The sequence below is a fragment of the Pempheris klunzingeri genome, chromosome 16, assembly GCF_042242105.1.
Source record: "Pempheris klunzingeri isolate RE-2024b chromosome 16, fPemKlu1.hap1, whole genome shotgun sequence".
Lineage (NCBI taxonomy): Eukaryota > Metazoa > Chordata > Actinopteri > Acropomatiformes > Pempheridae > Pempheris > Pempheris klunzingeri.
The window spans coordinates 14,868,182-14,940,270 of record NC_092027.1 but is presented as its reverse complement, the minus strand read 5'-3'; the positions used below and the strand labels follow the sequence as shown (position 1 = coordinate 14,940,270).

Genomic DNA, 72,089 nt, shown 5'->3' with positions numbered 1-72,089 from the left:
ATGAATGAACAATAACATGTTTATCTTGTTTTTTGTTGTCTCACCAGTGCATTGTCGTTGCTGACCAGTGTGAGCCTGTCAGTGCAGTGCTGCTGTGCCGTGGCGTTGCTGCTCTCCTGTTCGTAGATGGCGTCTCGTTCAGTCTGGGACAGGCTGAGGAAGCGGCGGATCATGCAAAGGTTCTCCCACAAGGTCCGGTTCTCTGGGCTGGGATCCTCTTTCCAGCGGAGCAGCTCACACAGCCAGCCCTACGGTAACACTTTATGTTAATCCCCCCTGTTTATCATTTCACTAAATAAACATTTGATGAATGGTTTGTAACACACTATAATGTAGTTGTAAGCAGACATAAGTGTGTATTAATGTAAGGGAACAGGTCTAACCAGCTAACTGCTGTGTTAGTCTGAGCATTAACTGGCCTTTCCTTCACCCAGAGGTCAAGACATTATGCCAGCACACATTTACACATTCACGCATTCTGAGGTTTGCTTTAAGTTGACTCTGACGGCCAGCGTGCTCCTGTGGTGCAGATCTATCTGACCTGATCTGACAACTCTGCAGAGGAAAAGAAGGCAAGGGGGAAAATGCCTCTTGTGTGATCCACTATAATGTTACCACAAAAAGCTGTTGAGCTAATGTCCCAATAAAAACATCCATTAGCCATGCCAATTAAGTCAATAATTCATTGGTTAATTAGTTCATTAATCAGTGAATATTCATACACGAACAAGCTTATTTTCATTTACCTCAGAGTATCAGTATCTTGGGTTCTTTCTGCCTACTTAAGAGTCAAAAAGGATGAAAGGTTTTTTTAATGTTCATGTATCATCTATATACAGTTTGATGTCATGTTGAGGGCTAAGCTAATACACATGGATGGCCCAAATATGGATTATTCATCTCCTCCTTTTGCCTGTTAAAGCATGAAGGGCAGGGATTGAAGGTGTCATATAATTTCATTTTGTTGATGAAGAATTTTGTAACACGTGTATTCTGGATGGATCAGGCGTCCATCTCTGGAGGAGTTGTGATTTTTAGATTTACCTAATATCTACCTCTTAACCGTAGGTAAGCTAACCTCACCATGCAGCATACCTTCCAGCGCTGCAAGCACAAACAAAGGGAAACTGCTAGGGTTGTTCGGCAGTAAGTGGGAAAAATGGAAAATGGAAAAAACAAGGTCAAGTATTCCTAACAATTGTTGGAGCATTGTTCTCAAAAATCTAATAACTTCAGCTGTTCTGTATTGTGGACCTCTGGTATAAGGCTAACATAGCGGTGGGACAAAATTGCCATGGCAACATCATGGTAATTTATATGATGAATTTTGATTTATGTCACCCCTACACACCCACTCCCCTATTAATTTTGTGACTAATTAGAATTTAAGAAGATATAAGTGATAATTATAGCTGCTGCACAGCAGTGAGTCTGGGCTGGGCATTTTGAGGAGGAGGAAGAAGTAGGATGATGAAAAACAGTAAGAAGAGTAAGACAAATGAGAAAAACATTATTTACAAAAGTGATCTAAAACACCTTAAATAAAAATGTTCTTTGAAGTGACACAGCACAGTGCCTGAACGGTCATTAGCATGTTTATTCAAACCCAAACTCACAACCTTAGACACCAACAACTCATCATCTTGTTGAGCTTCCTGCCGAGTGAGAAACTATAGATGACTTCATACTTTGGCTCAGACAGTCACCAGGGTTGCATGTAAAGGCCGATTTCAAATTAGTTATCAAATCGAATCTCTGAGAATTTGACTAACTTCATCTAGAAATGTTAGTAGCTTATTTTTTTACAAAGATTAATTGCTTCACAAGTGACAAACAATTTCAAATTGCAACTGTGATAGTTAACTATCATGTTAACTATTGGCTACAATAATAATATAATAGTTAATATATAGTTTCTGAGATACAATTCTAAGATTTACCACACTATGTCTACCATGACATCAAATTTATGTCATTTATTTTTATGAACATTGGAGATTTATTTAGCAAGAATTTCTTTTTCAAAAACTCTGGTTGGATCATTTGTGGAGGCCAATTTGAAGATGCAGTGAAGCAAGTTTGATGTCAAATTTTGCAGCGTGATGGACAGAGTGATGGACTTAATAATTCCTCCCAGCTCAAAGCATCTGAACATTCCTGTTCTATGAAAGTTGCAAAGTGGCAAAAGTTTTGTTAGTTTTCATGCAAGAAATAATAATAATAATATTAAGAAGAAGAAGAATAGTAATAAGTTGAGGTACAAATGGGTATGTTCTTTTCCTATGTCTATTAATTCACAATCATTTTTTACATCTATCCAAAATGGATTCATGTTGTAAGGGGTTTGCCTATTTCCTGAATATTCCTCAGTATACAAACATAAGAAATGAAGGCAGTTTTGAAGATCCTCTGATGGCAAAGCCAAAAGATGATGGAGAGATTTTCCTATTAGCTAGAATCTATTCCTGCATCACGAGGAACAAAACTTGTGAGTGGCAGATTGAGGAACGTCAAGCCAAGCTAGTTTCAGATTCATGAACTGGAGCATGATTATGTTTGCAAGCAGGCTGATGCACACGCACACACGCGCACACACACACACACACACAGATTCACACAAACACACCAGCAAGCATGCACACACACACACACACGCACTCCATACACCTGGCTGTAGCCCAAGTCTAGCACACAATGCCATCCAGATGCACAGTGCAGATAGAACAGAGAGATCCAGCATGGTTCTGGCTGCCAAACAGCCGGGTAATACAGAGAGAGAGTGAGAGAGAGAGTGAGAGAGGTAAAGAGAACATAGAGAAAGTAAAGTGAAAATGGAGGCCAGCGAAGAGATAGTAAAACAACCTCGGGGGTTTTGGACCACCTGTCAGTACTGGCCTGACCGCTAAATGACCTCCAAACATCTTCATAATGAGTTGAGAGAAGAAAGAAAGAAAGAAAGAAAAAAGAAAGAAAGGAAGGAGGAAGAAAGGAAGAATTGGAAAAATGCACGAGGGGACGAGAAAATGAAACAGCTAAAATCCTCCCATTCCATGAAGGGAAATTATCCTCAAAACAAAAGGCAATAACAAGCTTATGGAGCTGCCATAAAAATGAGAACAATAAACACTCAAATCGTGCCTGCGTGTGTTTGTGTGTATTAGTACATTTGTTTGCCTGTATGTGTTTGTGGGATTTGTGTGTACGTGCGGGTGCTCGTAAAGTATGTCTATGTGCACGAATAAGTGGTGTATATGATGTGTGTGCGCGCATGTTTTTGTATGGTGACTATTAAAGCGATAATTTAGGACACAATAGCAGTCTGATGCACTGATGATAGTCCTCTGCAGAGTACAGCTGCTGGTTGATTATCTGGGCTTTCCTCCACACACACACTAGCCACCCCTTCTTTAACAGAGTAGATGGATTCATCGGGGAAGCTAAATTTGAACAATCAAGCAACAGAAACAATTGTGTGTGTTTAAGATTCAGATTAAGAATCAGTTTTCCACCAAGCAAGCGAGTGAGTACCTGACTCTTGGAGGCGGCCACCTTTGCAAACAGAGCCTGAGACACCTTGGCTCTCTTCATCTCGTGCTGAATCTCCTCGTAGATAGAAGCACTCACATTGAGAACACAACTGTCTGTCCTCAACCCTCTATCACCTGTAACTGGGGACAGTCTTGCCTAGAAAGACACAAAGAAGAAGACAGAAAGATAAGAAAAAATTAGGTTTAAATCCCAGTCACACTAAGCATCTAAATAATGCGAAGTTACAGCAAAGTGAAATTAATCCAATGCAGAGCAAAGACAATTCCGGCTTGGCCAGGTGCTCCGTCAAACACACTTTTAGGTATTTGGAGATGGGAAGCTGGTGAGGGATTGTGTCCTTTATGCCACCCCAGGAGTGCCGATATAAAGAAGGGTTTGATCTGGAGGGACATCATGAACCAGTGCACATTATACTTCTTCGAAATGAAGCTCCTCCCTGGCAGGAGAAACAGCTGGCAACTTCATGTATATTAGAGGAAACATTTGGCAACCTGCACCCTCTCCAGGCCAATGGAGGGAGTCAGCAGTGTTATGCACAGGCAGCCGGCTTTACCAATTGGGAGAGAATTGGCGGGGGGCTCAAGTTATGTTTTTCACTGCAGTATTGGAAAAAAAAGAAGGATAGAAGTAAAGTAAAGTGTTGGTTAGTAGGCAGTCCTTTCCAATCTAAAAATGCTGTTTTGTGTAAAATTATAAAAAGGAGGTATAATATTCACTTTCTTAATTTGGCCCCTGTGACTGATTGGCGATCAGTCCAGGGTGTACCCCGCCTCTCGCCCAATGTCAGCTGGGATTGGCTTCCAGGATAAGTGGTATAGACAATGGTTCAATGGATGGATTGATACTAACATTTGCTAGCATTAACACAGCTGATGGGATGGCTTTAACAGCTCAGGAATCACCAGATGCCATCAGTGCATGGTATCATCCTTAGCACTGTTAGAGGAGAGGTCAGGGGGTCGGTAAGCATCACAATGCAACAACCACTCCCAAATTTGAGGATTTATATTTTGTTGTTGATTATGCCCTTTACTTTTTTAAAATTAACTAGATCAACATAGTTTAATCTGTGTACAAAATCTGTGTCAAAAGATTGTGTTTCATAGCTCAGCATTTAAAATCTGTTATTTTTATTTAGATGTACAACAGTGATTTGAATTCCCCCTGGGCAAAAAATCAGCTAAGTAACAGTCAAAGCTTTGTGACACTGATCTCTCTCTCTCTCTCTCTCTCTCCCAGCCTGCCGTCTGGCTGACCTGTGTGGGTCTTGGTGGCGTGTTATTGCAGCTCGGAGTGAACCCAGTCAGGCTTCTGTCTTTCTCCTCCTGGTAGATGCGGTCCCTTTCAGCCTCGGGGAGCTGCAGGAAGTTGTGCATGGCCCGCAGGTTAACCAGCAATGACTGGGAGGCATGTTTAGGGTCCTCCTCCTTCCGCAGAATCTCTGACAGCAGGCCCTGGTAAAGGCACAAGCACACACACAAACACACAAAGGTCAATATTAATTGATTAGTACAAGCAAGCAATACACTACAATACATGCATGCAAATACATGCCAAATTGAAAATAGTGCAAAGTTAACATAAGACTATAATTTTTTCTTTTGAGCCTCATTAAAATCAGCATCATCAGTGTATTCAAATAAAAAATGTGGACAGGAATATTTGTTATTTTGGGAAATTCGTTCATTTGCTTCCTTGCTGAGAGTTAGATGCAGAGATTCATACCACTCTTAAATCTTTCTGTTGAAATATAAAGCAACGGCCAGCAGGTGTTATCTTAGCTCAGCATATAAAGTGGAAGCAGGGGGAAACAGCTAGAGTGGCTCTGTCCACAGCCTACCAGCAACCTCACTGTAACAACAATACTCCAGGAAGCCTCTGAGCCCAGCCAAGAAATAGTCTTGGCGGGGATTTTTCCATTATCTTTACTAAAGGATGGCAAACATTAAATTTCTCGTATGCCTGAAGGAGTTTTGCAAAAGCTCCTCATATCTAACACTGGATCGCATTCAAAGAGGCACCTTGTCAAGTTCTTGCAGTTTAATGTTTCACAGCAACGGATGATACAGAGCCAGTTCCCAGTCAGTAATAAGGACACTATTCGTCTGTAGAGCTAGCATTATGGGTGTATTTGTGTATGCAGGAAAGCCTTCAAACATCACATGCAGATTGTAGTGCTTCCTTCCTGAAAAGAAATCAGATTTTATGCTGGCAGCGAAATAGATAGAGAGGAAACGACCTTCTTATTTAAATCACGGATCATCTTCGGATCCACCCAGCAAACCCCTCCTTCCAAATAGATGAAGTCTTTACGTGAGTCGCCAAGTGACAAATGCTCCTCTCTCGTCTATATGGCAACTTGGCATCATGCCCAAATTGTATGGCTGGCACTGAAGCACCTTGGACTGGCAGTGGGGAAACACGGGGGTGGATAATAACTAGCTCTGCTTATTGTGATGAAAATGATAATGACGGTAATAATAATAATAACAATGGGCTTAGTCTGTCCTCTGAGCCCCATTTTTAAGGGTGTGGTGGTGAATGTAAGATGATGGACACAGATACTGTGGCATTTTTTGTGTAAGAGGCGATAGCAGAGGGAGATATGGATACAAAATTAGGGGGACCAATTGAGGGAAAAGGGAAAGATTAAAAAAAAAAATGGATTGACAATCAGAGGTAGAGATTAAATGAACAGAATGGCTGCCAGAGCGAAAGGTGGCAAGATAGGGGACAGTAAGATAGAGGAAAGAGAGGGAGACAGCATTTCTCCAAGGGGTTGTGATTAGTTGGCCCAGCAGCTGCTTCAGTGCTGGCACCAGCTTTGTGCTGCAGAGAGCTGGCACAAGCACACACACACACACACACACACACACACACACACACACACACACACACACACACACACACACACACACACACACATACATAGACACATGCATGGGGGGAGGGGGCACTGCGGCAAAGGCCATGCCAATGTGCCAACCATCAAACACACATATGCAAAGAACACACTTACCTACAACCGCAACACCAGAAAACTATTTCAAAAGATGATCACCAGTAAACAGTTGCAACCTCATATGAATTTCATCACCATTCATGCACATCACCGTCACTCTGATGTATGTGCTCCATACCTGGGTCCTGTTGAAGGCAACCCGGGCAAAGACGGCTTGGGAGATGCCTGCTCTCTTCAGTTCCTCCCTCACACAGTGGTAGATGTCATTTGCCACATCTGTTGGTCCGACTGAGGAAACAGCCAACGTCTGGTTTTGCACCACAGCTGCAGAGCCTCCCCCTGGGCCACAGTGTGCCTGCTGTGGTGCTTGGGAATCGGGGGCTTTGGAGAAGACCTTGGCAGGAGCCCTCCCCACAGGTGGATGGTTGAGATACTGCTGTGGGGACGGGGAGAGACCCTGGCCAGCTAGTATGCGGCTAACAGCATACTGCTGGTTGAGAAATTGTGCCATCACCAGCTGCTGGTTGACCATTTGGGAGCTGAGAGGTTGGGCCACCAACCCGTGAGGGCGCAAGCCCAGTGGGGGACGCCCACACATGTTGGCTACTTCTCCATGAGAGAAAAGAAGGGTTGAGCTCTGATCAGCTGGGGTACCAGTGATTGGCTGCTGGGTGAGGGTGACATGCGTGGACTGGTCAGAGAAGTTGTCGATCTCTGGTGCAGGGAGAAGGAGAAAAGACAGACTTATTGACTATTAATAAAATACACACACAAAACTACCAACTTACAGTGTGTCACAAATCCACATTGGGAGAAGATTTAGAATATGAGGTGTGTTCACACTGGAAAAGTGACAAAAACAAGTGTGCTCAAACCAGACAGCCCGCATACTAAATATAGTTCATTTTTGAGTGTGCTGCTGGATGCTATTCTCCCACAATGCAATGCAGAAATCAGAGTAACTGTTAACAGCTGGTTTTGATATATTGTGGGTGGGCTCCTAAAACGTCATCTCCAGAAACATCATTTCAAAGTCACAGTTTGATTGATGTCTGACATCGCATATTTTGTGGAATTTCCCCCAAGCAGAAACTGCTATAACGGTCTACTATTACTGTATACTGTGTAGATTAGTATGTCATATGAAATCGGCACATGCTGTGAGACTTATCAGGCACACTTAATGTTTGCAGGCTTGATTGAGATCCTCTTACCCTTGAAGCGTTTCGTCTTCCTGAAGTGCTTGTACCATCGACCAAACTCATGACACTTGGCAGCTGAGACATTTGCATAGTAAGTGCTATTTACAATAGATGATATCATACTCTGAAACAGAGGGGAAAAGACAATAGAAATTCATTACATTTTCCAAGCTCCTGCTATGGGCGGCCTGGGTGTCTCAGCTGTTCACACATCTGATATTAATGAACTCCGATCTGTGTTATTAAAAAGACCCCCAGGTAAATAGGATAATAAAGACAGATGAGTGTGTCAGTGTGTGAGCTCTGTGTGTGCCCATGTCACTGCATGTGTATGTATGCATGTACGTGTGCGTGCATGTGTGTGTGTGTGTGTGTGTGTGTGTAATCAAACAAAACACTAGAGGTCATCAGAGACTATGTCTCTCTGTCTGTCTCACTCACTCACATACACACACACACACACACACACACACACATAAACGCAGTTTTTCCCCCAAGACCGTCCTGTGCAATCTTTACATCTGATTACACCTTTCATCTCCTCATATTTATTTTAATCTGCTTCTCGCAAACAAGTGAGGGGGTAAAGTGAGTGATAGGAGGGAGAGAGAGAGAGAGAGAGAGAGAGAGAGAGATGGGGGAGGGAGGATTGGCTTGTATCAGATCTGCAGAGAAGGAAGGAGAGAAATAGTGAGCAATTACTCTTTATCAAACTCTAGATGTCCTACGCACCCTCAGGCAAAATAACAGATAGACTAAGTTGATAATTATGAATATTCATAAAGAGGCCTTCCCCAAATACTGCATCATTAATGTAAAAAATATTTCTGCGGTTGTCTCTGTATTTGCTTGATTAAACACGCAAGGATCATAGGAGATCTTCAAACCAGATTTGGATGTTATTGCTAACATCCATGTTAATGCAGTCAAGAGTGCAGGAAAAGCGAAATAACCAAAGAGTGAGCGTGATGGACGGATAGAGTACATGAGTGTGAAACGGTGGGTGAGGCTGACAGACAGACGGAGTGACAGGCAGACAGGCAGTCGACAGTATCAAGATAGGCAGCAGCCCAGGCAGTAAGGCTTTTTAAGAGATAGCCATCTCTCTTTATCTGTTTCTCTCTCACGCTCTGCCCCCACACCTTATCTACCTCTGCATCTGGACTTCCTGTCTAACTATTGGACCACACGCTTGCTCTGCCTAATGCGTCAAAGTAGGCACAAACACACACACGCACACATAGTAACACCCTTGCAGGATATGGAAGGGCAAAGACATTACAGGCACACTTTGAGCTTCTCCCTCCTTGTATGCATGTGTGTGTGTGTGTGTCTGTGTGTGTGTGCGCGCACGCATGTGTGTGTCTTGTACCTGGGACAATGGGCACTCCTTTGCCAGGGTGCTCTGGTTCATGTCCTTGAGGAGCTCCTTCAGAGCGTTTCTCACTGTGGAGTGATTCCACTGCTCGGCTGGCAAGTCCTCCAATTTGGGGCAGCTAGACAGAGAGCAAATCAAAACCTCCTGACTCTCATTTTTTGCATTTTGATATGTTACAGATTAAAGGGTGAGTCCAGTAATTTACTGTTACACTTCCATAAAGTTGGGGAACCTGACTAGTACTTCTTGTGGTGAGTAAACTGAACTTCATATCTAAAAATCACTGGTGTACGCCCTTATAGACAAGATATCCCCAAAAACTTCTTTACTTGCTTATATGGAGCCTCTCCCAGCATGCACTGTGTGATGGGCAGACAATCCCTCAAACCGTGTTGGAGGAAACTAAAGTACTTAATAAACTGATGAATTGAGCAAATGAACCCATATGAACACAGTGAAAACATACATGATCCCAGGTCCTTCTTTCTTTCAGACAACAGGCCTTTTTTTACAGATGGCATACATCAGAGTAGGAAAAGCACAGTCACAGGAGCAAATAATGAAATTAATGATGTCTGAATTCCATTTAGCTAATTCTGTTGTTAGCCGATATTGTTATTCATAACACCTGGGAATTTCCTGCTATAATAAGACATAGATAGATAGATAGATAGATAGATAGATAGATAGATAGATAGATAGATAGATAGATAGATAGATAGATAGATAGATAGATAGAGATTTATTATTCTAAAATCCAAAATATTAAAGGCGCTAACTTAAATTGCCTTTCACCAATAAAATGCTGATTAATATTCATTGCAACAAACACATGAAATCACTCATTAAACTTAATCTAATAGCATAAAATAGTCTAAAGTATAAATTTTATCATTCTCTGCTGGAAACTGCACACCGAAACAGATTTTATATGGGATGATTTGGTCCATGCGCTTTGGTTGTTTTATCTTTCTTAACACAAATTAGGGATGGTGGGTGGCCTGGGTCGTTCCCAGCATGCACTGGGAGAAAGGCTGGAAGACACTCAACCACGCTTGAGACAAGGATTAGAACCTGTAGACAGTCTTATTGATAGATGTGATGCCTGCTCCCTACCTGTGCAGCTGTATCTTAAGGGTGATAACATGGTGAACGTCCTGCAGCATATCAGCCACTGTGGCATCAGGAGCATCTGTGACACAGGACAGGGGCACCGGGTTCCACCTGCCCACCTGGATCAGACCTGAACACACACACACACACACACACAAAGGTGAAAATTGTGAGAAGACAATGGACTTTCTGTATGCCTTCCTTTCAGTATGTGGCTGTGTCACAGTATACCTTTAGCCTGTGCTGCAGAGCTGTGTGAGTAGCCCAGTGTCAGCAGGGCCATCTCTATCAGCTGATTAAACAGCAAATCTCTCTTGACCAACACAAACTCAGCATGCTCCTCTCTCCTCTCTCTTTCCAGAGGGCTTTCCTTGTGCTCCACAACACAAAACACTGGCAGCAGGCTCCCTGAGGTGACCAACACAAATGATGTCATACAACATGACACTGGAGATTAAAATGTACAGTACAGGGCAAAAGCAGAAAGCTCAACTATCACATTAGTGGGATTCTTCTACCAAATATATCAGCTTTAAGGTTAGCCCTGCACAAAGGAAATCTTAGATGACCACAGTTATCAACTTATACGTCATTATCCAGGCATGGCACATGTCAAGCCCAGTCCCATTCTGAATAACATTTAGAGTGATGGTGGGACATCCCCCCTAATGAACCCAAGAGATTAGACATATCAGATGACATGTAGGAGTCCTAATCACTGTTCTAATGACCCAATGTGTAATTTCATGTTTCGAGTGAATGTAACTATAAAAATCTATCAGAAGAAAAAAAACTCGCTGAGCTCCCCCTCTGCATCTGTTCTCTGAACTCTTCCCCATATCAGCCCGTGTACCTTTGCTGTGCCAGCTCTTACTCGGTGGCCTCGCTGTAGTGGGTTTCGGGGCCAGGCAGGAGTGTTTGGCCACAGGACTGCTGCTCTCCTGGGCCGAGGGTCCTGGTCCGTTTTGTTCCAGTCGAGCCAGCTTGGCAGGAGGGGGTCGTGGGTCTACAACAGAGTCACTGCCCTCAGGTTTCTTGGCTCCATTACACAGGGCTTCCATCTGTGGTCTCACACTAATCCAGAGACACAGACACTTAAAAATTAGACTGCACAGTATTCCATATTAACAACCACTAAATCACTGTTTGTGGTGGTCAGCAGTGAGTTTATGGCGACCCTTATCACATATAGATATTACTCTACTGTACATACAGCCAAAAACTAAATAATAGCACAATAAGTAAACCAAGAAGTAGAGATTGTGATAGAAAGCAGTTGCACACATTTACAGTTCTGTCCATCAACACACGTACACACACACAGATCTGTAGGATATCCGGACCAGTATTAGGGGATGACCTTCACCCAGACGCAGCGCTTAGGATGACCCTCCAAATCCAGTAAAAGTCCAATGATTGCTCCAGCGCAGCTTCCCATAATAAACCTGCTGTCTTCTCCAGACGCGCCGCTGTAAGCGACAGTGATTCAGTTCATCCTCAGCACCTGACTGCGCGCTAATCGTACCACGTCTGGTTCTGCTGAAGTTTGATCGAGGCGAGACCAACCTGTTTCAGTGTGCACAGCGTGCACGTCCGACCTGCCATCATACATGAACAGCCCGTTCCTGTAGACATCGGGTGTATCCATATGTTATCCTCGCTCCCATCGAGCTCCACTTGAAGCACGGAGACGCCTCTTCTGGCCAGTGCGCGCCCTTTTACTTACATTGATCGTCTGTTTAACGTCGACATTATCTCGTGTTTACTTTTCGCCCCTGTCCCTGCTCGCTCTGTCCGCGCTTCGCTTTCCGATGAAATGATAAATTGGCTTCAGCATAAGTTCGCAGCGACCTCCCATCCGGCGCACCGGGACACGCTGTTACTGTGAATCAAGATCCAGAGAGAACAATACACGGCTCGGAGCTCCAGGAGTGCTTTCCCTGCCATACATTAGGCTATGGCACTGACTCCGGGACAGCAGTTGTTGGTTACACTTCAAAGCCCTATGCGCACGCGGAGAGAGAGAGAGAGAGATAGAGAGAGAGGGGGAAAGAGCGGGGAGAGACACTCACACGCACACACACAGACTCATAAATACGCGGACCCAGCTGCATTAGCATATGGTGTAATAATGAATTCACTAGCGCGCTCCGTAAATGTATTAAATGTGACAATTGCGCATAAATCTATTTATTATTTTCTGCCGCATGCTGTGCACGCACTTATTATTGTCTTTAGGGTATTGGAGCTCTCCATGGTAACAAAGTGGAGCAGGACGAGGTGGAAGTGGCTGACTGATATTAACTTTTGAACGATGATGTTTTATTGTATCAAGATTATCTGTGGCTCATGTTTTATATGTAGACGACCACACTTCTTACTCCATGCAGCCAGGGATGTGCTTTATATCCCAGCACAATTACACAAGTACAGTATGGTATAGTCTAGTTGCCCAGAGCATTGTATATAGCACAATATATTGTGGTATCCTGTAGTATAGTACTCACTTTACTATATTAGACCATAGTAGAGTAGGCTATGCATAATACTATTGGGGCTATAGTTCTATAAGTATAGTATAGTATAGTACTGTATGTATACAGTATATTGTGGTGGTACAACAGCCCTGTCTACAGGGCACTATACTATACTATACTACACTACACTACACTATACTACATTTACTTCCTAACTTACTATTATTACTTTACTATACTATATCATAATATATACATTTATATAGTATATTGTAACTATAACATACTATAATAGGCTTAATACTATGAGGCCCATTTTGCTATAAGTGTAGCATAGCATAGTATAGTATGGTATAACATTATATGTATAAAGTACTGCATAGTATACACTGTAGTAGCACAGCAACCCTTGCTCTAAGGTATAGTTTGCTATACAATACTATGCTATGGGATATGATTCTATATAACACTATGCAACATTTTTGAAATTTTTTTTGAAAATCGTAGCTGAAATTATGCAAAAATATAATACCCTTACTATATACTGTAATAGGCTAGCATTACACAGCAGGGTAGATCTTCATGCATAAGTACTACAGACAGCAAGATAAAGCTATAAATAATTCTCAAAATGATAATCTGACTCTAATAATATAACTGTGACACTGCTCACTAAACCACTCTGTAAAATATGTCAAAGTAGGACCAACAAAAGCACCCAAAGCTGAAAAAAACACATGCAAGGAAAAACTGTACCTCAAAGTTTTGATGCGACCAAATCAGTAGGCATAGAAAACAGCTTGTCCTCTGTTCTGTTCGCAGAAACCTGAAGTTGCAGCCAAGTATCAGCAGACCTCCCCCATGCAGTCCACTGCAGACGAGATGCACTTCACCTCTGGAGCTGTGATGGTGCCTCAAATCTCTGTGAAGGTATCAAAAACCAAAGGGTGGCAGGTGTGTGTGTGGTGTGTGTCTGTGAGAGAAAGAAAGAAAGAGAGAGAGAGGAAGAGTCAGAGATCCTTCACTCTGGTAGATAAGACTGAAAGACTTGCCCCACAAAATGTCACACCAGTGTGGTTACAGGTCTGTCCTTTCTACACAGAGAACAGGCACATAGATAGGTGGATGCTGTGCAATGAGAGCGTATGTTTGGGGAGAGAGAGCATGCTCTACTACTTTTGACTAATTAAACAAAGTGAATTAGCTATCTCCCCAGCCAGAACGAGTCATGGCTGGTTACACATCATTCATCGTGACTAATTCAGAGAGAGAGATGTCACTCAGCTGGGTGGAAATGAAATGTATGTGTGTGCATGTGTATCACTCCAGTCGCACCTCTGGGTATGCTGCTGTACAAGTTCCCTTTGTGTGTGTGTGTGTGTTTTTAGAGATATTTACCACTATTTTGTGTGTGTTTGTGCCTTTAAGTGTTGATATGTTCACATTCCTCTCTCTCTGTCACCCTCTGCTCTATTATTTTATCACTGGCTTGATGCGTCGTCAATGAGGCTGGCATGCTAAATGATAATTAAGACCATTACACGCTCACAGAGCATGCTACCAGTGCAGCACACGACTCCCTCAATCGCAGCCTCATCTCAGGGGACACCCTACTACTCACACAGTCATGTATCTCTCCAAATTAGGTTAGATTTTCATTCCACCTCATTCGCCATGGATGTGATGTGGTTATTATAAACTCATGATATGGTTAGTGAGCCTGCTGCCATTAGATGGGTGGAGGCATCATGTTGGCGCGTTAAAGGGGAAATGGATTGCCAACACTCAGTGCTGCACATCTCTGTTTCTCCTGCTCATGCATACTCTTGTTCTGAAGCATGTTTGCAGACGCACACTTACAATGTGAGACACAGTGTAACGCAAAAAGCACACACGGGCAATCCTAGATGCATGTAAGTGTTTGTGCAGACTGACATGCAGACACACACACCTCGCCTTTATACACATGCAACATAGCACCTTAACACAAATGAGTTGTCACCTTTAAATGTATATCTCCATCTGTGTGCAGAGGTGGATAAGTACGTTTACTCAGATGCTGTACTAAAATACACTTAGGAGGTACTTGTACTTTATACATCTTTAAAATATTGAACTTAACTACAGTTACTAGTTTACTACCAAGCAGTGAGTAGTTATGGCCCCTTATCGCATTTCGGATGTATGAATTGTAAGCAGATCCACCAAAGAGTGGAACTGGTTGTAGAGTAGTCTGGCCCAAAAGGTAGTTGGCAGGCAGACTCAGCAGACTTCTTGTGCACAAAAGTGGTGATTTTATTTTACAGTGCTTCTCCATTAAGTGCAACTAAAACTACAAAATATTATTTACAGAGAAACATAATTTCAAAATTAAATTGTAGCTACTCAAACAAACAACAGCACAGCCCTCACCTGGAGGCAGCCACATCTCTACTCATTATATAGGCCGTTCAATTCACACCTGCTCACTTCAGATCTACCATTCTGCAGCATGGTGACCTTTTCTGTACCCTGAATGCAAACAAATCTGCAAATATCATCCTTGTGCACACTACAAACTTCTAGGCGTTTCTAAATATTTCCCTGCAAGCTAAACAAGTGAAATCAATACTAGTTGATGCGTTTTAATACCAAAAGAAATATTTATCGAAAGGAAAAAAAACCCTCCACTTGGTCTGACCCAATGATGTCACGCTGACATCACCAACACCATAAATTGGGGAAGTGCTGGGCCGGCCTCCTCTCTGACACTACTCCCACATGGTGAGCCAGAACAAACAAAGAAAGGTAAGTATGAACAAAGGAACAAACAATTGGGCCACATTTTACCTGTAACTTAATGAAGGATAACTGAACTAATTAATGACTGTGTGATTTACTTTAATCCTTCCTGTGATAGATGTAAACTGTAATATAATACTAACACAAACAAACCTGGGATAGTATGTGCTTCAATGTTACGCTATGGCCTAGTTAAATTAAAGCAAAATACACACAGGGAAAACCGTATGTAGCATGAAAGTGTCCAGGGACAAGTGGAGAGGAGAAATAAGCGTTCTCACCCACTTTGTCACACTGGAAACAAAGTAAAATCATCCAGTGTTTCACAAAAAACAAAGATTAGAGATGAGCTCAAAATTACAACAAATGTGTTCAATCATCTTTACTCCCCTCCCAGTTTATCTTGTGACCTTTTTGTCTGTAGGCTGAGAACCACCAGACTAAACAACCAAACTATCTTCAGTTGTAAAACTAGTTCCATTTCAATTAACTACAGTAAAACATGACTTGCGTCTTAATGCACTAGTATTAATAATCTAATGATACCATATGTATCAATACGCAGTCATAGGGGCTGGTTTTGTTACTTTTGATACGTACAGTATAATAAACAAATTTAATACTTACACACCTGTGTTTTTACTTAATATGATTTTGAATGCAGGAGTTGAGTATTTTTACATCGCTGTACTGGTACTTTTACTTATGTTAAAGATTGTGAGTACTTCATCCAACATTGGTGTTATCATACTTCTAACCTGAAACACCCTAACCCAGAAACCTCTCTCTGCGGACTTATTACATATCCATACAATACTCTTATCGCTGACATTGTGTCAGCACCAGGCATGAAGGCAGCTGTTTCTCCTCAGGTTTCTCCTGATCTGGGGTGTGTACGGGCCCCTCGGCCTGTTAATCTACTAGCACAGGTATCAAATATTGACTGAGGAAAAAATAGCCTCAGGTTAAGGTGGTTTTAATATATGTATACACATCAGTCTTTGACAAAAGAAGTTCAAGTTTGAATGCAGGTGCCTACAGATTTCACATGAGATTGTGAGCTCGGGATCAGATGTGAGATGTGATTTGTCCTCTTTACCTGCTAGATTGAAAAATGGTGGGCTTTGTTTTTCAGGCATGAGGATGACAGAATAAAGGACTAAAGACAGGAGGTGGGTTATATGGGCCTGAAATGTCACATTTTGTGACATTTTTGTATTGCTTGTATTAGGAGAGCTTGTGCAGTACAGTTTGTGAGCGATGACTGCAGTATGATTGTGTGTATGCGAATGCGGCTGTGTGCATGCAGCACAATATGGGCTATTAGCTTTGTCAAACTACGTGTGTAAAATGAACTTATAGCCGTATCTTTAAGCAGCAATGCCCACTTCTCAGACAGCGCCCGAGGGCATCATAAAAAGCATTAAGTTAAAATGCCGGCACTGTGTTGGCCTTGCAATGCAGCAAGGGAGTCTTAAAGCAAAAATGCATGACTGTATGTTATGCAGAGATGAAGCCAGATTAGATTATAGTTTAACCAGCGCTGTTTATAATGAAACAAAAGAACACAGAGAAATGGAAGAGCAGAGTTGAAATTACAGTAAAGCAGCACATCACTCTTCCAAAACCAAATTAATATACCCGGAGGTAAAAGATGACGTCATTACACTTATTATAATTATACACAACTGCTAACAATTCTTTGATGCAATTTAAGAGGTATGAATAATACTTATGATTTCTTTCTGATTTGAATACACATTGTGCATGTTAAAGCTCCCATGTGCACAATTTAAAGATCTGTCCGGCGCCCCCTAGTGGTACTATTGGAACGACATCTAACCCAGGGCCTCTGAGAATGAATGGCAAAAACAAGACTATCAAATTTCACCATGATACTCAAATGTACTCACATTTATAAGAATTTGACTGAACAGGGTAGTACAGACTAATTTTAAAATTATAGCCTTAATATTTGCTTTACTTGAAAAATGTATCCGACCTTTTACACTGCAGACATCAGCCACATCTAGTCCACAAAGCTAGTCCACGAATTTGTTATTTCCAGGCTGGATTATTGCAATTCCTTATCAGGCTGCCCTAATGTCTCCAAAGACTCTCGCACTGGTCCAGAATGCTGCTGCACGCGTACTGACCAGGAGGAGACATGATATTTCTCCCATATTAGCTCCTCTGTACAGGCTCCCAGTAAAATCCAGAAAAGAATTTTAAATCCTCCTCCTCAGCCACATATACAGGCACCACCATATCTTAAAGAGCTCATAGTATGGTATTACCCCACTAGAGCACTACACTCCCAGAATGCAGCTTACTTGTGGTTCTTAGAGTCTCCAAAGGTAGTGAGGGGCGCAGGGATTTCAACTATCAGGCCCCTCTCCTGTGGAATCTCCTTCCAGTTTGGGTCAAAGAGGCAGACATCCTCTCTAAGTTCAACAGTAGGCTTAAAACTGTCTTTTTGGTAAAGCTTATAGTTAGGGTTTTCTGTGGCCTGCTTTGGACCAGCCCCTAGTTATGCTGCTGTAGGCTTAGACTGACCGGGGACTTTCCTTGGTGTATCGAGCTACTCTCTGCTCATGTCCTTCTCCATCCATATGCATCATGTACTTTTAATGCATGCTACTAACTTGATATCTTCCCCAGAGCTTCTGTGGTTTCTCGTCTCGCAGGTTCCTGTAGATCGTGGTCACAGTGCGCCTGGCTGAGGTTCTGGGTTGTCCACGGATCGCTGCTGTTGTCTGCCTGCCGCCTTGGGCTAGCACTACCCCCACTGCTACTATCACTATTATTAGTCATGTTATTCATTATTAGTCATATTCCTGTTATTATAGTTACTATTGTTGTTGCTGTGCACCCCCCTCTATTCAATTCATTTCAGTTCAGTGCGGTTGACTGTTTCATAACAAAAGCCACAGCATAAAAAAATACGAATAAAAAGTAAAATACAATTTGTCCAATAATTTGGACAATATACAGAAATATGAACATCAATATGACATCTCCCTCTCGTCCAACACAGTCCCAGCAGACGGCTGCCCACCTCTGAGCCTGGTTCTGTTTGAGGTTTCTACCTGTTAAAGGGGAGTTTTTACGTTGCTACTGTCAGCTAGTGCTTGCTCATGTGTGGATTCTTGAATCCGTCATTTTGAATCCATGAATCTCGGGGTGTGAGAGTTTGGTCTTGTTTGGTCTTGACATGCTCTATATGAAAAGTATCTTGAGATAACAGTGAATTGGTGCTATATAAATGAAACTGACTTGACTTTTATCTCGACTCATTTGGGCTCTTGTAGTTCGCCGTATTTAGGACTCGGTTGTTGTTCAGTCTTCTGCCACCTAATCCATAATATTAGCCCTCAAGATGACTTGCACATTACAGACTGTTTCCACATGGATGTAATAATACAGTCTGAGGCTGTAATCATAGTTTAACAGTGTAATGAAAGTCTACGCTGGTTTTAGGATTTTAAACTACCTCCTACCTGCATTTATTTACCCCACTAGCCTCCCTAAACCCTCTACACTAAAATGTTTACTGCCTTTTATGCAAGACCTATTTTCTGAATAAATAGAATTTGTGAGTTTTTCATATAAGATCTCAAAAGACTCCAAATGAGCTGTGTGAGTCAGTGAGTTAAATAACTGACATGATTGAATGACTCCTGAATATTAAATGCAAAGATGTAAGTAAAAAGATTCTAATTTATGCAGGTTTAATAAAGCTTCTGGTGAGGTAACACTGTGAGCAACAATGACTCACTTTGACTCAACTGTCACTTCACTACGAACTTAACTATGACACACACACATACACACAAACTGTGTTTGGAGCGGTGATCAGGCTTAAATGATGCATTAAGCACTTAATTACTCAGGTGAAGCATCACTGTGCGTTGGCAGTCTGTTTTAATTTTATTAGCTGACACTTTTATGGAAGTATATCTCTGTGTCTCACACTGCCTCACCTCAGGGACATGATTCACATGCTTCTTTTACCTATGTATGTGTTTGTACATGTGGCGGCACACAGTTTGTGTGCGTGCTCGAAGCCACTGAGGTGATCTACAGTATGATTCACAGCAGTCAGCCTCAGAGCACCTGATTGACCTCACTTTGCCTAAATGACATAACAGCTGCAACAGCTGCTTCCCTTTTGTGGAGGATCTGGAGTAGGAGGCACAGTGCTTGACTTTTGGTGTTTAGTCCTGTAATGTGGAACTGCTGGTAATGGGATTGACCTAGATTGGAGTTTGGTTCTGTCTGTTGTGTTTTGCCTGGATGTGTGTGTGTGTGTGTGGATGTACTGCAGGTTTGTTATTTGCTTGAGGTGTTTTGTACTTGTAACATGAGGCTTGTAATTGCAAAAGTTTGGGTGCAATCCCATTTCTGGATTTACAGTTCGGGATTTTACGATGACTTTGGGCCGAATTTTAAATTTTGATTTCCATGGTTACATCAGAGTTGGCCTGTCCAACGTTGCAGTGAGGCGTTACCCATGAACCAATTGTATCTCGCCATCAGTCAGCATATCAATAGCACTGGTCCTTATGGACAAAATAAACTATCAGGCGGTTTCTTGAACAGGGGAAGAACGTATTGGTTATGAGTGAATAGTTTCTGCCAGTTTCACTGAATGAAGATTTCACTTTCATTAGTTGTATTGGACACCCCCATTCTAGTAAAATGCATTTTGTCATTGAAATTTTCTGCACGTACGTTTATATTTTAGAAGATACCATACTTTGTTGTGGTGAAATAACCTCAAATGACTCTTGCCAATAAAACTCCTCAGATTTGCTCCTGTTTGTAATGCATGTATTCATGTTGGTGTTATTCTGCACTCTCTAGTGGCTGCATGTGGGTTTATGAAGTTAAAGTTGCACCTGTCCTGACAGCGTTCTTTGATTTCCTGTCCATATGAGGGCGCTATGGTGTAACTGATGGGTCTGCTGGACATTTTGGTGCTGCTCGCGCACTGTTTTGAGTCCAGCCCATCTAAGCACGTCTTCTATGCAGGTTTTGCCTTAATCTCACCATCAGATGGCGCTGAGAAGCCGCTGTGATGTGCGCCTGCTGACAGGTACTGTGTGCGCTTGGGGAGAGAACAGGGTGGACAGGTTGGTAGTCAAACTGTCAACAAACAATGAGAGCGGTGTATGTATCTCTGCAGATTGTTGTGCATCTTCTGTATTTTACATTGCATTGATTTCAAAGGGATTCCCATCGACTGAGCCATTAGTTCTTAGAGCTATTCTGTTTAATTGTGCCCCTGTGAACACTGATGTAAATCATTGTCTAACTTTATTGATGCGGCAATAAGACAAATACAACTGATTTCTCTGTGAATCTATAGAGAAAACAAATGCAGAAAACAGAATTTAGCCTAAATAGAAGTTCCGTCTTTGACTTGAGATGTCACTGTGTCTCCACATAAGGAAACTCCCCCGTTTGCACTTTAATCCCAGTAGCTGTTGGGAGTGACTGATGTCTCCCACCATTGCGCGCCGTGGAGAGATGATCATTGAACCCAAAGGCATAATAATGGCACCGCTGACAGAGAGTCCCGCTCTCTCACGGTCGTCCCTGGCTGTTACCTGAGCTGCACCTGTGGACTTCATCCTCTCTCGTCACTTACACACGCAACAGAAGCTCCAGACACGCGGGTGCGCGCCTCGCGTGCATTCTCCTCCGACTGGGGACCGCTGATGTGCTGAGTTGACCGGATAGCTCCCTGATCATAGAGGTTCAGCGGCTTAAATGGGAGCGCCTCACACATTTTTGCACCTTTTGTTCAGTAACTTTGATGGGGACTTCGATATCAAGCAGGGAAAATGCCTGTGATGAAGGGATTATTAGCACCGCAGAACACGTTTCTGGATACCATAGCCACACGGTTTGATGGCACTCGTAAGTTTGCTTTTAATTGGTTTTTTTTAAACTCGAATCTTTTTAGGTGCTTTAATAGTTTTTTCTTTAAGTTCTCAGTCAGCTTGTATTCTCTGGTTTGTAAGGTGCCTGACAAAGCAGGCTGCAGCCGATTTCCTGGAGATCCTTGAGTAGATTAACACCTGCGCAAATCAAATAGAGAATAAAGGCTTCTCGTCCATTATGCGAATGGCCGTTTTAATTAAATGTGGGCATCAGGGCGCCAGATGTGTCAGGTCCGTTTGTTTTTTTGTTTTTTTTGCCGAGGCTGACTTTAACTTCAAGGTAACCTAAAATTGTTTCATGTGTCAGGACCAGACCAGAGAAGGAAAGCCGGAGGAGCTCCCTCAGCAATTAGCAGGCTGCTGCTGTCGCTGTCCGTGGTGCTGAAACATGTTTCAGCTCCTGCAGGCTCCCAGCTGCACACCACACATCTGGATGATTTGTCCACAAGTTGCAGCCTGTGTCATGTGTTTGATATGCATATATCTGTAAACACACCTGAACGAATCCAACTTCTCTGAGTTGTCCGCACACCATTTTTCCTTTATTATCTCTGCTCCCTGGCAGACAAGTCCTCCCGCCGGTCTGAGACCAGCAGTCGCATTTATCAAAATTAATTGGTCGGCGGCGGTATTACAGCAAGTCTTTCCTCGTGCAGAGGCACGCAGGCATTTCTAAACGACAACTTTTGTCTGAACTCTTATCTTAGCTGTCTTTTTTCATGCCGAACAGTCTCTGTTCCCCTTGGAAGATTCTTAGATATCAGCAGTGTTTTACAGCTGTTGTTTTCCCCATGTTTAGTGAAGCTGAGCTGCCCTATTCCCATCCTCTATGGGCCCGTCTCTCTGTCTTCTCAGTTTTAAATCATGCTCAGGCTTTTAAAAGTTACATCTTAGCCCCTTTTGCTTGTGCAGGCAGCTACGCCCTCAGGCATGCGTTTCTTTTTTTTTTTTTTGCAATGATTTGCTGATTTAGAAAGTGTGACAGTTTTTGCTTTTTGGTTCAGATAGTTACTAGAGGGCTTGGCTGCAAGTGAAGATTGTTTCTGTTTGTGATTAATCAGCTGTTTATTTTGTGGACTAATCTGTAAAACAGTGAAAAATGCTCATCACAGTTTCCTGACGACTAATGTAATGTCACCATTTCCTAAGTGAGTCTAGTTTAGCTCTATGCATTCATGTATCATAGCTTATCTAATTTGGAGGGTTGGAGATGGATACTTGTAGGAGGCTAGTACTGTATATTGTTTGTCACACACAAATACTACTCCTTGTGCCATTACTGGGGTTTTACTTTTTTCAAAAACTTGTCACTGCAGCCCTTTTTAAACACACTCCTACCTCTGTAACTCACCACCTGACCCCACTCATTTGGGCATTCTGCATTTTGTCCAGTGTGTTCATTCCACTCAGAGAGGCACTATAGTATAATAGCCTCAGACATTCATCTGTGTTTCAGTGATGATGTCTGCAGGTTGAGCACCACTGTTTGGGTAAGAGCAGGCTATATGTTAAGTAACAACAAACATCCAGCTTGCTGAGCAGAAGGTCTGTTCAACACAAGGGAATTGCAGTGGTACACAGGCGGTCTGTCTTTGAGCTCGAGGTAGAGGAAATTAACGTTGGATGTGAAGTGCTAGATGGGCTGGGCTGGAGGCAGTGGAGCCTGACTGGACAAATTGGGTCTGATGGCCTGGGCAGGAGCAAATATAAGGGAAGCGCTGGGTTCACTGCTATGTGATCCACTGGCAGGTCAGACCTGAAAGCATTGTATGATTAAATGGATGAAAGTGAAAGTAGGCAAATCTTTAACTTGATTTGATTTGAGATAAGTTTCTTTTTTTACATTTGCTGGTGGCATTTTGAAAATGGATTAAACTTTTTCAGTGGAAGAGCTTTTCGTCCATGTTCAGGCCCAGTCTTATTTAAATAAATTGAGGTTTCCCAGGCATAACATAATGGTTACAGACACCGCTAATAACTGGAAACTTTCAGGGTTCATTCAATTCAGCAGTGAAAGGACTCCAAATGCATAATTTCTGCTCATTTAAATAGTTTAGATCAGAATAGATGTAAAGTGTTTAGGCCTTCTTTTTTTTTTTATCTTTCTGCAGCGTCCCACAGCTGACTTGGGCCTAGTTGCTGTTGGCCACCTCACAGCTCATTTCACCTATCTCAGTTTTAGAAGACCAGCAGTGTTTGTATGTTTCACTGCGTGCTCTGTTGGTGTATAGGTTGACATACACAAACACCTCTGACCACTGCGTTGGGATCAATGTTTGCTCACACTGTAAATAAAATAACAGAACCTGTCTGTAGCTGACTGTGTGAAAGTGCTGTGACACCTTCTATCATCTCTACAATAGTGTGCCATCCAGGTGACTAGTCTTACCACCTATCCATCACTGGAGTCAAAAGTTTGGACACACCTTCTCATTCAATGGATAATCCACATTGTAGATTAATACTGAAGACATCAACACTATGAAGGAACTCATATGGAATAATGTAGTAAACCAGAATGTGTTTCATATTTTAGATTCTTCAAAGTTGACCATCTTTTGCTTTCCTGACAGCTTTGCACACTCTTGGCATCCTCTCAGTCAGCTTTATGAGGTCGTCACCTGGATGGTTTTCCAACAGTCTTGAAGGAGTTCCCAGAGGTGCTGAGCACTTGTTGGCTGCTTTTTCCTTCACCCCGCAGTCCAACTCATCCCAAATCATCTCAGTTGGGTTTAGGTCAGGTGTTTGTGGCAGTCAGGTCACGTGAAGCAGCTCTTCTTCTTCTTCAAACAGTCCTTACATAGGCTGGAGGTATGTTTGGAGTCATTGTACTGTTAAAAAGTAAGTGATAGTCCCACCGTGGAATGAGAGAAACCATTGAATGAGAAGCTGTGTCCGAACTTTTGACTGGTACTATATACACATTTAATGCTGCAACAAGCTTTAAATTAATTACAATTATTTTGATGATTGTTTATATATTTATTAGTTTGGTGCATATAATGCTAGAAAATAGTACAAAAAAATTCAAATTGCTTTTTTTTATCCAAGCAATAGTCCAAAGCCCAAAGATATTAGGTTTAATGCTATAGAGGACCAACAAAACCAACAAGTTTTCTCAACTTCAAAGCAAGAACCATCAAATACTTGGCATTTTAGTTTAAAAAGTGACAAACAATTACAGACTATGAAAATAGTTGCCTATTTAATTAATCAATGAATAAATGCAGCTCTACGTGCATTTTTTTGAGAAAAAACACGACTGAAAATGTATTACAACACATACAATATGAGTGTAATTTTTCTAAAATCAATAGTGTATCATTTTATTCACCTTTTTATCCACATAGGTGGTCACAACACTGAACAACAGTTAAAATGCATCCATATGTTTCAATGGATAGTGGTGATGGTTAGTTAATGCCTCTGAACTACCTCTGTCATTGCTGCAGTCTCGTCACCGCTTCAGAATACTTGCTGACTTGACTTTCTGTCAGCCACTGATGGTCCTCATCGGGGAGAAAGACACTATCTTGGGCTGCCTTTCTGCCAAATTAAGCAGACGGTTCGATGGTACAGTTGTTGGAAAGGGCTGCGTAAAGTGTCCCAGTGTATGCTGCGTGCTTCCCATCCTACACCATTCTTCCAGATTGCTATTTTCTAGCTCCCAACACACACTAGTTCCACCTCCACTAGGCAGGTAATTACTGTCACAATTCCTGATGCCAAGACTTGGAACAGCTGTGTGTTGAGTCAGTATGTTTAAGTGTGTATGTGAATGAAAGAAATAAGGAAGGAGAGGTGGACAAAGACATAGAGGAGGAAGAGAGTAGAGCAGAAGGAAAATGTGCAACATTTTCAGCATTTTGCTTGCCACTGTACGTATGCATGTGTGTGTAAGTGTGTAGCTTTGTGTTGAGTGTGTTCGTCTATCTCTGAGCATAAGGGTAGTAAAGCAGAAGTTTCCTCTCCACTGACTAACTTTTTTTTAAATGCAGCACAACTAATTAAGCTGTTAAAGTGGCTGCGGGCTCCCACATTGTGATTACCACGTGGTGCCAGGTGAATGTCTAAAAACTCATCAGAGTATTTCACACAATACAAGAGACTGTTGCTATCAGATCTTGCCGTCTTAGAGAAGGCAGGGGACATACTGTTGTAGTCCCTAGGGCTCATTCTCAGCAGCAACCTTTTGACCTGCAGGAAGAACCAGGGAGCTAATTACTGAGTATGAGAGACCACAGACCACAAGCTGACGCACATATGTTTCAGTGAGATTTATTAAAGTAGAGATAACCTCAATAGCATATGTCATACAGTGTCAAAAACATCAGCAACTCTTTAATTTCCCTTAATAGACGCTTAGTACATTATTATTTTACCATCTGAGTATGCTAACTGGTGCAAAGGCAGGTCTAATGTTGTCCTCAGCCAGAGAATGACTGTGAAAGAAGTAATGAGTGCAGTTATGAGACTGCGAGGGAGCAATCAATCATCATTGACTGTAGTGCTGCAGGGTGCAGAGGGGCTCTCACTTACTGCCAGTGGATTGACATTGCTGTTCCCATTTTCTCCAAAGCCCACTTAATATTGAGACTGTTTTATTTTGAGGTAAAGATAAACGTAAAGGGGCTCTGCTGTATCCTAGTGAACAAAGTAGTGTGCAGGCGACCTGTTTTTCATGAAATCGTGTCCAAGTGCTGCCTTAGTGCCCAGCAGATGCACCAGAAAGTGGTACAGTGACATATTTGTAACATTAACTATTTATTCTATTAATTCCTATTAAGTTGAGATGATGAATGGTTGCCTACTGACACATCTAGCAGATATGGAGCAACTTTGGTGTTCATTTGAATCTGTGTTTCTGGCAATATGGCAAATGTAAATGTAATATTTAGTCCCCCTGTAGCTCAGTTTTAGACTCCACAAACTGCTAAGAAAAATATTTGGTGCTTTAGCTAAATGCTTCCCCAGACAGTTGCAAATTTTGTCTGCCAGTTGTGTCTTTCTTGGCATGTAGCATACTTTGTGCTTATTAGAATTTTCATTTTGCTGAAAATAACTGCCTGCTGCTCCACAGTATACCGTACATGACTGGTGTGAGCACAGCAATGGGACCCAAATTCAGACAAAGCAGGCAGATAGTGGTAAAGTTCAGGGATTTATTGAGCCGATTAAGATAAAAAATATTATGGAATCATGGAAAGCAGTCTATACGGGTTTACAACTGCAAAGGGGAAAGCAAAATATCCAAAGTCCAAGAAGATCAGTGAAGGTTAAAAAACAAGCAGGTAACAAGTTTCATGTAACATATTTCAACAGCTAGCAAGCAAAGGTATGAGGCATGTAGTAACTTTAACAAACTGGCAGAGTACGTGTGGAAATGAGGGACATTTACTCTAACGTGCCTCAAGACAACAAGTTTTAACTTGTATTAATTAGAAATGGCTGTCTCCGACAACATCATCAATTACATGTCCTGTTACAAGTAACAACATCTTCAGAGTCTATGCTCTCACTCAATGTAAAACAACGTAGCTAAAGGCATCGGCTAAGTGTGAAAAATGTAAATTAGTGTTTAGAATTAATAGCAACCCAGCGGTATCCTCTGGCTTTAACAAGGCTTTGACATAGCGTTCAGTAAAGACACAGCCACCATCATCATCAGCACAGACTCAGCAGGCAAACGCTGCCCTCGCTGTAAGGTCACCAGACTTGATTATTACTGCTCACTTAAAGGAGGTGAGTAACTCGTCTGTTCCACCAAACTTCTGGGACTTCTGCATGAGAGCCTCGGCATCACCGTGGACGTTCTGCCTTGTTAAATCGCCTAATTAGCAAGATTCCTCCCCTAATCACTGTCTCTAATGGCCTGTCCAAAACGATCGACAAACGGGGTTTCACCGGTGGAAGTCTCGGCCAAGTCGGCCATTTTTAGACTCAATTAATTTTTTTTCAAACGGGAGGATTGTGTTTCGTGAGAAAGAGAGAGAGAGGCCATGACAGAAATTTTGAGGAAGCATAGAGAGAAGCAGACAATGGATGGTGAAAAAGATACTGACCAAGAGAGATAGAGAAACGAAAAGAGAAAAAGACAGGTGGGCGGGCTTGCAAATTACAGGGATGTAATGACTGGTGTAATGTTTCATTTGGTGGGAGCCTGGGGGACTGTATGACAAAGAGCCACAGAAGTGATTAAGGCTGAGGATTTGTCTAATGATTTTCTCTCTTTAGTTATATGGTGAGAGGGGATTACTGCTGTTTAAATGGGTCCTGTAAGTGTGTGCACATTTATAAATGTATGTGTGCTCTGACTCCAACACCAGATGCATGTAATTGAAATACAACCTACAGTTAGTTGATATCGTGCAGAAATTTCGACATTTTACATTAATCTCATTCATCTCATTGACTAGATATAGATTCAGTATCTATTGTCAAGACAAACTGTGCAGTTGTAACCTTGGTTGCTATGGTGTGTGTTGGTGTTACTATGGCAACTCCAGAGTGACTTTTTTTTGGAGTCATATAACTTCTCCATAGCAGCTTCTCGGAGGCTGGCACGAATTCTGGCAAAGAGGTGAGGAGGTCTTTCCATCCATTTCTCCACTTCCCAGCCAATTTTTTACCACACTCCATCTCCATCTTTCATCATTCCACTTCTCACAGCTCCATCTCTCTTCCTTTCAACTTTTCACATCACCCTATCACCCTCTGTGCCTTTGCCACCCTCATCTGTCTACCTTGCTATATTTCTCAGCCTCCCCTTCTCTTCCCCTTGCCTTTTCACATCCCCCTCATCTTTCATTTTCTCACCTGCTTTCTCATCCATCTCTCTCTCCCCCTGCTGTGTCACGCTGTCTGTTTCTGCTTCCCCCTCTCTTTTACTACGTCTTCATTGCTTCCTCATGCTCACTCGTCATACGAATTGTTGTGCTGCAGATATTTCAGGGGTTACTCCAGATGGTCTCACGGGGCTGGTGAACGTCCATACGGAGCTCTTGTGAGTGTGTTTAAAAAAGCAAATGTGGGACAAAGCAGCGTATGGACAAAGTACTACAAACACACACTCACCTCTTCCCCACTATTCCATTTATTTCGGAGAGCTGCAATTTGTGCCTTTGACCCTCCTAGTTATTGTGGCACTGACCTGCTGAGAAAATAAATTCCAACAAGTCCTCCAACCTCACATAACAGTTTTTTTTTTTTGTCATTGTTTTTCAAAACGACCCATGAGTGTTTTGTGGCGCCACTATTACTGGGATGACAGAGTCTAGAGCTGTGCTATCAGCTCTGTGAGGCTGTGCTTAGCCACAGTGGTGCTCGGAGTAAAATACTAACATACTCACATCAACAGTGCTTTCATTGTGATGTTTAGCAGATAATGTTTAACATTTTCCGCAACTTAGTTTAGTGTGTTATTGGCTAAGTAACACAAAGTACAACTGAGAGAAAGTTGATGAGAAGGCTGATTTTGCAGCTACTTGGTCACAAACCAAAGTATTGGGGAAAAGTCAGAGGATCAGCAAAGCTCTCATTATTTATCCTGTTGGAAGGTATCATCTACATTTAATAGCAATCTGCCCAATATTTCTCAGGATATTTTACTTTTGCCAAAAAATCTCCAGGGCTTGGTGCAGGGGTTAACGTCAGGGGATCACCAAAGTCATTAGGCTTCATCCACTGGGGGCCATGAATATTTTTACAGAGTTTCATTGCAGTCCATCAACTAGTTTTCCAGATTATACAGTCAAAATCATCACTGTCAACATCTTGTAATGCTAGAAGAGAAGCAAGGGGATCGTCAAAGGCAGAAACATTTACTGTCTGGGGGCCATGATTGCCAAATTTTATGGCAAAGGTACATCTGCTTTTGCTTCTCAGAAAAAAACTGCCATTATTTGCATGATCACAAGGGGTCACTCATCAGGACAATATGAAGTGTTGGACCAAATGACTAAGGCTGTCAGTTTTTTGGTGAGAACAGCCTTGTAAATTATCAGACAATGAGAAAATACACAAATATGCAAGCCACCAAAAGGACATTTTGAAAGGAGAAGAGAGCTGTCTTGTGCTGGTGTTTTGACGGTATAATTACACATGTAAGTTTTGTGTATTAATAGCTCACACATGCTTTACAAATCAGTCGTTCACCAACCATCACAAGGCACTTCATTTGATTTTTATTGAATAAGAAGGCTCCGTAACATCTCTCTTGTCTTCCCTCTTGCTCTCTTCCCTCTCTCCCTGCCTTATTTCCTTCTCTGCCCTCCCTCTCTCTTGCTTTGTCTCTGTCTTTCCTCCTCCACTCCTCCTATTCTTCACATCCCTGTGGGGTTTCTCCAGCAACTGTCAGGCAGTAGTGCGAGCATGAGATGGGGAGATGATCTATGGGCTTCTGCACCGGAGCAATTAGCCAAAAGAAATTCAGAATGAAGATAGAGAGAGAGCGATACAGTACAGAAATGGGAGGTGATGAAGAGGTTCATACAGAGGAAAGAGGATTAAAAAGGGAAAAAAAACAACTGAACAAAAGAAAGGGAGATGGCAGAGGGGGAGAAAACAGTTAGATGAAATCTTAAAAGGACTCAGGAAGAGAGATGATTCAGACTTTTCCTTTTGCAGGGATTCGGGATGCAGAGGAAAGATAGCAAAAGTAGACAGATGTTGCTGTTGGAGAGGTGGTGGGAAAGAGGGTGATGGTGCAAAGAGCAAAGAAAATTAATGGATCTGGGAAAAGAGGGATAGTCCTGTGGAATTCCAAGGGTAGAGAGGAGATGAAGAGTAATTAGGCAGAGAGAGCCAAAATGGTAGGAGGCACGCAAAGAACAGCTGGGAGGGAAGGAAGGAGGGAGCGAAGGTTGATAGAGGAGACATGGAAGGGAAGGAGGGATAGAGGAAAGGACAGTGGGGAACGGAGGAGAGGAAAGAAGGGAGCAAAGATAGGAATATTAGAGGACGGGGAGGCTGGAGGGAGGGTGTAATGCTTGTGCATTAGCAAAGTAGGAGGGGGAGGAGTCAAAGAAAGTAGGACAGTAGGAGCGAGGAGGAGAAGAGAAAAGTGGGGAACTTCTTTGCTGAGATTATCGAATGTTAGAAATACAAAAGAATTTCTGTAAAACATTAAAAATCTATGACTAAATAAACTAGTTGAAGTAAAAGTTGACTAAATGTATCCATGGGTGTTTTCTATCTTTTAAGAATATAACACTCAAAACACAGCTAGACTTCATGAGGTCAGGCTTGATCAGATTTCATTGACAGTAGCCTGATAACATACACAGCAACCCCACAGCTATCATTGATTTAAATATTGCTAAATCCTGATTGCTGCATGGAGGCAAGTGACAAGTGCCGCCCGCTTCAAACCAAAGAGAAAAAGAGCAAAAACACATCTCTCATCTCAAATCTCTCATCTGAAGTAACCAAAACTGTTGAGAAAATGTTGTGTTCATATAGAAACCCATCACTCCTAAAAGAAGCTGCTAGATTTTTAGGGCCTTTAAAATTAGCAAAGGCCATACTGATCATCCTTAAAACTCTTTTTTTCTTGATTGGAAAAGTACTTGGGCACACCGGGTTCACATGCCCTACATGCTGTGATAATAAATGCATTCATTATGTCTTCTACAGTACTTCTACATTTATTACATATAAGCCCATGTTGTTGTTGCAACCAGAAAACACATCACTTCCTGTGCAGTACACCAAAAATGTTTTTGTCTGTCTTGAATTTTTAAAATCTTGGTTTTAACCCCATGGGACCATGTTGAAGTGTCGAATAAAAAATGTGTGCAATAGTTTCCAAAACTAGGTATCAAGTTAAATCATGTAATGGTGATGCAATGATCTGCAATATAGAAATGTATGCAGCATGTCAGTCCAGGGCTCACTTGGCTTCAGTGTGTCTTAATGTAAAACAACACACTTTCAGGTGAGGTGAATGACCTTTTGCTTGCAGTCAGCATACATTTGATACGTGATCCAATCTGCAGCACAAAATAAGATATAAGCTGACATCACCTCCTCCATACGCACATACAAACTATGTACACTCAAGCAGTATATGTATACAGCATATCTGTCAATTCTATCCAACCAAAGTAATCCACAGTCAAACACAGCCTAGTCTGTATTTCACAGTAAACAGTTATTTTCTGTCAGCACCATCCTCTAGTGCTCTGGGAGCTGCCACCAGACAGGCTGCAGGCCTTTGCTGCGGCTCCCTGAGAGACCGGCAGTCCTGTCGGTCTCTCTCTTCCTTGCCCCGAGCCTGAGGGGCCTCACGTCTGACAGCCGGTCCCAACGCTGAGACCTGCTCTGGCCATCTGTCTGGGCCACACACTCAGAGTATCACTGCTGACGTGACATTCTCGTTGTGTTTTTCTCTTTCAACTAATCACTGTCACTGCATTTTATTCATCCTTGTTTAACATAATTCCAAAAATATTGTTAAAGTGTAATTCCAGTATGAATATTGTCCGTGTAGCTGCGGAGGAGGGAGGGGGGGTCATGTTCCTTCATTATGATGGACATTCTTGTTTATTTTGAGTCAAACCCAAACACATTGTCTTGCTGTCAGGAGAGCACCAAACCTCCTACTGAAAATAGTCCCCAACAAACACACTATTTACTCCGGTTTGAATAGCATTTGCCAAAAACTACAATGACCACCTGTCTAAGGAAATTATTCAGTATTTTTAAGCAATGAAAGTATATATTTATGACCTTTTACGCACATCAGGAGCAATGGGCTTGGGGCTGAGCCCCAGAGAGGCTATGGAGGTCACAAAGAGATGGACTAACACATTTTTGGTTTGGGTTCTTTTATGGGACAGTAACATGCAGAGTATGGCCGGCTTCAAGCCTCAGTTTGCTTAACTTCCAATGTTGCTATCTTCCCAGTCTTATAAGCAACACAAAGCATATCTTCAATAATATCCACATATATTCATATCATTCCTTTGCTATAATATAATCTCAGACTACCTTCTCTCTTTTGCATAGTCCCACATTTCTGAAAGTGACATGAGTCACAATTTTTAGCGAGTGCCAGCAGGCGTGCCGAAGCAATTGTTGGTCGCTGAATGGGATTATGAAAAGGAGCGTGTTGCTCATTCCTCCAGAGGGACACATACATGGGTTTTGCTCTCTGCTGTTGTATTCCCAGTTCAAATCTAAGATGGTTTCCTTCAACAAAGCCTGACGTATAACATAAAACAATTAAACACCGGGGTTGATGGGAAAAGGATTTATTGATGCAGAAAATTGATTTTTGTAATGAAATGTAATTGAAACAAGTCACTTTGAAGGATGTCTCAAGCAATGATTATATACAAGCTCACGTCGCTTTGTGTTTTTGTGTGTATGAGTGTGTGTGTGAGACTTATTTATTAACTGCTATTATACTAATGTCCCAAAATTTGTCGTGTATAATTTGTTAATGCTGCATGCACCTTTAAATAAGTGTGTGGTTCAAGACTGGCATTTTATTATGCAAATTAAGGCCTAGTTTAAGCAGGTTTGGCTGGTTATCAAATTACAGCAGTGCATTTAAAAATACACACACCTACGTACATGCACACGCATTATAGAATCTGCTAAACAGCAGTAGTCCACTGTCTTGTATAATGGGCATTGCACTGCAAACATTAGCTGTCTATCAGCTCTGCATCATTCTGCGCTACACTGGCACTGTGGGTGTTTGTTTGTGTGGATGGGTGTGTGTGCTTGTGTGCCAAAATAGATGGATTCAGGTATAAACAGCTGGTCCTCCTCATTCAGAGCTAAACACAAATAGACTAGTTAATTGTGATAGATTGTGATTGAGCACTAATGTGATTCTGTTTTCACTGTAGTCACTCCAGCACATTCCCAACGCTTTTTCTTTCCCTCCTTTCTTACTAACGTGTCCCCTTAACACGTAACCTCTTTTTACCGTGAGTCACGCTAAAAGTATTCTGAATTCAGGGTCAGTTTCTTGACACTGGGGAGAGTTTCAAGAGTAGGATTTCATTGCTCTTCAGCTTGCAGATAAATCAGTCATTTATTGAGGTAAATGACCTCCATGTTTCAGCCCACACAGGCCTTCATATGCATGAGCTGAAGATCCCATCAGCCTTTGTGTCCGTGTGTGAAAAGTCACATTTTAGCCCCCGGTGGCTAGTGAGAGCGAATTAGTGAAACAGCCGGAGGGCCACTCCTTGACCAGCTGGATTTGCTTCCATTTTTATTATCTAAAGTTTCAAGAGTGGTTGGTGGGAGCTGAGAGGTTAAAGCAGTGTCATAGATGTGTCGTAGATGAGTTGGGTACATTTCATTTGGGAACTATGGTCATATTGTCCAGCTGAGAAAATCATTAAAGCTGCTGTCATCTCATTTTAATAACAATGGATCCAATGACTGTGTATTATGAAAGATATCTCATACTGAAGAACAGAATTATCATTGATTTTGGTTTTAATGGTTTGGCTCACTTTCATTGCTTTCATCAACTTTCCTTTTCAGCCATTGCAGGCAGCTGTCTTCTGTGAAAAGTTATGATAAACCCACTGTACACTATCTGCTCAGCTCTAACTAAAACACACAAAGTTAGCAACTAGCTAGTGAACGTGGTGGACCATATGTTTCTCAGGTGTTGATGGAGGCCAAAACAGAGCTAAAACAGAGTGAATATTGGATTTACATTTGTTGGTTGACTAAAGACAAGAATCTATTTAGATAGTTGCATTGCTCCTTGTTTGTTGGAGGAGAAAATATTATCTGAAATGTTATTATAATATCATGCTTGACCATGTTGTGCTTATAGCTTCTTGTGATGTTCCCAAGTGTTGCCAAATTATAGCAGGTTTCATCCTCAGTCAAGTTTAAAAACACAACCTCTCGATAATGTTGATTACTATTACCATTGTTAATTAGTGATATTTATACTTTGCTTTGCCAGGCATAGTTTTGGGACCTCAAGGAGTAAAATGATGATCAGTTTAAAATTATAGTTTGGTCTGTTTAAATATTTTTCCTCTCTGCCTAATGTCATAAAAACATATTGGATATTATTTTTTTATGTTACTGCATTCAGTGTGAAGATATGTTTAACAGAGCATTTCCTCTCTTTTGAGATGTGCGGGGAATTGAGCTAAACTGAACTTGCAGCTCATTATTCCTTTAAACTTTATGCAGGGAAATCATGAAGACATCCATGAGTTTATGTAAGTCTGGGTTATCAGACTTGCACAAAGCTCCAACCTCAAGAATAACTTCTAACTTTTCTCACCCTGCGTCTTCTTCCCTTTTCTCCTGCAGACAGCAACTTCATCCTCGCCAATGCACAGGTGTCGAAGGGCTTTCCCATCGTCTACTGCTCCGATGGCTTCTGTGAGCTTACAGGCTTCTCCCGGGGTGAGGTCATGCAGAAGAGCTGTGCCTGTAAGTTCCTGTACGGGCCAGAGACCAGCGAAAGCATCATCCTCAGCATTGACGATGCCCTGGAGGAGCGCAAAGAGTTCAAGGATGAGATCATGTTCTACACAAAGACAGGTGAGCAGCAGAAAGACGGTTTTGTTCAAGTGGTTGGATGAATTGTTGGTTCTTTTGTTGTCCACTTTGTTCCAGTCATTTATCATGTAATTTAGCCACTATTTTGTACTCATGCCTAGTTACTTTACAGTAAAACACAAACTCTGTGCCCTCTTCCACCATTTACCAATTAAGTGTCGGAATCAAGGCTAGTAGATGAGCACAGAAAAGCCATTAGAGAGTGCACAGACAGAGCGATTACCATGTGGAACCCGTTTATTTCCATAAATGGATGGCAGTTCACTGTAGCTATTTCTGAAGAGGCCACACTTAAATTGGCATATATGGACCCGTGGATAGATGAAGTAAGGGCTGGTTTAATGGATGTATAACTTTTTTTCATTGGTCCATTCTCATTAAAAGGTGATTAAACAAAGCAATCAGTCACAAAAGTGCCCCAGTTATTATTTAAAGTGAGGCACATTAAACTTTAAACTGTCAGCCAGTGACTCCTTATCCCTGTCTCCTTCGATTACACTGAGCCCAAAAGCTAGCCGTGGTCTGCTACAGTTTGGTGTGTGCCTTGCTGATTAGCCAGCTGGCCAGTGGACAAAATGGAGTCAAAAATAATGAGCACATCTAGGCATCAGTAGATACATGCTTGCTGTGATGTGGGACAGCGCCATGAGCCCTTGCACGGTTATTGCAGAGTTTTCTCTTCACTTTTATGCTTCATGATCTTGTTGTGTCGCGCAGCAGAATCAGTTGTGTAAATCTACAAACTTTTTTTTTTCAAATTAATCCTGGCAGCATTTGTGCTTGGTGGTGAATTTCTTTGCAGCCACACCGTCACAAATCAAGAGGAAATCTGCTATTTGTTATATCAGCACTGCAGGCTTTCTCATTTCTGCAGAGACTACACAACTGTATGGTTTGAGATGGAAATCGTCTCACTTCTCAGTCCATTTAGTAGCTGTCCTGGAGCTTTTTTTTCTGGAGCTCTGGAGCAGTTGCCAGGAGCATTATGCTTACACTGATTATAGAAATATGTTGACTTAAAACTACTTGTTCAGTCTCACCACTTCATCTACACTTGTCCTGTTTTTCTGTTGCTATTTTTCATTTATGTAGGCAGCCCCATTCTTAATGCTACTTATTAAGTTCTGATCAATTATTATCTGGTCAATTATTCCTCTCAGCGAGGAAACAGCTCTTAATAGAACACTAGACTTATTTGAACTGCATAACTGAGATTCAGATGTCGAGCCAAGTGGCTAGTAAAGTCCATCTGCAGAGGAAGATTATGTGATATGATGAAAAGCTCCAAGACAGCTACTTAATGGACGTTGTGGTGAGATAGTTTTGCCTGCAGTTGTAAGGATTGTTTATGATACTGGTCTAAAAATGACTCATGCAGGTATTCCGGTATGTGCAAATGCCACTCTTGTATAATTTGTTTTTGATTTATAAAGCAGATCTCAGAGATGACTCAGTGCAGTTTGCATAGACACAGCTTTTTGTTAATACCATCATAGATGCGTTTGTCTACGCCACTCTGTCGCACCCCCAGTCTCCTTTTTTTCTTTTTCAATTTTCTTTTGTTACCTTTCATCTCCCTCTGTCTCTCTCATGGCAACACCATTTTATTTTCTCTCACCTTTTTTCCTCATAGTACTGATTGTGCCAGTTTGTCTGTCTGTCTCACATTCTTATCTTTCTTTTTCTTTCCCTGCCTCAGCCTTTTTATGTAGTCTCATCCCTCTCTTTCCGTCTGTCACAGCAGAGTCCTGAAAGTAAACGTGGCTGATTGGCTCGGTTTGTCCTCTGTCTGTCAGTCTGAGAAAAGAGAAAGCTGCATGTTCGCAATCAGGAACGCTCTTTCTCTCACTGTGTGCTTGATAGTGCTGCCTTGTCTCACAGGCATGCAGATATTCGCACACACATACACACACACGCAGAGACAAAAACGCTGTGATTGAGTCATCACCAGGCAAGGAAGATTTAGTGAGTGGGAGTGATGGGAGGGAACTCCGTGGGAAATCCCTCTCAATCAGCAGTTCATTTCACTGAATAGACAGGAATGAAAGGTTAACCATGACCTCTGCTTTGTAGACGACCATCTCGATAAAATGGGACCAACTAAACAACATTCTCCCTTTGATGAAAAACATCAGACAAAAATGTCAGCTGTCCTTCAAATACGGAATACATTAGATAAACTATCAAAGAGGGACACATGAAAAATAACGTTAAGTTTAATTAAACCACAAATGAAAAAAATACCACTGACATGATAGTGGATATGCCACAGCATGATGTGGATTAGACTGAATCTGATGTGATTAATTAATTAACGTTAACAAGACCTAAAATCTCTGAGACGCACATAATTTCTGCTCTTCTTATGAGAAGATCCTGTAAGAAATTCAGAATTGGTGCCAAAGAAAAGGTCATGTTGTTACCCAAATTGAAAAGGTGTATCCTCTTGTCCTCTTGCCTCTTGTCCTTGCATCCTCTTGCCTATGTTGTCAGAGTTTGGCTCAGCTGAATAGTATTTTAGTGCACCCCAATTCACAGTGCCTTAAGCAAAACAGTGTAGTGTGACTGTGTTATGTACTATTAGTGAACCGGCAGTAATTAAAGACCAAAATAATGGCACATAGAATGCAATATATTTGGGTATTTTTTAAACCAAAAAATAATCAGTGTCCTGTAACAATTTTTTGATGAACCAAGCCTAAAAGTAATAAAAGTAATACAATAATCAGCACAAGCACATTGACGCTGCTGCAGGAGCACACATGCTGACCTGCAGTTGCTCTGAAAAGCAATCTATTTAGCAGGAGATGGGACCTCAGAGATCAGTTCATCTCTTGCTGTGCCTGGGGAACAGGGACTTGGTCTATTTAAAGACTCTGCTTCTCCCGAGGGACTTCCAACTGTAGATAGGCTTACTAATAAGTCTGGGAATCGGTGAACCTACACATACACACACAGGTTATACACACACATTGTAAATCCATTCTCAGCATAAAAGTGTGTATAAAAGTGTTAATAAGAGGGTTTTTCCCCTTTCAGCTGTGCTGTTCTGGTGCCTGCTGGACATTGTGCCAATTAAGAACGAGAAAGGAGACGTGGTGCTCTTTCTGGCTTCATTTAAAGACATCACCGATACTAAAGCCAAAGCCATCCAAGAGGACAAGAAAGAAGGTCAGTATGTGTATGTATGTAGGGGGTGTGTTCTTATTGTTGTTGAACAGATTGTAATTGTAAAAGAGTGATAAATGCCTGCTTGTAATATATAAAGCTCTCAAATGTTTACTCTATTTGATCAGGTAAGTCTATTGCTAATTGCCACAAGGATCAGGGTTAGTTATGTGTTCTCAATAGGTTTCTGGTTCTTTTCAGTCCAACCCTGTCTTCTTAAAAGTATGTTTATGTACTACTAATTCATTTTGCCAATATGTTTAAAGGAAACATATGAGGTAATGTTGAGTGGCAACCTTTCTGGCAATGTAATTCAGGTGGCATTAAATGTCTTTTATTTAATACCAAATATATTTGCCATTGGAAAGTAATGTAGTATGTAAACACGATGACATAATGAATCAACAAAGCTAAATAAAATTAGAAAGTCACACCTTTGTGATAAAGTTTGGGAACCATGTTAAGAAAATGTGCAACATCTTTGGTAGAAACTCGTAGAAACACGTTTGCCCTTCCACTGTTTAAATGATATGCACAGTTGTAAATACAAAGAGCAACTAAAGGAAAGCTGCAAATTCTGCCCTCTAAATCAGTTTCCACAAAGGAATATACCTTAAGGGCAATACCTAGGCTGAAGCCAAAAGCAGCCTACAGAGCAAGAGAGAAGGTCAGTGGTCTGTGTGTGTGTGTGTGTGTGTGTGTGTGTGTGTGTGTGTGTGTGTGTGGCAGCAAACAGACTTTTCTCATCTCGGGCCTGCCTCCTCTGGATTTGCCTAATTACTCTCATTACTGTAAATAAGGGAGAACAGGAAGCAGAAAGCAAAGTTATTTTTGCCCAGATAATGAAATGCTTTTAATAGAAAAGCAAAGAGCATGCCTTTAGACACAGAGAAACACCTCACTATAATGTGTGTGGGTCTTACAAGTTTTCTTTTAATTGAGAATATGCCTGTGAAGTCTCACAAAACATTTGCATTTTGACTCCACAGATGTAGAGAGTGAGAGGCGTTTGTTTTTGTGTGTTTAAGCCAGTGCAGAAGAGTTTGCGAGGGGTTTGCATAACACCAAAGTTATACCAAAGGTAGAGAAATATAAACCTGGAGATATGCAGACGCTATGACCTCAATGGGGCATTTCTATTCATGCTGGGGAAGCCGTTCAAGGGCGGACAGACACCGAGGATGTGACCCAGCTATCTCTGTTGGACAGTGTGTGCAAAAGAGGGAAACCCAGTCTCTGGCGTCACCTCACTTTTCACCCCCACTTCTCCTCTCCTCACCTTCACCATTTTCTTCTTTTTCTGTCATGGCATTATTTCTCCCGTTTCTGGTCTCCTTTCCTCTCTCTCTCCTTCACCTCTATTTCTCATCTATTCCAGCTGCTTTTACTGTATCTATCCATTCCCACCTCCCCTATCTGCCCTACATGCCTTGGCCCTCCCCCCTTATACAAAGCCTCGCCCCTCCCCACCTATTCTCCCCCTCTACCCCCACAAGGAAGGCTATAAAAGCGGAGGGAAATTCATTAGATCTAAAAATAAGCATGTCTCTGTCTCTGTGCTCCTGCCGTGTCGCGTCCCCCAAGGCTGCACGACGTTATGGATGGCCCTGTCTGTTCGCCTCATCTGGGGTCCATACACACACTCACAACACACACCACAGAACGCACACACTTTCCAAAGGACACTCAAAAGCAGTTATCACTTCTATTCTCCAGCTTTGTTATTACCGTTATCCACCCTCCAGCCAATCTGGCCTCAGTCCTTTCCAGTGGGTTCATAGTAGTGAGAGCGGGACTCATAACCCAGCAGCAATAAAGTGACTTCTCCTATTACCCAACTACTTGCACTGAACACATCACTCCAGCACTATCTACTTTATCTACTACTTTCTATCTACTTCTACAATACACACTTAAGCATGCCAAGAAGCGCACACACAAAACCACTCCAGCAGCTCTCAACCACAGAAAATCTGCAATACTATACTTAACTGCCTCTCTGCCCCAGCAGCGCCTTATCAAAGCTGAAAATTGCACTGTTTTGCTGGAGAGAGTGTTTACACAATAAGACATCATCAACTAGTATTTATGGTCAAATTATGTGAATCAACACAGGTAGCACATGTTCTTTGACCTTTACAAAAGCAAAATGACAGTAAATAAACGTTTTGTGGTTTTTTTTTTGTTAACAACACTCAGAAATTGCTTGGAAATTACACATTCTTTCTGTTGCATATTCATGTTTTCCTATTCAGGACAGAATATTATGTATTTCATCAAGCATAATGACTGCTTCAGTCATCAGGAGTTAACCTTGGGGGGTAAAGTATTGTAGGGGATGTGTACTAACTTTTGTGTGTGGTGTGTGTGCATGTGTTTACAGAGCGACGGCGCGGCAGGGTGAAAACAGGCTCTCCATTCAGCTCGGCTCGTCTGCGGAGCAGCACAGTGCTCTACCACATCTCTGGTCACCTCCACAGCAGAGAGAAGAGCAAGATTAAACTCAACAAGGTATCATCTGGCACTTCAAACAATGGGGAAGGATGTAACATGAAGAAGGATTATTCACAAGTGGGTGGGGTGGCCTGTAATATGGGAAGTGAGAGGATTACTGCTGTTATTATCAGTCTCTCTATCCCACGATAACCAGTCCACTCAACCACTGTATTATATAATGTAATACATATTAGCTACAGTACCGGACACTTAATAAGGTCCATGCAGTATTAACTTGTAGTGTAACATAACTTAGCTGCATGTCATTAAACTGAAATTAAACATTTTTCTAATGCTATTCTAATTTCTTGACTGCATATACAGACTTCATGATGGGTTGGATGTATATGAATAAATAAAGTACTGTATGACTTCTGTTTTCTTCTCCTGTGGTGTCCAGAATGTGTTTGGGGATCCACCTGCCCTGCCAGAGTACAAGGTAGCAGATGCCAAGAAGTCCAAGTTCATCTTACTTCACTACAGCACATTTAAAGCTGGTTGGGATTGGCTCATTCTGCTTGCCACATTCTACGTTGCTGTGACTGTGCCCTACAATGTGTGCTTCATCGGTGATGATGATGACCTGACCCGCAGCACAACTGTCAGCGACATCGCAGTGGAGATACTGTTCATTATAGGTTAGTTGCAGAGTTGCAGAACCGAGGACTTCACTGTTTATAGCCTATCCAAATCACATTTAAACACAAGTGTGAAGACAACCAGTGAATTTACACAACCAAACTCTGTATGTTTGTCTTTTCGTTTTCCTACCAGATATTGTTTTTAATTTTCGCACAACTTATGTCAGCAAATCAGGCCAGGTGATTTTTGACGCTCGACAGATCTGCATCCACTACCTGACCACATGGTTCATCATCGACCTGGTGGCCGCGCTGCCCTTTGACCTGCTCTATGCCTTCAAAGTCAGCGTGGTGAGTAGCCATTGTCTTGTTGCTTTACCCACATGTTTTAATCTAAAATGTGATCATGGACGCCTGGTTATAGTTAAAAGTGGGGGTGCATGATTTGTGATGGACAAGGGGAGGAGGAAAATAGCAGGAAATGTTTCATTTAATTAACATCTGAAAATGCCATTTCCTACTATACAAAGCTTTCAATAATGACCAATGAAGCTTCTCTCAAAGTGTACGTAATGTTATATATTTCATAGTTTGACAAATTACAAAGTTACTTATCACAGCTGGACATATTTCGATTCAAAACCAAGCTTTTGAAGTGTTTGTGACCTGATTCAACATCATGTGCATTTCACTTTCTAATCCACAATAAACTTGGAAAATAACCCTAAATGCTAAGAAAAAATCCATCAGGACCTCATCACTTGTAATGACTTTAAAGTACGTCGCCTGATTGCCTGAAGTCTTTCCAGCAGAAATCCCTGAGGATTCATGCTCAGTGACTGAAAACCAACCACACAGATATTCAGGGTGCACTAACATAGTTAGTTATTGTATCTTACGTAGTTCTCCAGCATTTTGTTTGGACCACAGTGGTGTAGCTGTTATTTCTGACTGGGCCTGAATGTTCCATGGTTTAAGCCAGCACTAATTGGAGAGAGGACTTCCTGTGATTACTCGTAAAGTAAAAGCTGTTTTGCTTCTGGTAAACTCTTAAAAATACTGAATTACAACCACAGCGTAGCTTTGCATCATGTCATGTAGAAATAGCAAAGTTGTCTGATCAAAAAGTGGGGATGCAAAAACACACGTTTGACCACCAGACCACCAGGTCTTATAGTTTGGTTGCAGCTGCTCCACCTGCTCCATTGCTCAAGCACCCATGAATATGATCAGTGAGCTACTGGTACATTCACACTGAAAATTGTTTGCCACTCGTGCAATTGACTTCTAGTACATCTTTGATTTAAAACCTTTTTTTGATAAAAAAAAAAAAAAAATACTAGCTCCAAACAATATTTAATATTCACATATCTAAAAATATCGAAGCAATACAGTGAAAAGAAATAGAAAGAAAGAATAATCAAGGAAATGTAGGTATAAATTAGTAGAACATGACTTTGAATACTAAAAATCTCATGATTGATGGATTGCCCCATAGCAGAGACCCCACTCTCTAATCCTGTCAACACACCGGTGCATTGTAAAGTCAACACCTCCAGCACATTCGATGTTTCATGAGAATAGATTGAATGGGGTGTTTCCAGCCAGTGCTCCAGCACCTCTTTGATTCTGCGTATTGATTTCACATATAGTACAGGCGCTGAGAAAACAATCAAACCGGTATCATTAAAACTGTTTTCTGTTCTGCTTGAGTCAAATACATGGCCCCCTTAAGAATAGTTGAACGGAGGAAGAAACAGATATGTGAAGCAATTAGGCAGACGTTCTTGTCTTGTCCCTGGCTGAATGATATCGCACAATGGAAGCACTATACTATTGGGAGCCTTTGATTGGTTGCTTATGGACATTTTTGCTTTTTGGCCTCTAATTTAGAGAGATAGATGCTTTGCCTGTGCTTTAGGCTGCTGTTTACACTCACTCAAGCACTTTAATGTGAATCAAAAGGTCCAATATATGAGTGCATGCGTGAACAAACACATACCCAAACAATTGGGCCCAGTTCTTAAAGAATCCTCCTACAGGTAGAGCAAGAAATCCAACTAGTCAGCTGTGGTTATTTTTACAGGACTGCGAAAGGTTACAGAAAGGGAAGAGAAAGGAAGGACTGTTAAAAAAAAAATAAAAAATACATCCTGTCTTGAGGGATGAAGAGTGGGGGTGTGGGTGCAGTGAAAGGCTGCTCCAGGCGACGGTGCCTGTTTGGTTCCAGACTCTATTAATGGAAATATCACATGCTCCCAGTAGGGCGGGATTTGGGTGTTGGGCTACTTGGCCACAAGTTCCCCTGCCACTGTCGGGGAGAGCAGGAATGGCCGGTAATTGCAGGGCGGTCTGCATGATGTCCCCTGTAAAGGACGGAGCAGCCAAGCTGATGTCCCGTTTGAGGACAGGAGCCATTTTTCAGCAAAATGAGCTGAGGGACCTCAGCAGTGTCCCTCCCTGGTGCTCTTCTTTAGTTGTTTTTGTCTTTTATCTCTGTCATTGCTTCATTGTTGGCATGTTTCACAGTCTGACAAGTGATCCCATTTCACCCTGATTTTTTCTTTTCTTTATCACTGCAATACCTATATGTTCTTTATTCCTTTCATATATTCTGCTTTCCCATCATCATCCTATCTGTACTTGACTATCACCTAATTCTTAGTCATGTTTGTGTGACTGGACATTTAGAAGTGTCCCACAAAGAAATGAGTAAAAGGATTATATGAATAATAAACCTACTTACAGTTATTATTAAAGCTTATATGAATATGTCTCCTGTGCCCAGGGGCCCAGTCGGTATTGCAGAACAGTGTTATGCATGCTTATTGGCCCGATACTGCTGCATCAATAAAATAAATGAAAATAAACATGACCAGTCACACTGATGTGATTGGCTCGTAGCGCTAAAGGTGTGGCTGCAGGGGGAGAAATAATGAGTATTTTTGTAAAGTTATAGTCTCATGTGCAGGAATATTGCCTTCAAAAAGCAGTGGGGAGGTAAGCAATCAAGTAGCTGCATGTAAATTTCACACCTGACGAGCAGAGTAAATGCAAATATGAGATGGAAGTTGTAGAGGGAAAAGTTGAAGGAGAAAGTGGCAGGAGGTGTGAATCCGTTGTTGGGTACATTTCATTGCTTACTGTTCATGGTGCTGGAGGAGAATGGGATGTGGCGCAGCCTGCTCTCTCCATAGGTGGGTTTGCGGGGTGGTGATAGATGGTGGAGAGGAGATGGAGCGTCTCCCCAGGGCTCAGTAGGAGGCTTCATTATCCCTCGTGCTGCACCAGTTCTCTATTTCTCAGAGCAAGAGTGTGGAAAAACTGCTATAAAACTTACTGAGGACACATGCAGGAGCAGCTCTGATAAGGTCTGTCCACACATCTCCTCCTCTTAGCTTTGTTCCAATGCTTTTGTAACCCCCTCCCTATCACACACACACACACACACACAGACAGACACACAAAACCACAACATTTTCTCTATCTTACCTTGCCTATTTTCTGTATCATCCCTCTTCCTCCCTCTATTTATTTTAGTTATTACGTTAGATGCACCTTGTCTATAGAATTTTTGTCCCACTTTTTCATTTTCCATCCATCCCCAGTTACCCCCTACACACATATACACACACTCACACAAATTCACATCCAACATACATCCTCATAGAAAGGTTATCCTCCTTGTCCTACATCCTTGTGTGTGGGGGGGACTGGGGTACTGGGGTATATGTGTGTGTATTTCCAATGGGGATACACAGTGGCAAGCCCCAAATGATAGACTGTTGGTGGAGATTGCCTGAGGAGCAGGTGCACAATGGATGACATTCACATCACAACTACAGTACATGAATGTGAGAAAGGTGTTAAAGGGTACTTAGAGTAGAGGGAAGCAGAGAGCTAGCGGTAAAAGTCATTAAAGAGTGAAAGAAAAAAGCATAGAGTGAGAAAAGGCAGAAAATGAAGAAAGCTGGAGTAGAGGAACACTGTGTGTCAACGGTGTGGATTAAAAAACAAAACAAACACACCTGTGAGCAAGCGTCTGATTGCTCTAATGGGTAATTTTATATTCAAGGATCCCTCATCAGGAAATCTTCATATAGATCATACTGTTCATGTGCTGACAAGCATTTGTCAGATTCTAATCATGGAGTCAGAGAGCGTTTGAGCAGCCACTAATGCTGAGGAGGACATGAAGCACGGTTAAGAGCTTGTTGTCACTTCAGGCGGTGCTGTGTATGCAATCGTGCATTAGCGTGTGTGTGTATTAAGCTGGTTTATCACTCTTCCCATGAGATTTACTGTCTGTAAAACAGAGACAATTGCAGTCTGCTCCTCACTGTCGCAGTTTCGGTGTCACCCTCTTTATATCTGCGTGTGACCCTCCGACCTGTGCCTCCACAGAACACCAGAAACCCCAAGAAAATCTTAAGAAATAAAAAGGAGGTTGTGTAGTTGTGTACTTGTTCACTGCCTTCAGGAGCTGTAGCTGTGAGAGGGAGAGAGAATATAATTGATATAATGATGACCATGGTGTGTGCTTTAGTAGTACATGGTGTCAATCCCAATGTAGGTTTAACAAATGATACCTGTGACACCCACCATCTTCAGGAAATGCACTTTATGCCAAACACTGCATGAAACTGATCAATCCGCCATCTGCATCCTAAAAATAACTTCACCTTGGGTCCTTGTTCTTTTTCCCTAGGTGTCCGTGGTCCACCTGTTAAAAACGGTTCGTCTGCTCCGTTTGCTGCGATTGCTCCAGAAGATGGACCGCTACTCGCAGCACAGCACGGTGGTCCTGACGCTGCTGATGTCCATGTTCGCCCTGCTGGCCCACTGGATGGCCTGCATCTGGTACATCATCGGCAAGATGGAGATGGAAGCCAACGCCTACAACTGGGATATTGGTGAGTGAAGGACAAGGATGTTATGTTGTACCCTCAAATCCTAAAAAAAAACACTTCCCAGCTCAGTTGTTGTTGAGTTTTTAAGGCTGAATGGAGGATTTTAGTGAGGGCCACAATATCATTCCTTCTACTTCACTTGGGGTGTTTTTTGGCGCTGTACCAAATCTGTTGTTACAGGGGAATGTAATGTAATGTGAAGTGAATGTGTGTAATTTCACAGGTCTGTAGTATTCCTCTGGTATAAAGCATCTTTAATTTCCCATCATTACTCTGTATTGCCTTGATATATGACACTGAATCTGCTGATTCACCACAAGACATGACACATAACATTGCAGAGATTAAGATTTAGTCAATAAAATACTTTGGTATTATCAGATTACCCCAGAGAGAGAAACAGAGAGAGAGAGTTTATTATCATATCAAATTCTGACATTTACAATTAATGCAACTACAAGACCTTCCTGTGCAGAAATAATCCAGTTTGAATAGGACTTTAGTAGCTGTGAATAAAAATGTGAAGGTGAACACTATGAAGGTCAGAAGAAATGGACCTCACAGGAGTGTAAGAAGCAACAATTTCCAAGTGTCCAACAAGTGAGCTCAACATTAGAGCCTGAAAAGAAACACATGAAAAATGTGAATCTAAATGACTGAAGGATTCAGTGCAGCAACAGAAGTCTGGCAGTTCAGTTTCAGAATGGATCTTAAAAGGATATTTACAGAATGACACACAGACAGTTGTGCTCTTGATACACATGTAATTGTTTGTGTGTTTTCGTTTTATCTACGTTTGTCAAGCTGTGGGAGCTATTATCCAGCTTTGTCAACCTCTGTACTAAATCACTATAAAGGAAAAACTGGGCTTTTATGGGCAAAAATCTGTTGAATAAATGGCTCATGGTTTGTGACACAGAGTGCAGGCTATGAAGCTAAAATGTTAGATTTGTCATTGATCATCTGGCATCAATAGAATTGGTCATTTTCCACTTTTTCATCAGATAAATCCCACATGCATTTCATGTCGGACTCTCCTCTTTCATGTCTTTTTTTCTGCTCTCAGATTTAATTTCTGCTTTATTTAAGCTATCACATGTGGGGCTTGGTAAGCATGTCAATATGCAGTGCACATTACAGTTTAATTGCTCAGTATTTCCAAATCAACAGTGGCTCTGAGAAGCTAATGATGCATGAAACCTGCGGGGCTTTTTTTTTGAGCAGGTAAGATCTGATATTCTCATGCAGATCTGTCTCCATCATGGACCTCATCCCTGTAGGTTTTCAAGCTATTAAGACAGTTGTTTATGTACAGCCAGGATTCATAACCATGTAGCCTAATGAAGCACTTCACACAAGTATGGATGTATTGTTTGGTGTTAAAGCACTGCAGTGATATGACAGTCCTTATAGACTGAAGACATAATATTGAATTGAGAAGTCCTATTGAAATGAGAAGCATAACTATGCTATGGACTCGTCTTGTTGTCATAGTATTGATTAAGTGTGTCAGTCCAGAGACAGCACTGCTTGTTTGTCTGGGTCCCTTAATATTTCAGTAAACGGCTAAGTTAAATCTTTGATCTCCTCATCAATTTCATCGATTCTTAAGTCTGCTGTAAAATATGTATCAAAAGGAAAATGTGAGAGCAATGACTACATCAGTTGTGTGTGTGTGTGTGTGTGTACTTGCATGCAGGTGCTTGCATGTGTGTGTTGTAAAATGGAGTGAGTGTATGGCATGATTCTTCTTGTGATTCCCCCAGGTCCCTCGTATAATGAGGCCTCCCGGGCTGATCTCTGGTCAGTATCGATGAGGTGCACTGCGTGCAATTACCTCACTGTGGTGTCTTAACTGGTTCTGGGTCAGCATTGACTGGGTCATGAGAACGATGCAGATTTCTCCTCACCAATTACTGCATTTCAGTGTCATAAAATAGCAGGTCACTATATGAGGCAGGATTAATGTGTTGTGTCCTAATTATGTGTTTCTGATGCTGAAGTGAGCGTTGCAGTCAGGCAGCTATGAGGGCCTTCCATCCAATTACCATTCATCAGTGTCTGCAGGAGACTCTCCTGGGATCAGCGGCATGTCTCCACACTGTGCTGACCAGGGATCAGCTCTGGTTCCAAAACATCTGATCTGCTTCTACTGCTCTAAATCCATTCTGGATGTAGCATGGAGAAAAACACTGCTTACCACAGTTTCTAGAACTGGGAAACAATGCTGTCAGCTTTGAGATGACCACTGCAGCTCTTCGTATCTGACAAAGAAAGTAGTCACTTGTAGTGATAGAGCTATTGTAGGGAGATTTTGTAATAAGGTTCCTTTTGATTTTTGTAATTAACTGTAGATGTTTCTCTGGACAGGTATGATTTCTTGAAAACTATTCCCCTCTCTCCACTGCGCCTCTTAGAGCCAATCTTATTAGCTTGGAAAACACAATGAAAGTGCATTATTTTCTAGGTCTAACCATCCATTTGTGCTTGACTATCTTGAAAACAGGATGGCTCCATGAGCTGGGGAAGCGCCTGGAGTCACCCTACTATGCCATAGGAGGTGTGAATGGGACCCTCAATGGTCCCTCCATCCGCAGCGTCTACATCGCCTCACTCTACTTCACCCTCAGCAGTCTGACCAGCGTGGGCTTTGGCAATGTGTCGGCCAACACTGACATCGAGAAGATCTTCTCTATTTGCGTGATGCTTATCGGAGGTACTCGGAATACACACATCAGTGATTCTCTGACTTTGTGTCTTACACACGCATGTAGAATTATAATGTATACTTAGTACCAATTAATGAGATTCAATAGCAAGATCAACAAAATCTGATTTTGCTTCCCTTGCCTGTCGCTTGTGTGTAACTATGGTTATTTCTATGGTAGTTTCATTATAATCCAGTGGCAATCATAATGTGTATTAAACAGACCTTTGCAAGATGGTCCGATCCAGTTTAGACTGGTTACACCAGGTTTGGCTGTTTGGGGATGAAGAGAGGTCACCATGGCGGGATTTTCCCTGAGGAAGCTCCTCACTCTGGTTCGGCTAAATGTTAAATGTCCCCGGCTGCCTGGGGGCAGTAGCAGCCACAGATGCACAACACACGTACACATACCGTCCCTTGTGTGTTAACGCAAAATGAAAACTAACACAAAGCACCTGCTCATATTTATAGCAGAGCGTAGGTCAAATGTTTGTTAGTTTGTGGAAGGACTCAGTTATCGACTCATAACAATGAAGTGATGTTGATTCTGCTATAAAATAAACTAAGAATCACTTCATGCCTAAAGAGGAGTAAATTGAGTAAACAGTTACATGACCACAGTTCAACATGTATCCGCTTAAAAGCTCAGTTTTTGTTGATCGGTATCTCATGTCAGGAGTCAGTGGCATGTGGTCTGTGTTTTCATGTCCAGAGGTGTGTGACACACCTGAATGAGATAAGCAGAAAACATCATCTGTAGGAGTATTAATGGTACCTGTCAGACCGATCAAACCAGCTCTTCTGATCTCAGTCCTGACGCTGATGTTCCTGTCGGGGAGGCAGAGTTGCAGAGTTGACACGAAGAAGACACGAATGAAGATATAAAATTTAGTTGGTTGACTGGTTTCTCTGCGTATTTGATCACAGATATCGACAGTTTTGAATAAGAATGAATTTTGATTGATCAGATTTACATATTCATATATATATAGAGAGAGAGGGAGCAGAAATATTCATATTGATCATTCAAATTATTATTATTATTATTAGGTCATTATGGGGCTTTTTTTTAAATTGCTGTAAGGATTTAAACAATCAGACATGGAGGCCATCATGCAGCATTCAAGCAGCTGTAAGAATCAGCACTCAGTTGAGTGTCTCAGTCTTGCCTTATTTCTGATAGAATTGTTTTTCCTATATACAGTGGAGATCGAAAGTTTGGGCACCCCAGATAAAAATTTGTATTAATGTGCATAAAGAAGCCAAGGAAAGATGGAAAAATCTCCAAAAGGCATCAAATTACAGATGAGACATTCTTATAATGTGTCAAAAAAAGTTAGATTTTATTTCCATCATTTACACTTTCAAAATAACAGAAAACAAAATAATGGCGTCTGCAAAAGTTTGGGCACCCTGCAGAGTTAATACCTTGTACTGCCCCCTTTGGAAAGTATCACAGCTTGTAAACGCTTTTTGTAGCCAGCCAAGAGCCTTTCAATCCTTGTTTGAGGTATCTTCGCCCATTCTTCCTTACAAAAGTCTTCCAGTTCTTTGAGATTTCTGGGCTGTCTGGCATGCACTACTCTTTTAAGGTCTATCCATAGATTTTCAATTATGTTGAGGTCAGGGGTCAGGTTGTGAAGGCCATGGCAAAACCTTCAGTTTACGCCTCTTGATGTAATCCACCGTGGATTTTGAGGTGTGTTTAGGATCATTATCCATTTGTAGAAGCCATCCTCTCTTTAACTTCAGCTTTTTCACAGATGGCATCAAGTTAGCGTCCAAAATTTGCTGAAATTTTATTGAATCCATTTTTCCTTCTACTCGTGAAATGTTTCATGTGCCACTGGCTGCAATACAACCCCAAAGCATGATTGATCCACCCCCATGCTTAACAGTTGGACAGAGGTTCTTTTCATTGAATTCTGTGCCCTTTCTTCTCCAAACGTACCTTTGCTCATTCCAGCCAAAAAGTTCTATTTTAACCTCATCGGTCCACAGAACTTGTTTCCAAAATGCATCATGCTTGTCTATATGTTCATTTGCAAACTTCAAACGCTGATTTTTGTGGTGAGGACGTAGAAGAGGCTTTCTTCTGATGACTCTTCCATGAAGACCATATTTGTACAAGTATCTCTTTATAGTGGAATAGTGTACCACAACTCCAGCGTCTGCCAGATCTTTCTGGAGGGATCGTGCAGTCAAACGTGGGTTTTGACTTGCTGTTCTCACAATCCTGTGAGCTGCTCTGTCTGATATTTTTCTTGGTCTTCCAGATCTTGCTTTAACTTCCACTGTTCCTGATGACTGCCATTTCTTAATTACATTCCGAACAGAGGATATTGGCATCTGAAAACGCTTTGCTATCTTCTTATAGCCTTCTCCTGCTTTGTGAGCGACAACTATTTTCAGTTTCAGTGTTCTAGACAACTGCTTAGAAGAACCCATGGTGCTGATTGTTGGGGCAACGTCAGATGAGTCTGGGCATTTAACACCTTTGAGATTGACATCACCTGGTCTTTCCAGACGATGATTGTGAACAATCCATGACACTGTCAGATCTCAGCTTTCCAAAGGGGGCAGTACAAGGTATTAACTCTGCAGGGTGCCCAAACTTTTGCAGACGCCATTATTTTGTTTTCTGTTATTTTGACAGTGTAAATGATGGAAATAAAATTTTTTTGACATATCATAAGAATGTCTCATCTGTAATTTGATGCCTTTTGGAGATTTTTCCATCTTTCCTTGGCTTCTTTATGCACATTAATACAAATTTTTACCTGGGGTGCCCAAACTTTCGATCTCCACTGTATGCAGGCAATGTTACTACAAGTATGATATACTAGCAGTGGTCTCTTTGGGTGTGAGGACATGAGAACAAGGCAGAACATGACTGCTCCTTGTTGATCCTCTCACTTCACAATTGGCCTGGTTTGAGCAAGCAGGAGGTCCTACTGCATCCCACTAATGTTTCACTGCACTTCTTACTGTTACTGAAGCAACCCCTACTGTTCCTCTTCCTATACTCTGGCGCTGCTGAGTTTACAGTGAGCTACACAAAAATATTTCCCTGCCAAACTTCTGGCATTAGAATAGCGATCAAAAGGTTTTCCTATTGTGGTTCCCTGTCTTGACAAGCCATTTCCCTCTATTTCATGCTTATGCTCCATTATCTCTCCTACTCTACTGACCTTCTCTCCCTCTTTATACCCGCAGCACTGATGCATGCACTGGTCTTTGGTAATGTGACAGCCATTATCCAAAGGATGTACTCACGCTGGTCCCAGTACCACACCAGAACCAAAGACCTCAAGGACTTCATACGTGTCCATCATCTGCCGCAGAGCCTCAAGCAGCGAATGTTGGAGTATTTTCAGACAACCTGGTCAGTCAACAACGGCATCGACTGTAACGAGGTACCACCAGCACATATGAATCCTGATCCTCCCTTTTCTGTTAACTCGTGTTTTTGACACCCAACAGCACAGCATGTGGGGATCAATAATTCATTTGAAAGATCACAGACCTCTCACTCCTCACATATCATCCACATTTAAACTCATTATTGGAGTGATGATATGATCGATATGACATGATCCTTCACAATGCAAGAGCATGATGTTTTACTCAGCACTGACTGGCAAAGAGCGAGGAGAAGACAAGAACGAAAAATTAAGGAGCAAGAGAGGCAGACATCACTTCGCTGTCTTACATTGGTCATTTTAGGATGACAGGATATTTTGTAGAGAGATTCAGGGGTTTGCAGACCTTTATTCTAGATTGAGTGTAGCTGAGGACAGACTCTTGTTATGTGCCAAGCGTGAGGAATGTGCAGAAATTCAAGGACACTCAGGCAACAGGACGCCACACGCAGTCTAAGTTAGTGGTGGAATACAATATAATCTCTCAAGTATGGTAAAATACATTTTTGCAGTACCTGTGCTTTACTCCACTGCTTTTATTTAAGAGTGTTTGGTTTGTACTACTGTTACTAAAGCAAAAACAACATTAAACTGTCCATCAGTATATAAAATACTCAAAATTAGCTCCATCTTGACCTGCTACAAAATTGAAATTCTACATTTATGAATACAATCAATTATTCGCAATGCAACACAACACAACACCTATATAGTGATACTATACCAAAAGGGGACATTCTGATTAATAAGAGCTTTTGATTTTGACACTTAAATTGATACGTATATTTTGCTGATTGAACTTATAACAATACCTCATTAATAGCCTAAGTAAGTAAAAATTGAATTTTGATCCATAACTTTGACTAGTAATAGAGTATTATCACACAGTTACTACTTTTCTTTATGGCTGTAGATAGTGGATAACTACTACTGAACACTGTGGAGCGTCTAATGTTCATGGTCTTGGATATTAAGTTAATGCTACTGTTGCACTTGTTGTAGGCTGTGTCAGATAGAAAGGTCTGATAAATGCCGGAACTTGACACATATTAAGTACAAACTAAAAAATGCAGAGAGGTGGATACAGAGCAACTTTTGCAGATGTGGCTTGAGGACAGCTTAGAGAAAACATACAAGCGAAAAGAAGGGATGAACAACACATTTTCTTGACAGGCCAAAAGGAAAAGGAGGCAAACCAGCTAGTAGTCTAACAGCAGCTCGTCACTCCGGCCTGTGAATGCCTCTGAGACAGCTGTCAGAGCTCAGACCAGCGCTTAGATGGAGTGATGATGATGAATCCCAGACAGATGAATTATAGATGGGCCTGCTGATTAAAGTCTGCCTGGCTCTGATGACTCATTGATCGACTATATGTGATGGTGATCTCCAGATCTTTGTCCCGACAACGAGACAGACAGATAGACGATATACAATGTTTTGACTTTTTGACAGTGGATTTTTCAGATTGTATTTGAGTGTTTACATCGTGTGTGTGTGGCATTTGTAAATATTGTGTTGGTTTATACAGTAGCATAGTATGAATATTTGTGATTCATAGTGATGGTTTTTAACATTGATCATTCTGAGGTTCCATCATTGAGTTAACATCAGTGGTCTAAGTTTTGACCAAAACACCTTGTTCTTAGATGCTATGTATTCACCATCTCATATAGAAAACCAATCGTGTTATTTTAGTTTATTGGCTGGCTGGGAATTACATAATTCGAATAATAATAACATCATGTAAGAGCAAGGTTTCTAAAGGTTTTTGGAGGTATTCCTTACCTAAATCAATAGTCAAAGGATATAAGATGTCGTGTTGTGCGGATTGTAAAACCATCTGAGGCAAACTATTGATTTTGGGCTACATGAATACATTTTGCTTGACTTGACACTGACGTTTCCTGTAGTACAATAGCTTAGGAAACAAATCAAAGGCACCCAATGCTGGAAATGCAATCAGTGAGCAGCAGGTGTCATGTCTCTCCTCACTCTTTCCTGCTTCCTCTCTCTGTGCCTCATTCTCTACCTTTCTCAATCCCATCCTCTTCACAGCTACTGAAGGACTTCCCCGACGAGCTGCGATCCGACATCACCATGCACCTCAACAAGGAAATCCTGGAGCTGTCGCTGTTTGCCTCTGCCAGCCGTGGCTGTCTGCGCTCCTTGTCGCTGCACATCAAGACCTCCTTCTGCGCTCCCGGAGAGTACCTCCTCCGACAGGGCGACGCACTCCAGGCCATCTTCTTCGTCTGCTCGGGGTCCATGGAGGTGCTGAAAGATGGCATGGTGCTGGCCATCCTGGGTACGGTAAAGGCTGGAGGGATGGAGGGGGGAAAGAGGGGAGGTTTGTGGAAGAAGGAGCAAGAATGACTCCGTGCCATCATTATAGTTTTTCAAAGTCACTCCCAGCAGCAGGCTTCATAATAAAGCTCTGTGCGGCTCATTGTGATAAAGCTCGGCCTGTAAATGAGCCCACTATGTAGAAATAGCAGCATTACAGTGTCCTAAAGGCTACGGATCATTCTCAGAGCCTATTGTTATTAAACTCCTATAAAATCCACTCTAGTTAGATGCCATATTTTCAACAATATGTTCTAGCAGAGAGAGCCAGAGTAGGGCTTATCTGTAGCTGTACAGGCATAATGTGGGAGCTAGATTTTTAATTTCCGAAGCTTTATTTGATGTTTAGCAACATGGCGGCATTAATTAATACTGGCTGGTTCGCTGAAGGTAAGCAGAGCTGACAGGCAGATGTTGAAACAGACACAAACATACAGTCACTGCACATTGTATTAAATTATATACCATTAATCTTTTGAGAGGAAGCCAGGATCGTCCAGTTCCATACAGGTTAAGCCAATCTAGTGATGTCCAGCTGACTATGGTCAAGTCTGTTCTATAACATTGTAATTCAGTCCTGTCCACTTTAATTTGTGTTGTCCAATTCAGTGCAGTCCATTTCATCAGTCCAATTCACTGGAGTCAGGTCATTTCAGTTCCATCTAGTCTAGGACTTTAGTGCTGTCAAGTGCAGTTCGTGGGGGGTTTAGTTGATATCAGTCTTTGTACGGCACACAGGGTCATTTGTATGCATTTTTAATTCACTCTGTTAAATGAATGTTTGATTTGCCATGGCAGCAGCTAATTACGATGATATGAACCATAAAGGGTGTACTTCAGGTGGGATAACCCTGGAATCAGCATATCCAAAAAAATATATATAGTTAAATAAAAATTGGCTTCTCATTAATGGAGGAACAAGAATCCAAAACATTTGCTAAAGCTGCAATTCAGCTCAAACTAAGAAGATATTTTCTAAAATTATAGTAATCATCATGTTATAGATAGTGTTGTACTATTAATGCAGTAAGGGTCATTATTTAAAGTTCTAATGGAAAGAAAAATAGCTTTTATATTCTATAATTAGATGCCGATGTAGATACTCGTATAAAAAGTGTACAACTACCAGAGTCTTTTATCAGCTCAGTACTTTTTTTCTATTTTATAATGAACTACTACATTTGCTTGAGTACAAAAAAGCTGCCATACTGGATATGTTTCCCATAATCATCCTTATATGATGCAGAGTGAATTCAAAGAGAAGAATCCAGATGAGAAGATTAAGCAGCCGGTTATCTTACCTTAGTTTATCTTATTTTAGCTTAGCTTAGCTTAGAAACGGCTAGCTTGGCTCTGTCCAAAACACAACAAGTCTGCCCACCTGTACCTCCAAAGCTCACTCATTAATGTGTTAACCATTCCTTAAAATGACAATTTTGTATTAGCAGAAGTGTCTATCTAGTTTTCTCACAATTGTTGTTCTCAAATTCATAAAGAAGCTACTTGGAAAAATGGTTTTGGAACTGCTCCAATCACATGAAACTCTTGTAACAATCACAACCTTCCCTCAATACATCTGCACACGTTTTGCACCCTCTTTTGACTGGTGGAGATTTCCTGTTCAAAGCTGCTTCTCATAGATTGTGTGAAAGTTTGGGGCTTTAGTGAAAAGCACCATAATATCATAAATATCTTGGTGTAGGATGCATCTGAAACGAGATGCAAATAATTCTCAGTCTTGCCGTTTTCCCAACCACCCACATCTGCTGTGTCACACAGCCTTGTGTGACCTTAATGGCTTCTGCTATCTGACCGTCATGTCACAGAGTTGTAGACCGTTGTGGCACAAGTGTGTGTGTGTGTGAGCATGTGTGTACCATATATTACTGAAGTTGTGGGGACATAAATCTGTTTACACAGACATATTGTGGGCACTTCCCTCCTTTTGGTAGGTAAATGCTAAAGAGTCCCCATAACATGAATCATTTAATTTTAGGAAGAATGCTTGGTATACGGTTAGGTTAAGGTGAGAGTAAGGGTTAGGTTTAGTCAAGTAGTGGTTGTGGTTAGAGTTAGGGTCCAGGAAATGAATGTAAGCCAATCTAATGTCCTCTGAAGTGATGGAAACACAACTGTGTGTGTGTGTGTGTGTGTGTGTGTGTGTGTGTGTGTGTGTGTGTGTGTGTGTGTGTGTGTGTGTGTGTGTGTGTGTGTGTGTGTGTGTGTGTGTGTGTGTGTGTGTGTGTGTGTGTGTGTGTGTGTGCGCGCATGTGCGTGTGCGTGCGTGTGTGCGTGAGCTAAAGATCTGAATTCGAAACTCCATCCATCATTTTGTCTCTGTTATTTGGTGCAGTACGTACAATCTGTATCTCGATCTCTGTTATCGTGTTTGTGTGATTGTGCTGTGTTGTTGTTGGCGTGTGGATGTGTGTGTGTGTGTAAAGTGTGCCTACCTGTTGTTTGCCTCAGCACCTGCATGTAAAACCCTCCTGTTGACAAAAAAAAGTTTGTGTGTGTTTGTGTGTGTTTGGAGTAGGTGGAATTGTTTACTGGTGTACAGAGTGGTTTTTGTTTGCATGTGTGGGTGGGTGCATATCTGTGTGTGTGTGTGTGTGTGTAGGCTTGACAGGAAGAGAGAGAGCATTGTCTCTTTGCTTGCCTGCTGATGATGCAGAAGGTCAGGCTGACATTGAATGTCTGACTGAAGGAGAAAAAAACCTTCTCTCTCTCTGTCCGATTCTCTTTCTATGTGTGCTGTGTGTCTCTCTACGCCCCTCTTCCTTGTCACACTTCACGTCTGTAGCCACAGCTCAGTACCACATAACAGAGAGTGGGTGAGAGCGAGAGCGAGACCTGAAGCAGAGACAGTGAAAGGATGGGGAGAAAGTGGGGTTGATAAAGATGGAATCTGTGCAGTAGAGTATCTGATCCAAATGAAACAAAAGTGAGGGTGCTGCACTGAGGGATGGTAGAGAAGGTAGAGGGAGAAAGAAAGAGGAGGAAAGCAGGCAAGTAGCTGGAGTTACATGCAGAGGGAGAGAGGGATGGGATGCAAGGAAAAAAGGAGGATAAAAGAGGAGATCAAAAACAGAAGAGAGTAAAGCTTAGCTGAGGTAAGGTGAGGTATGGAGGGAAGGAAAAGGAAAGGAAAGAAGGACAGAAAGACAGAAGGAAGAAAACAGGGGAAAAATGGAGGAAGCGAGGAAAGAAGTAAAAAAAGAGGACAAAAGGAAGAGAAGTGGGAAATAAGGAAAGGCAGGAGGAAGGATGAAGAAAGGATGGGAAAAGACAAAGTAGGGAAATAAGAAAGGAAGGAAAGAAAATGGAAAAAGAAAGAAGGATAGAAGAAAAACAGGAAATTGAGGTAGAAAAGAAGGGAAATAATTTCGTGGAGAAAGAACAAAAGAAGGAAGGAAACAACATGGAATAAAGAAGGGAGGGAAGAATTAAATCAGGGAGTAGGAAAGTAAGAGAGGATAGAAAACACAAAGCAGGGAAAGAAATAATGAATAGGAAACAAGGGATCCAAGGATGAAAGAAGGAAGGAAAAGGGAACAAAACAGACAGAGAAGAGAAAGAAAAGCGGCAGGAAAGAGCAAAGGGGTCGACAATGGAGAGGACAGGGAGGAGAGAACAAAAACAGAGAAGGAGGCAGTTATGAGGAGGTAGATCACAGTGACAAATGGTGTTGATACAGCAGGATGAGTGAAAAAGGAGAGAGGGAGGGAGAGAAGTGTTGCTGAGGTGAGAAGGAGTGGACAGAGAGTCAGTGGGAGAGACAGAGAGAGGGGGGCTGAGGGGGTTAAGAATAGTCACGACTGCCGCTCCATCAGCTTCGGTGTAATTGAGCAGCGTTCACAGTTCGCAATGACCATAATGAATATTTTATCACTGCTTAAGGGGCATTAACACTAACGGGGTACTTAGCTCCGTGCTGCATGTATCAAGAGACCAGGAAACAGCTGTCAACACCACTTCACTCAAACAGTAGAATTTACTAAAAGCAGTAAGAGTGATTATGTTTTATGAATAATAACCACAGACTGTAAACAGTCATATTTCTGTTCACTCACAGTCTTCTTAGTCTTCGTTTGTTTTTAGGTGGTATTTGGTAATTGGCTCCCTAACAACACCTCTTGTTGCGTCTCTTTTGCTGTTCGGATGACCAGTTGAGCCTTTCATTTTTACAACATCTGACAATTTATGTGCAACAGACGTTAATGTTAATGCAAAATGTGCTCTGTGCTCAGCTCCGTTTATTTCCAGCTGCCTCGCTGTTCTTTATTGTAATCTATGGTCAGAAGAGCTGCAAGACATAAATGAAGAAAGAGATGCGGTTGCCAACAGCAACAGCCTTGATAACAGTGGTCTTAAATTATGGTGGGATGACAGTTTTGATGCTAATTTTAGTTTCTCATATTTACCTCAGTTGTGGCTGCCGGGTTGTTGTTAAAAGAAATAGATTTAGGTCATGAATATGGCAACAATTCAAACTGTTAATGTTGGTACCATATTCATGCTAAATAAATAATTTATTAATGTTTTATAGGTTGGTTTTAAGTGATTAATAAGAACATGTTTTGGGTTGCCAGGCTGTGGTGTTTGTCTTCCTCTTACATGACACCTGCTTTGTCTTTTAAGCATTTTAGTCCATCAACAGATCATTCGACCATATTAACAATTACAACAGCAGAGTTGGTAGATTAGTGTAAACACACTTCATTAACATAATTTATAACAGTTATGGACTTAACCTTTGCTGTTAGCTTATTGGGAAGTGACAACAAACCTGCAGCTTTCTCAAGATTTGATAACTAAATGACTTTTAAAACTTTTTTTTTTTTTTGCTTCATGACTCTGGATGCACATCTGGAGATGGTCAGGATTCAGTCTAGGGTATGGACACATTTGCATCACCGATGGTTGCTGACACCAGGGCTTGAGCAGAGTCTTGACTATGCAGGTGGTCCTCCTAATGCTGCTCCAAAACCCTTCACACACACTCCAGCCTAAGTACTCCATCAGAAACCCTTTGATAAATGGATGATCCGAAAAACCCTGCAGAGTCTGCATAAGAGAGTCCACAGAGTGTGCACCCTCAACATTATGCTGTGATCCTTCTTCTGACTTACCTTTTCCATGTCTCTGTCTCTGAGCAGGTAAAGGCGACTTGATTGGGGCAAACCTGTCCTTGGATGACAGAGTGATAAAAACCAATGCGGACGTGAAAGCCCTGACTTACTGTGACCTGCAGTGTGTCAACCTGAAGGGGCTGTACGAGGTGCTGGACCTCTACCCTGAATACTCACATCACTTCATCCAGGACATCCAGCAGGACCTCACATACAACTTGAGGGAGGGACATGAGACACATGTAAGTCCATCCAAGTAGCATCGATTCTCAAATGTGAAACTGTGAGTCATTACTGTATGACTAAGGGCCATTGCTTTTGTGAGTTTTGTTTATTTTTACCCCAAAATACAATATACAATTTCATGAGCAGAGCTTCACCTGCCTCCCAGTGCTCCTAAAAGTGCTGCAAGAGCACAGTGATGAGTGTAGTTTACATTAATTAGGTTCTCTTGGTGAGGTTGACAAAAAATACGTAGAAAAATGGGGACCAAACATTAATGAGGTGCTGATTATGCACCGGAGGCTGGTGAAATAACTTAGAAATATATGAATAAATGAACAAATCAAATGGATCTTATTACAATCAGATTGACATTTAGTGTTTTTAACATTAAACCTCATAGTTTTTTATATTGGAGGAAGAAAGGACAGAAAGTCCAGTGCATGAAAAGCACTATATACACACTTTCCAATTTCACTTCATAATGAATCAAGGTACCGTAATAATGCAGAGAATGACTAATGGGCTGAGTGAAAGGAAAGAAGAAGGCAAGAGGGGCTGGAGTTTGGAGGGTAAGAAACAGACTTTGAGGGATGCTGGAGATAGAAAGAGGAGAAAAGTTTTAAAGTGAAAAAAGTGTGTGTGTGTGTGTTTGAGAGAGAGACAGACAGACAGAAAGAGAGAGAGAGATCAAAAATAGCCAGGGCACTTGGAGGAGCTCTGCTGCTGTAATTACAGTCAGGTGTTTCTCCAGCCCAAACACCACTGGCCCACTTCCAAACACACACACACACATACACACACAAACACACACACAAGGACACACACAAGGACACACACTACCTGCCGCAGGGCTTTTAGGTGAAGCTAATGGTCAGAGGGGCAGCCCAAATCTCAAGACTGAGTTGAGATAAAATGAAGACAGGAGGAAGGAGGAAGCTCAGGGGGATGAAGGATGTGTCTGTGGCTCAGAGGCTGAGATTGCTGTGTGGATATTACTGTACAGTAAATGAGCACAACGCTATAGCATCAGCGTGTTAAGGTGAATTATTATCCCTGTGTTATATACTTATGTGCACTTTGCGAAATAATATACTGCTGAGTATTGTGAAATCGCTCCTCTGTAATTTAAAACTGAGAAAAGAAAGGCCACGTTTTGATTGCTCTGTCCTGCAGTTCATTTACTCTCTGGCTTTCTTCCAGGTTAAGGCCAGACTGTCTACAACAACTCTAGATACTCAGGTAAGGAACCAAAAACACTCAAACACTGATTGATGACATAGAATGTAAAGGCAATATGTCCCGAATATGTTTTTGAGACAGGTACCATTATCTCAAACCTATTTGTTGACACCAGCCCACAAAGTTTTAATCAGCCCACAATAGAAAATAACTAAAGTCAAATTTACCATCAACGCAGATCAATATTTTCTGTCCCCTTAAAAAGTCTGCAGGGCAACCCGGCAGTAGACCTCCAGCACTGATAATGGACTCAATTACTCTTTTAGACGTAATGATTGTAATGGAGAGATTTTTTGGTGGGGAGGTTGAGGGAGGAGAAAACATCAATTCTGCAAAGAATGAGTTAGCAGTTCTTAAATCACAGCCGGCCCAGAATAGAGGCCGATGAAATGCTGTACATGTTGTCTCACTGCTCTTTGAATGCTGAGACTCTGCACAAATAACACAAATGTAATAATCTGCAGTCAGATATTTTACAAAAAAATCAATTCAGCTGTTGGAGCCATCAACCCAATGCAGGTGTTGATCAATAGGTTACTATGGGCGTTATTACGTCATTGTGTCCTCATTTAATGGTTGATCAGCGTCATTGCAATATAGCACGACTGCAGACCTTTGACAAAAGACACAGGCCTCTGTGTTTATTAAGACTGATGTCAGAGTTCACTAGTGTTGCCTTCATTATTCTGTAGGTCACAGGTTCAGTCCAAAATGTTGATCTGGGGATTTTTGCTCAACCTTGTCACTCACAAATCCAGCTGAGTGGTCTGCTCCTTGCACTCAGAAGTCATGAGTGCATATCTATGTATTGATAGCACCTCTGTGATTTTCAGGGTCATGGTATTAACTGTGTACTCATCATTTTCAGAGGAAGCTGCAACATTTGCTGTGACACAGAATGCCGAGAATCACCGCTTTTTATGAGGCCATTTAGACAAATAGGACATCATCAAGGCTGCTGCTTCAGATGACTCAAATCGTCATCAATATATTTTAATTTCATGTCAGCTCTCTGCCTTTTCCGTAGTTAGAATTTCTGAAAGTTCTCCTTGTAACCACACTCAGAGGCTGTATTTCAAAATCCCCTCAAATCACAGACGCTTGATATTTGTCGCTTCTCTCAAAGATTCTTTTCATGTTTTTTGGTTGTTTTTTTTTTTTTTTTCATTTTATTTCAAGTCTGGGGTGGGAAGGAATGGACGAGTGGTTCAGGGCTATCCGCCCATCATCGAGGCACAGGAGGAACATGGGGAGGATGAGGATGATGATGAGGAGGAGGAGGAGGAGGAAGACGAACACATAGCCATGTCTGTGTCTCTGTCATCGGAGCGGAACCGGACGGTGAACCTCAGGGACACTGGTGGGAAGTCTCCACTGAGCCGATCCAGCCAGAGAACCACAGGACAGAGTACCAGGAGGTCTCGGAGGAAGATCCAGGAAATTACTCTCACCACTTTAGACCCTTCCAACCTCAGTCCCAGGTGAGTTGGGTCACTATTGATTTGCCTGTGTGGGCCTGTGTCTCTGTGACTCTGTGTTATGTCTATTTCTGTCATTCTTCCGCACTGTGCATGTGGTACACACCAGAGCTGGACAAGATAAAGAGTCATAGTCAGTTGAGGGAAGCGATATTTGTCTGAGCTCCCACCACTAAGCACAGTCACAGTGAAACAGAAGTTAGTAGAGCATCGTTGGCTTCTGTCACCCCTGACCCCTGTGTTCAATCCTACTTCTAGATGAGTGATCAAAAATATTGTAATGAAGAAGAAGAAATGAGAGCGATTCAAAAATGTTTTTGATGTCTATTTAGCATATAATGAGATACTAATTAACAATCAATATATGGACACACCATTAGGAAATGGATTTTGAAATCAGCTGGATACAGCCAGGAAGTAGTGAGCCTAGCATAGCATAAAAAATGGAATCAGAGTGTAACAGCTTGCCTACTTAATGCACAGTAACTCTGTAAAAAGGTGGACTTGATAGAGCCAGACTAGCTGCTTCCCCTCTAAGAGCAGCTGTGGCTGAGAGGTAAAGCAGCTCACTCACTTCATAGCTTCATATTTAATGTACAGACGTGATAGCTGTGTCTTCTCATCAACTGTTGGATAGAGCTTTTCTAAATGACCTAACAATTAATACACACACATTTCTGTCTCTGCAGGATCGTGGATGGTACTGAAGGCTGTGAGGGGACAGAAAGTTCCCTGGCCTTCTCCTTCTCCACCAGCCGAGGTTGCCCTGTCAGCAAACCAACCAGTGCCTCAGCGTCTGCCACAGGTCCTCCTATCCAACAGTACAAAACAGTTTACCTCTCAAATATGACAGAATACCATTTACAATTCCTGTAACATCTCACAAAAATGTTCACATCCAAATCCCTGCAGCGCTCTTGTATAATGAGGATGATTAATGTGAATTTGCACTTTCTTTGCTACAGAATTTATCAGCTGCCTTGATGCAATAACTGTCAGGTTACATTTGTAGTTTTTATTGAAGCTTGAGGTGATTTGTAACTTGCTGATTTTTCTCACAGATATGCTGCAGATCAGCACAGCAGAGTTAGCTGCTAAAGCAGAGGAAACCAGAGGACAACTGAGACACCTCGACCAGCAGGTACGACTCAGTGTGTGTGTGTGTGTGTGTGTTTGCGTGTCATAAGAGAGAGGGAAACAGACAGAGAGACAGACAGGTGGGCTCAGGTAAGCATAAGCCATATGGCTATGTCAGCATGTCAGGCCCAAGAAAGGAATGAGAGATGTAATCAAGCAAAAGTAAAAATACATTTTAAAATAGGAATAAATAATTAGGCATTCTAAATCTGAATTTGTAGATGTAGCAAGGCTTTACAGATGGTATCATTTTTCAACTATTTAAGCCCTACATGTAAATGTTTTCATGGACCTTACAGTCAATTTACCACTGTAGTCTCCTCAAGCTCATGAAATCTTGACCTAAAGTGTTTGTTTACACCAGGTCTTAGCAGGCCTACTCTGCCTTGTCAGCCTTATTGTAAAGTATTGTATCATATTTTGATGTTATGTAGACTATGGTGGTTTATTGTCCAGCTTCAAATAATCTATTCATGCACACATACACACACAGCCTCTCGTGCTGTATCCTATGGTTTTGATTGGCGGGTGGCTAAATTGATATTAGGCTTTTGGCAGGTGAGGAGGAGTGTTTGTTTCCTCCTGCTAAGCCTCAGTCTGTATGCTGGGATGAGCAAATAGAGGCGGGGAGAAAAAGAGACACAAAGAGAGGGATACAGGGAGGAAAAGGGGGAAAGGCAGATAGTTTTATGTGAAGAAACAAAAAGTAAATCAGAGAAGGATGGAAAAAAGTGAGCGTGAAACACAGTGGCACAGCACATTCACAGCTATGCACATTGGCTCTGGTGTCCTTTCTGCGTCTCTGTGGGTTGCCGGTGTTTGACAGGAAGTTTCCCAGCATGGTCTTGTAGGTTGTTAATCCTCACTTGGATCCATCCACACCGATCACCATAGGAGATGAAAAGGGGGTGTTGGTATAAACTCTGGCTGCTCTCTGCACAATCACAAATGGCATTGTATTTCATGTCACATGCAGGATTGTGCCAAAGAAAAACAATATCCTCCCAAATATTGTAATACTCTACTGAAGTTAACTCGCACAGTTTTCTCATCTGGTGAAAATAAGCTCGTAGGTTTTTTTTACCCTCAACTCTATGTGAAAAATCCCTTGAGAACACTTTAAAACTAGTGAAAAACAAAGCGTGCTTTCTGGGGCCCAGTTTAAAGTTATTTTTCTTACAGTCAAAATCAAGGAGCAAGGGCTGTTTGAGCTCTGTGCTCGTACCTGTGAATAAAAAAGCATAAACTGTAATTGTAAACATGAGGCGTGAGGATCAGAACAAAACACTTACAAGGTTAATTTCTTTACAGATTCTAACCTTAACCACACATAGAGCATTTTAGTGAACTACAAATAGTGTGAACACAGTAATAAAGCAGCTCTGTCTCGTGCTGTGACCTCTTATTTTTACCCTTTAACCTTATGCCACTGAGGGGTTTATTCTAGTGGGAGCTGAATAAGGCATTAATATAGTTAAAGACAGGCCTGACCTTTGTACCGTGTCATGGAAATCATAATGTACAGCTACACAGGAGAGCTGCAACGAAAGCTTTGCCTGAACAGCCTGAGTAATTGCACTTAAAATTGTGAGAGGAGGCAAGAAACTGATGACAACACATAACATACAGTGCACTACAAATGCACTGAAAAAAGTGGAGCTCTATTGAGGTATTTATATGAAACACAAATTTAAATAACCAAAAAAAAAAAAAATTAAACTGAACTTGTTCTTGCTTGATATAGTGGTTTACAATATTTATCCACCGTTGTACTACCACTACTAATAGTACTACTACTATTCTAACTGAGATATTTTTCATAATTCTTATGTGTAAGTTACCATAAGCATTGTACACTGTGATGCTTAGCGTGCACCTGTAGCTGCCGTGGGTTCTGGTCATCCATGGCTGCTATTTTGTCTGACTGTCTCCATTGACAGTCGGCTCTGAGGTGGGAGTAGTGGAATCATGTTGACAGCGTTTCAGATTGGACTGTCCTTTCGCTCTCAGATTTTCTATTTTTATCAGAGCCAGAGTTTAGACCCAGGCTTTTATCAGCTCCTCCAGAGAGGCAGAGAGATGGGAGAGATGCAAGGATTGTGAAAGAGGGACAGAGAATAGGTTGCTCTGTAAAAACTCTTGTCTGGGACTCAGCATGTTATATCAAAGTTAAATAACCTGATGTCAGGGATATTGAAACATATTACATATAAGAAAATCAATTTGAACCACATTTTCAAATTCAAATCTGCATAAGTATAATATCTATGCCTCACAATGTGTGTCCACATAACTGATAGAGGGAGCTCCCAGCTTTATTTAGTCTGTCGTGATGGTAATAAACTTATGCACGCAGCCTGATCACCTCTTGACGTATTCACACAGCGACTGGAGCAGCTCCCACCTGGGGTTGTGTGTCCTGCTGAGGGCTGATGTGCATCCAGTAGCACTGATGTGTGTGATTGGCCTAATGAATGGTCATGGAGTGCTTTGAGTAGTAGAAGCAGATGGCACCTTGGCAGGGCTTCATGGTAGTGCCCTCTGTGGACATGCCACGTGCAGAGAGCAACTCATCAGCAGCCCCCTCCTTTCATCAGTGTAATGAGCAATTATAGCAGCACAGTGCTACACTCAAAACAGAGACAGACTTATTCTGACCCAAAAGACTGACCTGAAAATATCAAATTCATACAGATGTACAGTATAACCTGGGGGGGGGGGGTGTTCCTGGCATAACTGGTAAGTGTTTCCTAGAAAATGTGTCTTTATTACATAATTGCATGGTATAACTATATGACAGTAACTTCACTTTGAGAGTCTTAGGCATAGAGACCGTAGGTTTGGATACCAGAGACCTCGAGCAATGAGAGGCATGCTGGATTTGTGTTACAAGGAACGCAAGTGTGCTGTTGTTCGTTGGTGTATTTTTAGAATATACGCCAATATCATATTATTATGCCCATGTTTTTTCTAATAAATTGAATCCTGGTTTCAGTGCTGGCTGATCTGATAACACTGTGGTAACCACAGGAACAGAAAATATCTGTGGAGTAGCTACTTTGTGGGAAATACAACAAAAGAGTAACTGGTCATCTGTTTACTTGGTTTTTTTTTTATATTTTTTTTTAATTTAAATCATTCTAACAGCGATCTGATTGCATAGTGTGAGTAGTTTTCCACACAACATGGTAAAGTTGGTTAGCTTGCTTAGGAGATGGAGGTGTGCCTCCTGTCATCTGAAACTCTGAAACAGCTCTCTGTGGTTGCTGCTCTGTAAATGGCTGCATTTGTATAACACTATCATCCTTCGTGCTTTAAAACTGCCCCTAATTCATCCATCCACACACACAAGGACGGCAGCAAACTACCATCCAAGGTGCTCATCTGACCATCAGGAGCAATTTGGGGTTGAGGGTCTTGCCCAAGGACACTGTGTGAACAGAAGGAGCCGGGAATTGATCCGCCAACCCTTTCAAAAGTTAAAACATATCCTCTGTAAAGTGAACATGTGTTGTTTTATAGACACATTTATGATGAACACTTCAACACATTTTGTCTCCTTCGGCTGCTTCACACAAATGCTACCCTATGATTTGCCAATTTAATGCTTTAAATGTGAAGCAGCAGCACTCAGAAATATTCAGTTTGCTTTAGCAGTGACTTAAACAGCTCTTTCATGGTGTAAAGAGTAAACAGTGAAGCTGGTGGATTCCACCACTATCTTCTGTTACACTACTTGATTTCATGAAAATCCTGAGGATTATAACTTTAAGTCCTTTTGATTTTTAATCATCCATTTGAGTGGCTAGAATTAAATTTTTGTATCACATCAAGGATGAGACCTTTTTTTTCCTCTTTAAAACTAAGGATGGTTTATGTTTGTGTCTGCAGGTGAGCACCCTCGGGAAGGAAGTGGCTGACCTTGGACAAGTCATGAAGAGAATGGCCCAGCTCATGGAGAACCTCATGTCATCAATGCCACAGTCCACAGTAATCTGCCCCACGCATTACTCCCCAGCACACCACACATACTTGCCCCATCCAAACCCTCCTCAGTCTTACCCTTCACCATCCTCTTCTCAGACTGCCTGCATCTGGATGGACACGCCTATGTCGTTGCCCTCTTCTCCGCACACTATCCCTCAGCAACATGGTGCAAAATGCCACCAAGACTCCCTCATACACAGACCCCAGGATCTCCAGCTGGGTAACCCTACTTTCGCCAGCTCAACTTTACCCCCAGCTACCAACTCATCTGCCCTTCAAATACAGTCCGTCATCACGGACCCTCACCTGCCTTCCTCACCCCTCAGCTCACCAGAGATTTCGCACCACAAAGAGGAGGTTTTGGACTCCATCAGGTCATGGGTACACAGTCCACCTCCGCAAGACGAGGGAGATGAGGGCCCTCATCAGAGCTCTGGGTGTTCCCCACAAACTAGACTCCAGGGGACCTACCACAACCCAACTGAGGGTTTGTAGCACGCCTCCGTCTGAACTTTCCTGGACTCAGCAGGACTTTTTCCAGGAAATATTTTTGGGATATGTTCTTGAACTAAAGATCAAACTGATCAACTGGGGTCCGCCATATCACTGGTGGACGTTTGCAGGGATGCAATTCAGATTTGTTTTGTTTTAAAGGCACGTGTTTGAAAATCATCTTGCATGAAAACAATTACAGAAGGTTTAGGTGTGTTAGCTTTACCTTATAGAACCGTAGTGTTGTTAGACACAATGTAGAGGTTTGGGTCAGCTGTGGAGCTGTATTATGGCAGCTCTGTGGACACAGCTCACCCCCAGCCTGCTACCCCCCTTTCCCACACCCTAGCTTGAGGCAGGATTGTGCCATAATGGAGGACAAGAGGGATCCAGTGGAGGAGAGAGTTCTTCCTGCCCTTTTTTTCCTTTCTTTTCTTTTTTGCTCCTGGCTAGTGATGGTTTCAGGTTGGCTGGGCTGGTTTAAGGGAGGAGAAAGCATCATGAGTGGTGGAGGTGGGCTTCGGAGACAAGGAGGGGAGCTGTGGGGGGGCATCTTTCCCTCAACTCCCTATCTCAGCCATTTCCTCTCCTCTTAACCCTTCTTTCCTTGCTCACTCAACCCGTGCCTGATGCTCTGGATTGCGAGGACCAGTGGATGGCTGGTGGGGCCTGGTCGGACTGGGAGCACAGAACGGTGCGAGGGGAGAGATGGGACGTATTGTGCTATTTACCGCGGGGCCTCAGGGAAGGGGAGCTGGAGAGTGGAAGAGGTTGGTTATGGAGGTGGGGGGGTATGTAATGCCTCGGGCTGCAAAGCCCCTGCTGTAGTCTGTCAAACTGAGCACAGGGACCCTTCCTCACTCTACGTTTCTCTTTTCCACCGTTTCTCTCCACACACCTACCACTCTCTCTCTCTCTCTCCCTCCTTCTTTCTCTTTCTCTTGCTCTCTGCATGACTTTCCAAGCCTTTTGAGTAGTGCCTGTAGACACACATTAACATGCTGCATGTCACCCTGTGGAAATCCAGCTTGCCATTTATCTATCTATTTAAAGGAAACATGGTTCAATCTTTTAATAGCTGAACCTGGCATTTACTGATGCATATTTATTGGATGTTGGCTCAGTTTAAACAACTGGGTAATTGTAGGCACAAGGTAGTCGCCCCTGTTGTGAAGTGGCCTGGAGCAAACCGCCAATGCTAAATTGGTTCATGATCGACGATGTAGGCCATTTCCCTGATCGTCACCCAGGGTTATCAGCTCTGAGATCCATTTTCTTAGCTGTACAGAGCGAAGGCAATATTCCCACATAAAAGCACAATAAGGAAATAAAGACGCTTTTATATTTCTATGAATGTATCAATACTAAAGATGTATTTTTTTACCTCAAAGAATGCAAGAGTGTGGGGTAACCGTAAATGATGGTACTGTCTATGAGGTTATGGCAGTGCTGTTTGCTGGTGCCAGCCAATGCAATCCTAAACCAGGAAAAAGGTCCTAACTCTTGTCCCGACAGATCTACTGTTCTCTTTTGAATTCATGTAGGTTCGACTCTGCCTCTTTGCAAATGGAATGTACTGTAATCAAACATCTTTTTCCCATTTTGATATTTATTAGATACAAAAAATACTGTTATGCTAATAAATGACAAATATGACTGTTATGTCCTGGCGTTTTGTTTTTGCTCCGTGTTCACAGAGGAGTTTATTAATGGTCCAGGAAATCCACCATTTTCTCTTATCCACAACAAATGTACAGTATATTCCTTACAATTTATGATATGTACAATACATTGGTTAGTGGCCTGAATGCAGCTTACTTTTTTTTTTCAAGGGAATGGATAAAGTGACGTGTTAACAGTCTGATGAACTTACATTTCAAAGTAACATTTATTTCCTCATCAGTTTGTGGACATGCTAAAAGCAGGGGTGGGTGGTAACGCATAATAAGTATCACATGTAATTTTTAAGGAATGTTAAATTCTACTTCCACTCTTCAACCAAGTATATTTTTGAGCCAGTAATCTACTTTTTATTTCTCTACATTTGCCATTTATACTTTATTACAATTAGTGTGTTCTGCATCGCATTCTGGTTGCAACCTGGTACAGTTCAGTCCTTCGCATGGCTTAATTCCTCACTGGAAGCACGTCAGAAGCGGACCGTTTTGCCTTTTGTTGATTAAGTTTATTTTCCTTGACTAACGTTGGCAGGATACAACGTTGAATGGTTTCTTTTTTGTCTGTTTTCATTGCGTTTATTATTGTTATTTTATATATCTATGTTGTGCTGTCTATACAGTGGCTTCTGTCAAAAATAGACAAGACACGTATTTTTAGTGCAGCAGAGGAGAGAGGCATTTCTTTTAAAATGTGCTGCAGTGTTTCTGGTGGAATCACAAGCTTTAACTGGAGAGCCTGCGATCAGTCCGGCCTACCTGCTCTACTCCATTAAAAAGAAAATGTTTTACCAACTTCGTATTGGCCTGTACAGCCTAAAAAAGTATTGAACTTTGAAAGTAACTTTTACTTTGAATGAATAATTTATATTGTTCTTTCACTTTTACTAGAGTAGATTTCTCAAATGGTAATTTTCACTTGTACTTGATTCATTTTTAAAGGGAATATTTGTACTTTAACTTGAGTAGAGATATTAGTTCACTGGCTAAAAGTTGGCTCAAAGTCTATTTGTCCAGAAAATGTAATGAAAGCATAGGTGTCCTTGGATTATATCTGAATTAGGTATTAGGTAAATTAGGTACTTTGCTTTGAGCTAAATGCTAACACGTTAATGTACTGAGTGTAGTGTTCAACTACGTGGTTACATTGTAAACCTGCTGACCGTCTTAGTTTAGAGTATTAGCATGCTTACATTATCTAATTAGCACCTGCAGCTAAGGCAGCTGGGAATTAAACATATGAATGTATTTGGTCCTTATGGATTCCCTTAGAGGAGGGAAAAACTGAAGAAGTGAATGAAGAAAAAATTGACGGGAGAAAAAAATGTTTTAATACCTTTACATTCTCTAACAAAACTTTTCATTCAAGCCCGCACAGCACGTTCTCATCTGTTCCTCAAAGAAAAAGCACGCACAGAGGTCTACTACTACTGCAGCAGCCTGATCAGCCGGGCTATCAAAGCAGCAGTCGACCAGGATATGCCAAATGGTAGGACGTGCAAGAAAGACAATTTCAGTATCTTTCTTTTTACACCCATTCTCTATTGATGTTCTTTTTTCCCCAAAGGGGCTCCGTATGTGAGTGCTCAATTGCTGTGATTGTTTCCATTGTGCCGAACTCACCCAGAAGTAACCTTTAGGACAAACATTTTGCAAGAGAATGCAAAAGAATTTATATCTATATATTTTTCCAATTTTTTTTCACCCATGTTTTTTTTTCTCTTTCCATATCCCCTTGGGGGCTCCAAACGTCATAAACCAAAGTATTGGCCAAATTAAAATTCTGACCTGATGGTGAGGGTAGTCAAAGCATTTAGTGATCGCCAAAGTTATTACAATTCACCCTGAGGAGGGAACGACCGTCTGTGCAGAATTTTATGGAAATCCATCTAATAGCTGTTAAGATATTTCAGTCTGGACTAAGTGCTGAACCGACCGACTGACAGACCAACATGCTACTAGTAAACACAGATTCAGTCAAAAGTGAAAACTGACTCAGAAAAACATTGAGAATAATTAATAATAAAGCAGCACATTTGGTAGCATTGTTGTGTCTAGAGACAAACTTATATTCATGCCATTGATTTGCAGCTGTTGCTGAATTGTTCTCCTCATACGCCAACACAAAAATA

The 72,089-nt window shown here is 41.7% G+C and overlaps 2 protein-coding genes across 2 annotated transcripts in view; one reads left to right on the top strand and one right to left on the bottom strand.

Annotated features, from left to right (window-relative positions):
* satb1a (SATB homeobox 1a) overlaps positions 1–11,265 on the bottom strand; it is a 12,821-nt gene extending 1,556 nt beyond the window's left edge. The window contains exons 1-9 of the mRNA XM_070846525.1: positions 11,058–11,265; positions 10,436–10,612; positions 10,208–10,334; positions 9,086–9,209; positions 7,726–7,837; positions 6,690–7,225; positions 4,806–5,003; positions 3,529–3,684; positions 45–248 (exon numbers count right to left, since the gene is read on the bottom strand). Coding sequence (XP_070702626.1) covers positions 45–248; positions 3,529–3,684; positions 4,806–5,003; positions 6,690–7,225; positions 7,726–7,837; positions 9,086–9,209; positions 10,208–10,334; positions 10,436–10,612; positions 11,058–11,265 — 1,842 coding nt within the window. The remainder of the gene's footprint in view (positions 1–44; positions 249–3,528; positions 3,685–4,805; positions 5,004–6,689; positions 7,226–7,725; positions 7,838–9,085; positions 9,210–10,207; positions 10,335–10,435; positions 10,613–11,057) is intronic.
* A 10,046-nt stretch (positions 11,266–21,311) lies between these two features.
* kcnh8 (potassium voltage-gated channel, subfamily H (eag-related), member 8) lies at positions 21,312–68,284 on the top strand. Its single transcript, XM_070846138.1, has 16 exons — positions 21,312–21,387; positions 34,713–34,946; positions 38,004–38,135; positions 40,516–40,643; positions 41,029–41,266; positions 41,403–41,560; positions 45,918–46,122; positions 48,626–48,835; positions 52,043–52,242; positions 54,304–54,553; positions 59,751–59,965; positions 61,149–61,187; positions 62,367–62,668; positions 63,355–63,470; positions 63,727–63,806; positions 67,694–68,284. Exons 1-16 carry the CDS (start codon positions 21,312–21,314, stop codon positions 68,282–68,284), a joined length of 3,174 nt encoding a protein of 1,057 aa, XP_070702239.1.
* The last annotated feature ends 3,805 nt before the right edge of the window (positions 68,285–72,089 follow it).

Coding starts and splice junctions, on each gene's coding strand:
- kcnh8 (XM_070846138.1), top strand. CDS start 21,312: ATGCCTGTGATGAAGGGATTATTAGCACCGCAGAACACGTTTCTGGAT. Junction 41,267..41,402: donor GGAGATACTGTTCATTATAG/GTTAGTTGCAGA, acceptor TTTTCCTACCAG/ATATTGTTTTTAATTTTCGC. Junction 61,188..62,366: donor CAACAACTCTAGATACTCAG/GTAAGGAACCAA, acceptor TTTTATTTCAAG/TCTGGGGTGGGAAGGAATGG.